Genomic DNA, 71,577 nt, shown 5'->3' with positions numbered 1-71,577 from the left:
CAATTTGTATTTATCACATATATATTTTAAATTAAATTTAACAATTTTTATATAAATTATCACCAATTAAAAATAATGATGTGTAACAATATAATTTTTTTTTTCATAAACACAAAATATAATTCATATGTGCAAAACTATTTATTTATATAAATTTAAAAAATATAATTTATATTAAAACATACGGTATTCCTTTATATGTAAAATTATAATAAGTTATATTTATATGTAATAAACCACCCACTTTTATAATTTTTAAAATTAACCACTAATAAAATATCAAAATGATCACTTAAACTTTTAATAATTAAAAAAGATCACAGTAAGGACCAAAAAAAGTAATTTGGGATAAAAATAAAGAATTTTTTTTACAAGGACAAAAGGTCAAATTTTGCTATATTTGTTGGGATTAAAAACATATTTAAATCTAAATTTTAATTATAATATGTACAATACATGTTAAATCAAAAGATAATTTTATTTTACAATGAAAAAAGACAAAGAAAGATAAAGTAATCCTATGAGAGAATTTCAAAGATTTGCAATGTTTCTCTTCTTCAAAATACCTATATAAAAATGTTTGAAGATTCAAAATGAACAAGGAGAGATGGAACACATATAGATACTCATTGAAAATTCATTATGTAAAAAAACTTTGTACTTGATTGTTGCTGTATTACATCTTGTGAGTAAGATTATAAAACAACTATAATTTTATCTTATAATTTAAAGTTTTAAGAGACTTTTCTATAAAAAAATACTTAATTATTGAAGCTTGAAGAGTATTGTTCAAAGATAATAGTGACCTTGAGCACGGTCAAGGTGGACAATCGTCCAAGGTCTCATTTTTAGCTAGAGGGGCACCAATTTTTTTTTTTTTTTTTTATATATATAATTTATATTAGTATAAATTTTGATTTGTGATTGAAAAGGTTTCGCACATATATATTTCTAGAATCAGTGTCTGTTTAGTAAAAACACGTGGATTTTTACTCTGCTAGGAGAGGCGAGGAGAAATTAAAAACAAAAATTGAGAAATAATTTGATAGGAAATATGTAAAAAAAAAAAAAGAATGAAATTTATAATTAATTTATAAAGTAAAATTAGAAGAAAAATATATAAAAAAAGATTGTATTTTAAAATTATATTTTATATAGTTAAATTTTTATGTAAAAATAAATAATATATATAATTACCATCTTATTTTTCATTCTTTATTTTTGTTTATTTTTACGTATATAAATATAATGTATTATCGATTCTATCATATTTTAATATAGTTATTTTTATGTAAACTTTTATTTTTTAAAATTTTTTTAATAAATAATCTGTTCTCACCTGAGGTGGTTTAGTGCCAACCTTCCTTTGTGAGATTGTCAAGTCTCCTCTGCTTGGTGGATTGATGGTTCTAATGGGGGAATACCTGCAAGAGAGATTCTGATGCCTAAGTTAGTCCTTAACAATGTAGATATCTCTTATATATATATATATATATATATATATATATATATATATATATATATATATATATATATATATATATATATATATATATATAATGCATGTATCTTGGTAATCTTAGGGTCATCATTATCTATCGATTTCACGATAATTGCGATCTGGTGTCAAGATCATAACCTATCTTTCTAGCGGTGGCTGATGGATGATGTGACTTTTATAAGCCAATATGACATTCTGATGTCTTTGTCTCTTGATCGAGCTTGTTTACTTGGTTGTTCTTGGACAAGCTCACTAACTCGACCAGGCTACTAGGTCAGGTTGGTAAAAAAACTATATATTTTCTACCTTTTATAATGTGTTTATCTACTTAATTAGTCTTTGAATTAAATAATAAAATATTTTAAATTTATTTCTCAAGAATCACTACTAGAAAAGTGTCATTTTCTTACAAAAAAATATTCACAGATTTTTTTTTTTGCAAATTTTCTTGCAATAATAATTTTTCAATTTTTTTTTGTAAATTTATTTGTGAAAAATAATTTATAAAAATTTCTTACAAATTTTTTTATGAAATATAATCCACAATTTTTTTTTTGCAAATTTTGCTACAATTTTAATGATCATAGACATTTTTTTCATGGTAAAAATTTGTAAAAAATGTTGTAAGAATTTTATCTTGTTTCTTGCAAATTTTCTTGTAAAAATAAATTCGCAAGTAATGTTTACTAAATAGTAGAAAAATTTTGCAGGTAACTTTTCTTGCAGATTTTTCTGCCAATTTTATTCGCATGAAAAATAAAATATATATATATATATATATATAAATTTATAACTTTAAGAATTAAAAGATTTACCTCAAGTCTCACATCGATTAAAAATAAAATAATTAAAGAGTATATAAGTTGAGGCATTACTCACCTTACAAGTTGATTTTGTATGATTGAGTGTTAGACCTATAATTTACTTGTTTCAAATGAGTTCATTGTAAGTATTTGAAAGTTGAACAATTATTAATAGAAATTGTACAAAAAGTACCTCTAAATAATTTCTTTGATTTTTTTTTTGCAAAAAAATCACAGGAAATTTCACGGGAAACTTTCCTGCGAATTTTTTTCGCAGGAAAATTTCTTGTGAATTTTAAAATTCGCAGAAACATATTATCCACGAAGATATTACATGAAAATAAAATTTTGCAGAAAAATTTGTAGGAGGAAGGTTTGCTACAAATTTTTATAATAGTGAATATATTAAGAGAAATTCACAAGAAAAATCGCATGTAATAAAAGAAATTCTAGTAGTAAATGTATTAATCATGACTTTGTTTATAATTTTAGAAGAAAAATATTTATAAAAAAAAACTGATTTAATTCTTAAAATTAATTTGATTTTAAATCAATTCTAAACTTATTTATAAAAATGGTTTAATTCTGAATGAATTTATTAATATAGCTCAAATAATTCATTAATTAATTTAGTCGGATAAAATAGGACGATTAGTGTCGGTGTGATTTTTTTGAAAACGGAAACATACCAACTTCGGTGACAGTTTAGATGATGCATGTGGATGTGGTGGCTGATAAGATGAAATGTATAACACATCCATTATTCATTGGCATGTGGACTGTAAAATCTAATGCGGCTATGCCGATGTGGTCCATGTGGACAACATTGTGGCCCCACAAAAATTTTACTTTGTCAATTCATTCATTCCTATCCTCATATTCCTTCCATGTGAACTAAGTACTGTACAACAAAATGTGTCTTAATTCTTCCAAATTTGAGGCTCCGCAACCACTTGGGGAGACAAGCGTTAAATAAATATCAGGAAGCACTTATCGATGATTGACGATCAAATCAAACTTTACAAGTGAATTTAATATCACGTCTAATAAAAAAACTTAAAAGTTTATGACTTGTTTTTTTTTTATTATTATGTTAGAATTCGAAATCACATTTGTATATTAACAAAAAAAAAATTCTCAAGTCTGAGTTTTCTCAAATATCATTGTTGCTAATAAGCATTTTAAAGATTTATCAAAAATACTTTTTGACATAAAAGATTATCATATCAAATCATCGATTATAATAATACTTGATATTTGACGCAAGAGGTCATTATGTTAAACCTGTTAACTATTATATCACTTGATATGGAAATATAAGAAGGTAAAACATCATAAACAAGCTCATATAATCTTAAAAATATTAAATTTATGAGTCTTCTTTATTTATATATTGATTTTCATACTTATTTTTATTTATTGTAAGACTTTATTCACATTTACACACCAAATTATGTGAACCAAGAATAACACCTCATTAGACAAGAAATGGAACGGGTCGATACATATAAATGATTTTTAAGATTTTTTATAAAATATTTTTATGTCAAAATTATGTAATATAAAATTTTAATAAATTTATATATAAGAATTTATAAGACTCGAAAGGAGTTTATAAGATTTCAAAGAATAATATAGATTTTTAAAAAATATATAAATTAAGAAAAAAAAATTTAAAAAAAAATTTTAAAAAAATTTTAAAAAAAAAATAAAATTAATATAATTTTTAATAAGTAATTAATTTTAATTTCATATCTTTTTAAATAATATTTTTTATTTATAATCCTCTATATGTTAAAAAATATTCTTCAAAAAAAAGTTAATATTATTTCATTCATATTATTGATAATATTTAATATTTTAAAATATTAATAAACTATACATTAATATTGTTGGATTAAAAAAGTAGAAAAAAGAAGAAGAATAAATAAATAAAAGAGATGAAAAAATTGAGAGAAGAGAGAGGAAGAGAGAAGAAAAGATGAGACAAAGAAAAAGAAGAGAGACAGATAAAATAGAAGAGGAAGAGAAATAAGTAACGTCATGCAAAACTTAAATTTTTTTTGTCAAAATGTTAGATAAATAAATTATATATAAATTTAAATAAAAGTTTCACAAAATTTATAATTTAAAATAATTTATTAAAATTTTTATATATTTTTAATACCGACAGATTTTTAAAAAAAATCTTAATTAAATATCATATATTTTAACGTATTCCTTAAAAAGTTTTTATTATATTAAAACGTTAAAGTATTTATATATGAGTATTAAAAATAATTCTCAGTACTACCACAAACTAAATTTCTGACTCACCCTATCATACTCAACTTTGTCAATCACAAATCTGGTTTTTGACAAAAGGTACGTATATGGGAAGTGGGAACAGTAGCCATAAGAAAAAATGATAGTCCAAAAGGTGTTCCAAAATTCATTTTGAATGATTAAAATATTAATTTAAATTATAAAAAATTAAATCAGATAATTATTTTACAATAAATTTTTTAAAAAATATTAATATTTTTGGAAGATGATTTGGAGACGTTTTGGAGAATGTATCGTTACTACAATCATAAAGGATAGGTATAAGAATATACATGTACGAAACCTTTTGAATCACAAATTTTGTTAAGCTACATAGTACATATATTGTAAGTGGGACTAATACTATTGTCACGATGTTGCTAAGCTACATAGTACTAGCAATAACATATATTACATGTGAGACTAATATTATTGTCACGATTTTGTTAAGCTACATAGTACTCACATTGCAAGTGAGACTAATAATATTGTTACAATTTTGTTAAGCTATATAGTACTTGTAATAACATACATTGCAAGTGAGACAAATACTATTGTCACCCTTTTATTAAGCTACGTACATAGTACATATATTGCAAGTGGGACTTGTACTGGCCAGCCGAGTTGTCGACTTGTCCCTCACCAATCTGCTGACTCGGTCAAAGGTTTACCAGCCTAACCAAGCAGTAAACTCATTATTGCCGAGCTCTTCAGCTCGGTCATGACACATGGCATCATGATAGGCAAGTATACGCGAAAGGTCACTGTTTCCTGACGAGCTCGGTCTTAACTCCTTGACCTACGGTCTTCGGAGCTCGGGGGGCTAGTGTACTATCCGTACTGCGAAGCCGAACTCCCAGCTCGGTATCACAGCGCAAGACGACTTCGGACACGCGCTATGTGACGTCAGCTCGTCATCCAAATATGTCATAACTGATCTCGGGCCCAAGGCCCAGTAAAACCCTAATTCATACTAAGGTACGTGCATTATTTATACGAGACTAATATTCTCACAAACACTAACTTTAGCATCGGAGTCTCTTTTGCAGGTACCACCCCCATCTTGGAGCATCAAGCGTACCAGCGAAGGAGGCTCACCAATCTTACTCGGAAGATCATCTCTATAGCAGATTTCCGGTAAGAACAGGACTAATACTATTGTCACGATCTTGCTAAGCTACATAGTACTTGTAATAACATACATTGCAACTGAGACTAATACTATTATCACGATTTTATTAAGCTACATAATACATATATTGCAAATGAGGCTGTCACGATTTTGTTAAGTTACATAGTACATACATTGCAAGTGAGACTAATAATATTGTCACGGCTAATTCTTGCGTGGGAATGTCCCACAAGTCTCCCAATGTGGGAGAGATATTTGAAGTTATGACCATTTTAAATTAAAAAGAAATAAAAATATTAAAAGTAAAATTTTTTAAAAATTATTTATTGAAATAAATAATTTGTACCAACTTGATATCAGATTAAAGAAAACATTTTTTATATTTGAATAGAAAATGTTCAAGAAAGAGACGTTTATTATTCAAATTTTGTTGAATAGAAAACATTTAGGGGTAAGTGTTTTTAGTTCAACCTATTCATGATGGGACCTGAAAAAAAATGTTTATCTTCTCGACATTTTCTGTTAAAATATTTTATGTTCAGAAAATGCCACCTTCCAAAAATGTTTTCTTTAATTTGGTGTTATATTGGCACAAACTATTTATTTCGATAAATAGTTTTTTAAAATTTTTATTTTTGATATTTTTAATTTCTTTTAATTTAGAATGGCCAAAAAGGCTAAGATATTTTAACACTTAGATAAAAGCATTTTATAATGAGAAGATTGGAATAAACTCTTTTGAGATTTTTTTAAAATGATACACACTTTTTCTTTCGTTTTTAAATAAATATTAGTCTTATTTATTTATTTAAGTCGTATATATAACTCCTTATATAAAATAACACTATTTATGTACTATTAAGATAAAAGAAAATTATTAATACAAGTATTAACAAGTGAATAAGACTTGATCATTTACTTAATTTTAACTCTTAAATTATATCCGAAATATTATGTGTGTTTTAATTTTAAAAAAAATATACTAATTTCAAAGAATAATTTTAAATTAAAAACTAAGAAATTATTATTTTCAAAATTGAAGAATAATGAAAATTTTCATAAAGAAAATAAAATATTGTACATAATTCAGAAACAAAATATAGATTTATATATGATTGACAGAATAAGAATTAATTTTTATTTTTTTCTCTTTCTTTCACTTTAATGAATGAGGTCATATTAATGATGAGGAATGATTTTTAAAAATTAGAGAAGAGATTTGCATCATTTAAACATACTTTAAGAGGAGGCTAGTGTTATTTCACTTTTATAATTAATAGTTTTGATTTGTTGTTATTAAAAATATATATATTCAATGTATTTATTTTCTTTACACTGCTTGGTAGGGTGAATTTAGAAAGCATTTTCATGGAAGAGAATAAATTAGAAGGTATATTAAAAAAAAACACTTGTGCTTGAGAGAGGAGATTAATGGGTGTTGAATGGAGAAGATAGTGAGTTTTATGGGTTAAAAATGTACCCTTTAAGATGAAGGGGTTGTTGTAGAATTGAACAGAAAAGACAAAAATGACATATGTTTATTTTTTTATTATATAAGCTTATGTGATTGAAGAAACAAAACTTCATCCCATGTGTAATGCATTATGTATGAAAATTACTATATTGAAATGTGATAAAATTAGTAATGCATTATGTTCATATACATAGAAATAGATGTGAATAAATAGAGAATGATAAAATAATAATTATATATATTATTTATACATACATACAAATTTAACTACATAAAATATCAATTTTCCTTTATTTTTCATCTAATTCTACTTTACCAATCAATTATAAATTTCACCCTATTTTTTTTAATGTATTTTCTATCAAATCAATTGTAACACTATATGTTTATATGTTTTATTTAATTATGTGAATTATATGATTAATTGTTGTTTTCTTGTTAGGATGTTATTTTAAAGCTTTAGGAGTGCAGGGGCCAGACAATTAAGTTGTCTTTGAGGTGATTGAGTTAGATTATATTTAAGTTTGTTCAGCTTAAAGAAAGGTATATAAAATTTTTCTTAAGACGTGAATCTCATAAGATCATGTTTTAAGAAAAATTATAGAGAAGATAGAGAGAAGATCTTTAGAGCCAGAGAAACTTTCTTCTTCTTTTTATTCTTTCTTCCTTATATCTTACCAGAGTTGATTGAGTGGGAGATTTAGGATTTCATAGTTGAGGATCTCGAGTCGAAACCAAGCAGAGTTTGCTTCTTGCTTCCCTATCTCTTCTCTATTAGAGCTTCTAGAGGTAAGAGAAGCTTGTGGTTGACAATTATTGTTTTGAAATTATTGTTCTGCCTTTGTAATTTCTTCATTATGGCTGCTTTGATTGAATTAAGATGAGTTAATGGATTGTAAATGAATTTTTGGTTTCTTGGTGGTATGGAAAAGAACTCGGTAATTCTTGAATTATGAAGGTTGGATGCTGTATGTCATGCTGGAAATGAGCGGTATTGATTGTGTATATGTGAAAAATATGATTGCATGTGGGTCATTTACTGGGTTTTAGGTGGACTGAGCCAAAATGAGATTCTACGAATTGTGACGTTGAGCCCTAAGATGAATTGTGTCAAGAATGATCATGCTTATCTACGAATTTCTTCTGTAAATAATGTTGATTTTTCTTGTAGTGTCTAGGGGAGTTTGTGAAACCTCCCATAAAAGTAAAACTATTCAATAAGTGTGGACAAGAAACATAGAAGCCTAAAATTCAAATATTTTCAATTGTTTTATAACTTCCAAAAAAATTCAGAGAGCATAAGTATAGTTCTTCTACCTCCAAAAGAAAAGTGAGTGAGATGATAAGAAAATATTAGATTATATATTCCTTAATCCTTCATTAGGGGTCATTTACAGAGCTTCATGTGAGAAAAGTCATCTCTTTCTACATTAGTGTGCACCATGTATTTTTGAGAAATACATGATGTGGGGCATTAATAAGTATTTAAAAGAGAAGTACATTTTTTTGGGATATGGGATTACAAACCTTTTGTTCATATCTATCAAACCATTACTCTATATTATACCTTTTATTCAAATTTGACGTAAGGAAGTCTTTTGACTTGTGCAACCCTCCTTTGATGGATGCCAAAAAGGGGAGAGAATAGAAAGTTATAATAAATGAACAAATGTCTTCTATGACAAGTGTGATGTTATCTCTCATAGAGTGTGCATATTCTATGACAAGTACGACTTTTACTTGTCATAGAATGTGAATATAGAATGTGGTTGGCAATGTATCAAATAATCCTCAACATGTTGTACCCCATATTATGATGGACATTAACCATCCAATATAGGAAATGAACTTTATATGTGTATATTGACCCATCATTAAATATGCAGACAATATTCTATGTCGTCGGGATCTATATCATGTCCCAAACTGACATAGAATGACCAAAATACTGGTCATAGAATGTCCCATTTGCACTAGTGATTGTCCAATAATAACACAATTCTTAATTTTTACAATTGTCTCATTATTTTGAAATACAACAATTTGGGTCGGAATTGAAATGTAGTTAAATTCAAACAATTGTTGGCTGCATCACAACATCCTTCTTTAACTCCAAAATCAGTAACTACAATGTATTAACAATATCAAGCAAGACACAATCAATGGGATTAAATTGACAGATAAAGAGCAAACAGAATCAGCTATTATTAAGGAAACAGATTGCTACAAATCAAAAACAAATCAGCCACTATTCAGGAAATCTGGTGCAGCAAATCAATTATAATTTGGATTGTTTTATTTCAAATAATGGAGCATCATTTGCTACCTTATTTAGAAATCAGCCTTTATCACTATTTGTAATATATTTATCCTTTCACCCTCTGCTTTATGCAGTGTTCACGTTTTTGTTTTACAAAGATTAAATTCACCTTCCAATTTTCTTCTTGGTATCAAGAGCCTTTGTGAACACCATGACATCCTTATCTCTCAATGTTGGTAATTTCATTACCCTCAAACTCACACCAGCAAACTACCCATTGTGGCGTGAACAAGCTTTAGCACTTGCAGAAAGTCAAGATCTGGTGGGACATCTCACAAATGAAGATCCTGCCCCTACTCAATACACCACTCCAGATTCCAATAACACTACAAACTCAGAAATATTTACCCCAAAATTAACTAACGAATTTGTCACCTGGCGCAAGGCATATCGTCTTCTCCGAGGATGGATAATCAGAACACTTTCTGAAGAAGCTCTTGGCCTCGTTATTGACCTAGAACATCCCATGCAGTTTGGGATGCACTTAAGGATGCATACGCGGAAGATTCTCAACAACGTGAATTCACGCTCCATCAACAAATTACATATCTCCGCAAAGAGGATGATCGCACTGTTGGAGAACACATTCGCATCTTTAAAGGCCTATGTGATAACTTAGTAGCTATTCCTATCCCAGATAAGGAAAAATTTTTCTACCTCCTCACTAGCCTTGGTCCTGACTATGAAACATTCACAACAACAATGCTAAAGCCTCTTAGGCCATCTTACTCTGAACTAATCTCGCAACTCCAGAGCCTTGATCAGCGACGTAGTTGGTTCTCTAGCCACACCAATATGAAAAACTCACTTACTCCTCACATGGCTTTCTATGGCCAACACCAACAAAGATCTCACCAGTCTTCCTCACAAAATCGTGGGATTTCTCAATCTTTCACATCAATCGGGCGAGGATTTCATGCCCAAACACCAAGTAATCAAACTCGAACTCACTCTATCGTGACCACTCAGCAGACACGTCCCCCGCCACCGGGAGCACGTCGTATGACATCTACAGAACGCGAGCTATATCGAAATGAGAAGTGTCAGTATTGTGGCAAGATGGGTCATATAGAAAAAATATGTTGGTGGGTGCCTAAGAAACCAACTCAATCTGATGATATACCACAAGCTCTAGCTGCACTCACCCTAGATAACACAATAGCTAAAACAAAATGGACCTCTGACATTGGAGCCTCCAATCATATGATAGGTAAACCGAGTATGCTTAATAACATTAAAAAATATTCAGGTACAGATTCTGTCCTTATTGGTGATGGTTCTTCTCTACCAATTCTTGGTACTGGAGACTCATTCATCAAGCAAAGGAATGTTTCTCTACCCCTTCATGATGTCTTACTAGTTCCTTCCTTAACAAAGAATCTACTTTCTATAAGTCAATTAACTAAGCAATTTCCTGTTAATAGTGAATTTTCTAATGTTGATTTTTGTGTTAAGGAACGAGAAACAGGGAAACCAATGATCACAGGGAGGCGCAAGGGTGATCTATATGTACTTTCTCCCTCACCTGAATTGCATTACTCTCATCGTTTCAAATCTGGATCAGCAGACACTTGGCATCAACGCCTAGGACATCCTCAAACTATAGCTCTACAATTGCTAAAGAATAAAGGGTTAATTGATGTAGTAGGTATGACCATGTTGTTTCATAGTGGTGCTCCTTTGTTTCTATGGGTTGAAGCTTTTACTACAGTTTTCCACTTGATTAATAGGCTTCCATCATCTTCCCTTAATTTTGAAACTCCATATTTTGCTTTGCATGGAACACCCCCTGACTACACTTCACTTCAAGTGTTTGGGTCTAAATGTTTCCCTTACACCTGGGACACACGACGCCACAAATTTGATCCAAAAACTACTCTTTGTGTCTTTGTTGGATACAGTGATAAATATAAAGGATATAAGTGTTTTCACCCTCCTAGTAAGAAATTTTTCATCTCTCGACATGTTGTTTTTGATGAGTTAATATTTCCATATAAGAAGCCTACTAGCCAAAATAATGCTCCACCTACTACAAAACATGTCATTAGTATTTTTGACTCTTGGTTACCTCACACTAACTCTGACTCTTGTGCAGATTTGTCAGCCCCTCCGTCTACTTCACCATGCTTAAGTCCGCTACCCACAACCTTGATACGCTCTTCTACTGCACACCTTCCCGTTGCAGCTTCTCTCCCTTCTATCAATCCACTACCATCCTCTCTGGATCAACTTGGCATCACACATGAGTCAATCACTCAACCGGAACAAACCCCACATCCTGAAGTTGAGCACTATGAGTACTCCACAATCTGAACATGTGCTTGAATTTAGGTCTCCCACCTCACCTTCTTCACATGAGCCCGTCTCATCAACACAAACCCAACAACCACAAGATCTACCTTTGCATCCGATGGTTACTCGTTCACAACGCGGAATAGTAAAGCCTAATCCAAAATATGCATTACTTTCTACCTGCTCTGAGGACATCCCACGCAACCCGCACAACATTCGTTCAGCGCTATCCCATCCTGGGTGGAAGGCTGCCATGGGTGAAGAACTTGAGGCTTTACACAAAAATCAAACTTGGCAACTTGTTCCTCGAACTTCTAATATGCATGTCATTGGCTCTAAATGGGTTTTTAAATCCAAACTCAAACCAGATGGATCTCTAGATCGCCTCAAAGCTCGAGTTGTTGCAAAAGGATACCACCAAGTTGATGGAGTGGATTATATTGAAACCTTTTCTCCAGTAATTAAGCTAGGAACCATCCGATTAATCATCACTGTCGCTCTTGTTCAGAAATGGCATATTCATCAACTTGACGTCAAAAATGCCTTTTTACATGGTGTTCTCTCTGAAAATATATACATGGAACAACCTCCTAGAATGGCTGATCCTAACTCCCCAATCCATGTATGCAAGCTCCAAAAGGCTCTTTATGGCCTCAAACAAGCACCTCGGGCCTGGTTTGATCGCTTTAGTTCATTTCTTCTTAAATATGGTTTTTTTTTGTAGCATGGCTGACCCTTCCTTATTTATTTCTCACACTAATTCTGGATCTATTATTCTTCTTCTCTATGTTGATGACATACTTCTCACAGGATCCTCCACCACCCTCGTTTCTAACTTTATTAATCTCTTGCAATCTGAATTTGCCATGAAGGACTTGGGGCCTCTTCACCACTTCCTAGGAATTGAGATACTTCCAACAGATGATGGCCTTCATCTATCTCAATCACATTATGCTTTAACTATCCTTGACCGAGCTAACATGGTTGATTGTAAACCGATGAGCACACCTCTTGAATCCAAGACCAAGTTCACATCAAATCACACTTTGCTTGAGGATCCAAGTCACTTCCGTGGGCTTGTTGGAGCTTTACAATACCTCACTTTTACCCGTCCTGACCTTTCATACAATGTTAACTATGTGTCTCAATTTATGCATGCTCCAACTACTATGCATTTCAAAATGGTTCGGCGTATCTTGCGATATGTCAAAGGCACTATTAATGTAGGTTTACATTTTACTTCTAACACGACACTTGATCTTTTTGCCTTTTCAGATGCAGATTGGGCAGGTTGTCCTACCACTCGACGTTCTACCACTAGTGGAAAATCAGCATATTAAGTCACCCCTTTTACGTCGGAAATACGAAAATCTGACGTAAAAAAAATACGGTGGCATTTTTGTAATTTTTGCGAACTTTTTTACGTCAGACCTGGTAGGGTCTGACGTAAAAAGTCAAATCTACGTCAGAGGTACGTTGTGTCTGACGTAGATTTGACATTTTACGTCGGACCCTACCAGGTCCGACATAAAAAAGGACGCAAATTTGAATAAGAGAGCGCGAGGCACACCGCGCGCATTCACTCTTCATCACTTTTCGTTTTTTTCTCTGTAAACTCTCTCCCTCTCCTTTGTTACTAAATCGTTTTTTTTGTCTTTTGCAGAGGGATGAACTCTTTGTTACTCATTCGCACATTGTTGTTGCTCCTCAGGTATGAATCAAGGTTTCGTTAGCACTTTTCTATTTCGCATTTCTACTCTGGCTATCTGTTTTATTCGATTTTTTGGTTGTTTTATTTGTATAGGTAGTGGACGTTTTCTTTTGGGTAGTTCTACGAAGCAGAATGGTTTGTTCTGCAAGCAGAATGGCCTGTTCTGCATGCAGAACGACCGGTTCTCTAAGTAGAACGGGTCGTTCTGCTTGCATTCTTATGTTTTTTTTTGTTTTTTTTTACTATTTTTACGTCGGATTTCGTAATGTCCGACGTAAATTTACGTCGGTTTTGCAGGTCCGACGTAAAATTTACGTCTCCTGCTTTTACGTCGGTATGTTTTCTGACGTAAAAAGCTCAAAATACCCGACATAGTATACCTCTTTTGTCCTAGTGTACCACTGGCTATTGTACTTTTCTTGGAGGCAACCTCATATCGTGGTGCGCAAAGAAACAACCCACCGTCTCTCGCTCTAGCACCGAAGCTGAATATAGGGCTATGGCTAATACTGCAGCTGAACTCACATGGCTGACATTCCTTTTGAAAGACCTCCGCATCCCGCTTACTTATCCTCCCACTCTTTATTGTGACAATATTAGTGCTCTTCATCTCACCATCAATCCTGTCTTTCATGCCCGAAGCAAACATATTGAACTAGACTATCATTTTGTTCGTGAACGAGTTGCTCTTAATCTTCTTATCACTCGCCACGTCCCCACCAATCATCAAGTTGTAGATCTCTTTACTAAACCTATGTCAAAGGCTACACTTATGCATTTTTGTCCCAAACTCTGCCTTCAACCTCGGCCTCGTTTGCGGGAGGGTATTAATAATATCAAGTAAGACACAATCAATGGGATTAAATTGACAGATAAAGAGCAAACAGAATCAGCTATTATTAAGGAAATAGATTACTACAAATCAAAAACAAATCAACCACTATTCAGGAAATCTGGTGCAGCAAATCAATTATAATTTGGATTGTTTTATTTCAAATAATGGAGCATCATTTGCTACCTTATTTAGAAATCAGCCTTTATCACTATTTGTAATATATTTATCCTCCGACCCTCTGCTTTATGCAGTGTTCACGTTTCTGTTTTACAAAGATTAAATTCACCTTCCAATTTTCTTCTCAATGTGGTTGTGAGATTTCATACTTTTAGCCAAGCATATTTTATGAATTAGTTAGGTTGGTATATTTGATGACAAAGAGGGAGACACTTTGGGTTCAGAATTCAGATCCTCAAAGACAAGTACCATGGAAAAGGCATCACATATATATTTGTTTAGATATAAGTTTATGAGAGTTTTTGAAATTTTTTATTAAATAAAGAACTTTTTTGGGTAGACTTTTCAGCAATACTTCTTATTTGTATCCATAAAGGATTTTATTCTAATCCTGCATTTCACATTCGGCATAGGGCAGCAAGTGAAATAATTTCATGTTATTCATGAATAGAAAAGTATGAATGAACACTAGACCAACTTAGAATGAAATCTACAGTTAATGGCAGAATTCTGGACGACTTAATAACAATTCAAATTGGTTGGGAGCTTAGATATGAGAAAACTAAAGACAAATAGAATGAAATTTTAATTATATTTTCTTTTACTGTGTTTGGATATAATACTTTAAATAGGAAATGTATTTTAAGAAAGGATTTCAATTTTTTTTGTGATAAAATTATCCATTTGGATATATTATTTGAAGGGATTTAAATTTTTAGAAATTCATGCGATAATTTTAATTAATTATAGAAACAGGAGGATTTCAATCCCATCTAAAACATAAGAATTTTGAAATTCCTCCCGTCTTCACTCATTGTCACTCGTTGGCTCGCTCCCTGCTCTAGTTGTTGGCGCCCTCTCTCATTCGAGCTCTCTCTCTCTCTCTCTCACGATCTCCCTCATTTGAGTTCTCTCTCTCACTTGACTTCTCTCGTCACATTTCGCATGCTGGATTCTTGGTTTGTTTCTCTATAATTTGTCTATGCATTTCTTGTAATTTCTGATGTCTTCCATATCTAGAGTTTTTTTTGTGTTTTATTTTTAATTTATCTCTTATTTGTCTCTATGTTTCTTCTCATCTACGATGTATTCTCTAATCGAGGAAACTTTTGGGTTTTTTTTACATATTTGGTAATTTGATTTCCATTTTTATGGATTCTCTATCTTTACAACTTTAAATAGTTGTACTAAAGTGGTATTTAATTTATTGTTTTGGATATTTGTGCGTCGTGAAAGTGGTTGTGATTTATGCAAGATGATTTATTGTACTCTGTATTTCTTGCATTGTAGTTACCTAACTAGCTTATTTGGTTTGGGTATAAATATGTGTTTGCATTGTAGCAATTTTGATTTTCAGAATTCTGATTGCAATTATATAATATATGGTTTTAGTTATTAAGATATCTAATGCATGATAGGAAGTTCTATGATGAATTATGGTTATGATTAAAGTCAAATCATAGAAACTTGTCTTTGTTGAGTGAAACATTATTCCAACATCAAATTTAAGGTTAATATCGTAACCAAAAACTTGATGACGGATAGTTCTCTTTCGGTGTTGCGCTATGATTTGGACATATTCATTATAATAGGTAAAAGTTTCTGACATGTGATTCTAAGGATGTAATTGTGCATGCAGAACAGAAATGGTTTAGGGTTTAGGGACTATACATTAATGGTTGTACAAATTATATATTAATTGGTTCATGGTGTTGATAGTTATTGCTTGTTATAGACACGTACATATTATATATATATGATTTTTCTTTTTGCAGATTTATCAGATTTCACAATGATGAAAATGGAGAGAAACAATTATATCAGAATTGAAATTTGGTATTATAAACTAGGACAGTGAAATAGTTATGTCTAAGAATACTACAGGGGTTTTGGTTTTGCAAGGAGAGGTGTAATTAACATTAGTCACCCAAAATCTTCCTTGCTTTTCCAACCATAATTTAAATATCACTACACCAAAATTAATTTTTTATGCCAATTAACTTATTATTTAGTTGTCATATAAATAGTCATTATTTTTTTTACCAGCATTTAAATAAAGGCTAGTGTATCCAGTATCACTAATACTATTACCGGCATTTATATAAAATACCTGTAAAGATCTACTAAATTGTCAGAAAAACTTATTTTTTTTAGTGACAATTCTAGTAGCCATTTTAAAGGCTATTAAAAGTTATTTTTTTTTCAATTGTCTCCTTTACTCTAAATAATTTATTCCTATAATTTTCTTTTCTAAACTCATAACTTATATACTTTTTTTTATCTCTACTCGATGTGGGATTTGTAAGATGAGGATTGTCTTTTATTTATATATTTTTTAATTTATTTTTTTAATTGTCTTATCTCTTAATAAGAAATGTGAGATTTATAAGGTGAAAGTTGTTCTCTAATTGTTTTATAACACTATTGAATTTGGTAATAATAGGTGATTTGATACTAATTTAGAATAGTGAATTAGGAGTCAACCCTATAAAATGAACGTGTAAGGTGATAGTTATTACTCACTTATATATTATTTAATTATTTTATCTCTAATCGTTGTGGGACTTAAGTTTTTTTTAATAAATAATTGTCGCTAATAGTAAACTTTAGTATAATATAAATATATTTTTAGTGACTATTATATATTAGCCATTAATATTTTTATATATGGCGGCAATTAAATTATTATCATTAAATAATTGTCATTAGTAACAAATTTTGTTGTAGTGCATGTTTATTATTTTGTAATTAGTGTTCAAATTGAATAAGGAGCGTGTCAATTGTGTGTTATATCTTTGGAGTGACCAAGATTAATTATTGAAAGATAAGAGGTGAAAGTTTTAATTTAGGTAATATTAAATGTTTTAAAAACATTGAGGAAGTTTTGGTTAAATGATTTTTTAGGTGAATGACTAAAGATGCGGGTGGAACTATTTAATTAAAACCTAGCATCCATGCTGGAACCCATTCCACCTTTTTTATTATCTTATAAAAATGCTATTAGAACCATTTGGATTGTTTCCTCGTATATTATCCAATGTTAATTCCCATTCATGTTTTTTTTTTTCTTTTCATATGTGTTGATATCAGCCTCCTTACTTTCAAAGCTACTATCAGCTTGTTGATTTCCAATTTTTTTTTTGTGGTGATAGTTTATATTATGCGTCTTTCTTGCTGTTATTTCATGGTATATTGGAGCAATAATTATGTTGTGTTCCGTAGTAAACTATAAAAGAGAAATTGGGATATATTGCTTGTATTATTGTATAGTTGCTATGTTGTAGATTATATGAAGAGTTATAGAACTTGAGAAAAGAATTGTAAAAAGAAAAAAGAGAGACAGAGAGATCAAAGGAAAATTCAATTTCATTAAAATTAAGGTTTCTCGAATGCCTGAAAATACCTTTTGCCAATGAGATAAAAAAAAATCAATTTCTATCTATAGTGCACTCTATGATCTATTCATGCATAGTATCATCAGTATATATAGCAAAATTAAGGTTCTAAGTAAAGAAAAAAATTGTAAAATGTAAAAAGTTAAGGTAAGTTTGTCAATAAGTAGAAATTTGGATACCTTGAATTAGCTTTGATTTTAGTTCCTCTTTATGTATGTGATACTTTGAAATTCAATGAAGAATATGTCATAAAATACTCTTACAAATGTTGATATTTAAAATCTTTATTTTATCTTGTAAAAGCTTCAACATTAATATTAAGAGTTATTGTAGTAAATATCAAGAGGTTTACTCATATTTGTAAAATTTAGTTAGCAATAATGTTAAAATTATTTTTCATGTTCAATAAAAAAATTGACTTTTTTTAATTTAAGTAATATAAGTTATAAATGAATTTTTATTTATTTTAAATAAAATATTTTATAAATAAAAGAAATTAAAATGTTTTATTCAAATATAAAGTTTTAAACATTAATTAAAATAGAAAATTTAAGAAATGAAGAAATCTAATTACCTTATCTAAACATAAAATTTTGAAAATTAAAATTGTTAATTTCATTACCCAAACACAATAATTTAAAAATAAAAGAAAAACAATTAAAATTCTTATAATTTACAATTCTCTGGAATAATCTTCTATCCAAGCACATTATAGAAATATAAAAACGATAAGTATATGTAGATACCTTAATATCACAAACACTATTGATGCTTATCATTTCATTTTATCTTTTCTTTCTATCCTAGTATATTATCTATCATACATCCATTCTCTCTTTCCCTAATCACCCATTAATTCTCCCTAGTCTCATACACAATACTCCTTTCATTAAAATAAGCAGGTTTATGCATGCTAATTTACCCGAGAAAACAAAAAGAACGAAAGAAGAAAAACCAAGCCAATATTATTCCAACAGCCCCCAAACATCATAAACTGGACAAAAACTTTCGGGTTCATGTCACAAAAGGCGCGAGAAATTCGGCTGAGATGTAGGAAATTTCGTAGAGTTCTTTCCAGGAATATGCACCAATAGGATCTGTGTTTTTCTTCACAAAATCAGCAAAGTCATCAATAACCAAATTCCCATTACTGGCCGGTGCAGGCTCCGTTATTGTGCAGAAAAAATCGCTCAGTGATGGAGAAGTAGCTTGAGAACTGTTTTGGAAAGGGCTTGTAGAAACTTCCACGGAGTCCTTCTCTTGAATATTGGATTCAACTAGGGAGTGTTGTTGCTTTGACGGGGAAGATTCAGCTTTTTCGTTTGTTGCTGAATAGTGTTGAAAGCGCTTCTTAAGATGAGCGTGCCAGTGGTTTTTTATCTCGTTGTCTGATCTTCCAGGTAAGTGAGAGGCAATCATAGACCACCTTCAAGTGAAGCCAATTGCACTAAATTAACTTTGGTTTATATACACGTGTTGTATATTGTTAATTATATGTGTTCATCACTAGAAAGAAATTATAAATACTTATATATAGGAGAATACCAGTTAAAAATTCTGTTTGGACAAATAAGAAAAATAAGAAAATATGTTGACTGTGATGAATTATAGAAATTTCTCCATGCAAAAGCTAATTTCACCTGAAGAAACAATGCCGATTATATATTCTGGTTGAGCGTTAATTAAGTTCTCACAATTCAGGGTGTGTCATACCTATTGCCAAACCTTGCGTGCAGTTTGATAATCGTCTCTTCTTCTTCATCAGTGTAGTTCCCCCTTTTGATGCCTGGCCTTAAATAATTCATCCACCTCAATCTACAACTCTTTCCACACCTTGCAAGACCTGAAAACATATTGCACAATTATATTGGTTCTATACGGATTCAAGCAGGAGAATTTGAAAGTAATTTCCTCTTTTGATGTTTGACCTTGAATTGATCATTATGAATAAGACATATAACATAAACTGGCGATCGTATTGGAGATTCTGGAGAGTAGATCTGTGTTCTTAAACTCCCTCCCAGTTTATTAATTGGCTGTTTTTGTAGTTGCCTTATGTTAAAACACCGTAATTAAAAACTAAACGAGGTTCAAGACGTTGATATTTAAGTGACCATATATCACATTTTTCATAAAAAATAAATAGGCGAAACTATATTAAAATTTATGTATATAAAAAAAAAATACACACAAAATTTACACATGATGTGATCATGTAAAACTTATAACATAAAAGGATTCATTCCTGAATTGACACTACCAAAAATTTATGGTTGCTAATTGACACAAATAATTATCACACACATACTCTATATCCTAAATTCAAAATCTTAAACATGTGTACATGGTACACATACCTGCAAGCTTGGGCAGTTGGCGCCAATTCTCGTGGCCATGTTCGTTAACATAGGCAATCAACTTCATGTCTTCTTCTGGTGTCCATGTTCCTTTTCTCAGTCCACTTTTGTCACAGTTAGGGGTTCTCATCTTTCTCAACCTAACAAACTCTCTCACACTATATATATAACACTGTTAAGGTGTTGCAGTTGATTGTGCGTACGTGTGTGTGAGAGAGAAGAGAGTTTGGTAAAAGATACAAAGCCGCCAGACAGTTTCCCTATATATAAACAGATGAATGCGAACGAGGAATAATAGAAAGTAACAAACCTATGATTGTTTTGGTGCCAATAAATTAAGTACACTGGATAGGGAAAGAGGCATTAAACAATTGCAAAATAGTAGCCCTACTTTTGTCTTCCAATGGGAATACTTGAAGCTGTCTTCCTAGGTTGTATTTTCGTTTACCCAACTACTCTGTTGAATTCGTTCTTAATTAGATGATTCTCTCAACGAAATCGCGTACCCTATTCAACTACGAACTTTGCATAGATCGTACTTTCTTCTTATAATAGTAATAATAAATAATATATATAAAAAAAAAGAGTAATGAATTACATTACGTGTATCTACTCGTTTCTGAATTTTTTGATGATTTTATTAAGACCTAGTATGTGTCGGCGGTGAGCACCATGCATGAGTGGAAACAATTGAAAAGGTGGACTAGAAAGAAGAGGGAAGACTCAAACACCGTGTTATCCATTAACTAAGAATAATGAAATTACGGGAAAAAAATCTCTATTATTAAAATAAAATTTTTGTTTATTAGATATAAAATAAAAAATAAAACTGAGACTTATTGACACACATAATTATCAAAGTGATATGAGCTGATTCAATAATTAAATTTGTGAATTGATTATTCTATAAAATGTTATTAAAGTGATAAATTTAAAAAAGAAAAAAAAAACTTTCCTGGAATAATTTGAGGTTCCCTGTTAGTTTATAGTCTTAGTCTTCTTGAAAATTGAAGTCTACTTATTTTATAAGCTCTGACTTTTCAAGGTGTGAAAAACATGCTCGCTTGTGGAACAAAAGTCTTTCCCTTTCACTCCTCAACCTAAATCAGACCACGGTGAGCATATAAGAAAATTATATGATATAAGAATACTGCACTGACCAAATCAAATCGCCCATTCTAACCCGGATCAAGAGGGTTTAATACTTGGATGTGTACGCTTAAACTTGGTTTTGGTTTGTAGTTATTATCTTTTCTTTTTTCCTTTTCTGTGACAAAATGGCTGTTTTTCTCTTTTGCTTTCTTAAGTATCTACTTATCATCTGTGTTAGAAGAAAATTCTCGATTCTCAAATAACTTTTTAAAGATCTTATTTGAATAAATTTCTTTATAAATATTTATAAAAGAAAAAAAATAGTAAAATGAATTAAATTTTTTTCATAAACTAAATAATCCAATATGCATTTTAGTTTGTGAAGAAGTTAAAGAGACGAGTTTTATAAAAGTTAAATGTGTAAGTTGATTTTATGTAATGGAAAAATCTCAAATCAATTTTTTTTTTCTTTTGCAAGTGCCTTTGAGAAAAAAGTTTATTCAAAATAAGACTAAACACATTTAGAGAATTTTAAAATAAGAAAATAAGAATTAAAAAAATAATGCTATTAATTTTCCTAATTAATATAATTATATGTAGATAGCTCTCAAATACAATGACAGAAAGTATAAGTGGAAGAGACTAATTTCCTATGACACGGCAAACTCTGTATCTACTTACCAACATTGCTAGAAAAATTTATATCAACATAAAAAATTATAAGCTGTTTTGTAAAGTTTCAGCTATGTTAAATGGAAAAGTTTTGAATTGCGATTTACCAAATTTTACACGGTGCAATCCGCTTAAACATTTCTTTCCAAATTAAAGTTAAGTGACCTGCACAATAATATGACTGAACGAGTTTTTATCAATCCTATACAAGGATTAATAGGTGATAAGTGCTATGATTTCATTAAGTTTATGACCTAGTTTGAAACACTTATATCAATTTTTCTTGTTTTAGACTTTGTTTTTAACTCAAAACATATCTAAATTGTTAGGTGATCATATTTTATTTTTGAATCATGTTTTTAGATAACTTACAAGTATTTAGTTGTTGTTTTGTAGTTTAGGAGAAAGCTAGGAAAGAAGGAAGGAAGTTAAGCACAAAGTGGTGAATTTGAAGTTGAAGGAATTTGTGGTTAAGTCCCCAGGCTAAGCCCCAGATCCAGGCTTAGCCTCAACTTGGCAAAGAGTCCCTGGAACAAAAATTCAATCCTCACGCTGAGCGTGGAACTGAGGCTGAGTGTGGGAGTCCCAGAACTTCATTTCACTCCAGACCTATCCCCAAGCTTAGCGTGGCTCTTACGCTTAGCGTGGATTGTGCTGACATGTCATTATTCATATAAGACAAAAGCTTTTATGACCAAAAAGTAGAATTTTCGAGGAGAGAAGTAAGGAGGATCATTCTTGGAGTTTGTGTGGCGGCTAGAGAGCTCTGGAACCTTCAAGATCAAGCTTCTTCCTTTCTTCATCATTTGTAGAGTTCTATATGTCTATGTGTAGCTAAACTCACCCTTGTTGGGGTTTGATGTAACTAAACTCATTCTCATGTGTAAACTCTAAACTATAAATCTAAGTTGTTATTCAGTTTTATTGCTCTTTTTCTGTGCATAATGCTTGTTATGGCTTGATCACCCTTAACTTGAACTTAAGGTTTTTAAGAGATTGAGAAATGATTTTAAACCTTTGACTTGAAATAGAGCAGCTAATGGTGCTTATTGCTAGAGATAGAGTAAATGTCATTGGTCTTTCTTAAGCTCTTGTTTTTAAAGCTGGTTTCTTGGTTAAACTATGCAAGAGATTAATAGTTTAAGTTAGCAACTTAAATGCCAACTTGTAAGAGATTAAGGTTGGTTACTTTTGAGAGTGATTGATAAATTCTGAATAATAACTATTGTGAACTTAGTGATAAGCATGAGAGGAAGGTTTAGTGAAGTCAAACCCCAACAATTTATAAATATTGCATTAGAATCAAGTTTTGCACTCTAAGTGTTTACCAAAATACCAAAAAGAATTGTTATTGCTTGTTTACATTATTTACTGCAGCAAATCAAACTCTTATTGCTTTTCGGTAGCTTAGTTAGTATAACAAGTGAAATTGTAAAGTGGTGCGCAAGTCCCTTGGGAGACGATACTCATACTTTCATTGAACTACTTATACGATTTGGTACACTTGCCAAAGGAGATAACAATAGGTCTCACATGCATGCCAGAAATTAGTCAATCTCCTTGGCTTCCAAGTCTTTTTAGAAATGGACCACCTGAATTCGGATACAAAATATTTATAAATATTTACCAGTAGGAGAAAATATTGCAACCACGGAATGGCTTCAATCTTGACTGAAAAATTAACTATTTTACAAAATATCATAACATAAAATTTTAATATATACAACTATTTCATAAAATTAACTTATAAAAAATGAGTGATTGAATCATAACAAAAAAATAATAGAATGGCAAAGTGTAAAGTAGTAAAATTTAATTTAGAGTATCTAAATTATTATTCGAATCTGTGAATAATTTTATGTGTGAACTTGCATGCCACTAGCTCAACACCTACATGTTAAGCAATAGGGTTTGGGCCTCCTAGTAGCTACTATCAACTACAACTTTTTGAATGAGTCTGCAACTAGGCAGCATTGAATCCTAGTTATTAATGACTCTCTTGAAGCATGGATGAGTGAATATATATACAAGTTATCATAACTATGCATAATATTAATGAATAGTGAGTAAAAAATGGGAGAGGATTGTGTAGTCATATAGATATAGATGGTTAGCTAGGGTTTGTTTGACAGACCATTTCTATGGATTTGATATCTTTTTCCTCCCCTATATATATACATGTTTATCCTTCGGCTTATCTATTATACATAATAAATCGAAAAGTTAAATTATGTTATGACATCATTTACCGGCCGATATCTTCAGTTGCTAAACTTAGAAGATTAGTGGTAAACTTTTAGAAACCGTAAAGCTAAATAGTCATCTTAGCGACTACGTTTAGTTCAGTAGCTGAGCAAAACTGATCAAATCGGTCACAAGCAGAAATAAGTCCTAATATATGCGTTGTTGGTGGCATTGATTTATGGAATTAAACATGGCAATTGAGAGTTCCGTAACCAAATTCATCTCTAAGTTATAAATTATTTACTAAAAGAATGTTTACAAAAGGTGGATAAGTCCCTAAATTGGTTGAAACCTAGAAACCGACTATATTATATCACGAAATTGATCACTAAATTAATGATTTCCAAAAAAAAATATATAATTTTACCTTTAAAGTCGTATCTTAATCTCTAAAATACTTTTATTCATTTAATTTTTTAAGATATGCATTTAAAACAAATGATAGGAATATATCAAACATAATAAATAATTTAATGAATACATTCATTTATAACAAAATGGTATGTTCAGTTTGATATGTAGATGTTCATAAGACTTTATCTAATGTTGATTTTATGTATTCTCAAGCAATCGTCTTATACATTAGTTTTTCTATACTTTACAAAAACAATTATGTTTATTATTAGGAGTTATAATTTGTCCTTTGATCTAACAAGGTCAATTTAGTACCTAATTATTATCTTTTCAATACTTATATTCCTTATTTATTAGAGTTTTATTTAATAAAGTTGTGAATGTAATTCTTTTCCAAGAGCTAAAGTTTTATTATACTTAATTTTTGTATTCTTATTATTTAAATTAAAATATTTTGGAGTAGAAAAGAATTACATTTAGTGATATAAAGCATGTTGGTCCACTCGACCAATGTATTATGTCTTTAATATGTTTTTTAGTTGTATTTTGTAAAAATGTTGACTAAATTGAAATTTTTTGTTTGTTTACTGTGTCAAGATCTTAATTGCTTCATTATAATTTATTGAGATTAGCAATTTTAATAATTTGTGCACTATGAATAAGAGACAACTTTGGCGAGTCTAAAACTAATGATCAAGAACAACAATCTCCCTTGCATCTTTTCCTTATAACCTCTCTAGTGAGCTTATTTCAAGAACATGTGTTTTGATGGATGAATTCTTTGGTTTGACATGCTAGAGTTGCTTATTTCTTATCTTGGTTGGGAAGTATGTGAAATTGTTCCTCATACTTTTGCTCTCATTTTTTGAGAACTATGATGTGGAGTGTCCTTTAAACTTGGTGTGATGTGGCCGTTGTGTTGCCTTGCTTGTTTTGTTGTTATTTTACTATTATTGTTAATAGATTAAGGACGTAATGGATAGTAAAGACGAATGTGTGAGAGCTAATACTCCCCAGGCTATGACATAGGCTATGGGAATCAGAATCCGAGAACTGGTGTTGAGAAATTGGAAGAAGAATTGAGGTTCCTCATTTTGGCGCTACAATTGTGAAAGTTATAGGGAGAACTATACATATTGTGAAATCCTTTGACATAGACAACAGGGTGAGGATTGTCGATCATGCAAATATGGGCCCAACGCAAAAGAAAAGACTTCATGGAGAAGAATCTATTGCTAGTTCTACAGCTAGTGATGGAGGTGAGAGAACCATTTTCTCTATAGCATGAAGGTGTAAGAAGTGTGGTTGCACATTGGACATAATGTAAAGGTTTATCCTAACAAATAGGTAACTTATTTCAACTGCCAAGGGAAGGACATATTACCAAATTGCCCTAACACCATGGGAGAGTTTAGCAGGAGAAGGAAATGTGGTAGATTAAAGACTAAACGAAGAATCTTCGCTTTTGAGTGGTGTTGAAGCCTCAAAGTCCAATGGTTTAATCTAAAATACTTTTATCACATATGAAACTCGATAGGTTGTATTACTTGATTTTAATGCGACCCATTTGTTCACAATCCCTTATGAGTGAAAAGAAAACCTTAATTGCACATTTTGAAATACAAGTGTTACAAGATTCATAATATTTGTGAAATGATATATATATTTATATATTGAGGAGTAAGTCACTCATTTCAAGAGTATGTTATATTTAAATTAATAGATAATTATAAAAATTTAAATCTATATAATAAAAAATTATATAATTTTTAAATTTTTTGTAAACTTAATATTTATATATTAAAAAATTTTAATTTAATGATTAGATCATTAAAATTTGATATAAAATATAAATTATTGAATAAAGTAAATCTATCCAGACATACAATTAAAGCAAGAAAATCTTTATTTATATATATATATATATATATATACTCAGTATAAAACAATGTTTAAGGCGCCTTTGGTTACTTCTTTTTATATGTACAAAATTCATAAAGTTTCCACGCTTCTAAATGAGTCAAAGTTATACTTTTCTAAATGAATTTTAATAAAAAAAATTAGAAGTATGTAGTCTCTCAATAAATATCATACATAAGTGGTCCTCTAATAATCTTTTTAATTAAAGCCGATGAAAACACTAGCTAGAAACGGTAAACATAAAACTACATATATTTTTTTCTTGTTCTATAAAGGTTTAAGTTTTTTTTCTCACGAATGAGTATATATAAAAATAAAAGTATTTTCATTTACAATTCTATGAGTATATGATAATTGTCAAAGATGTATTTATATTTTATTTAATATAAACAATTATTGATATATAATATGTTTTTAAATCTTTTTTTTTTCATAAAAAATTTAGTCAAAAGATAATTTTAGCTTTAGTTTAATTTTGTAAATATTATGTATTTTTATTCAATAAGAAATATTATTTAGTTAATTATTTTTTTCATGATTTTAATGCTTGTTTTAGTTTAATCATCAATGCATGATTTATTATAATTAATTGAGGTTACCCTTTTAAAACTACAATTTGAATAAAATATTGATGACATTTATTATCAAGCAATTAAGATAAATCTTATCAATTAACTTTTAATCCTTAATATAGGATTATTTAATAAAAATTGTCAAAGAATTGAGATTTTTCTTAAATAACTTAAAATTTCTCACATAAAAATTTAAGATTTAAATACATGTGTCGGTTGCTGGATGAATTATTTAATTACAAATTGAATGAAAAATTTATAAAAATTTACATAAATAAAAAGTTAGTGAATCAATCTCCAACTACTTTTATTATATATTAATTTCATTTAAATTATTGTTTTCTTTAAATTTCTACAATTAAATAGTTTTGTTTTACTTTATTTAATTTAATCACTTTTAATTTACCTATTTAATATCCTAATTAAATTAAATAATTATAAACATATGTCTTTGTGGACGGATAACTTAGATGTTTGTCCTTTTTACTATTACGTTAATATATATATTTGTCAAACACATATCAATATATATAAAAATAATAATAATATTTTCAATTACAAGTCTATACTTAAGTTACAGGAGGAATTTTGATCTCTAATTAAAAAATATAAATACCAAAACACTTTTATTACCTACTTTTATTCATAAAACAACATTTAAACTTTGTAGTCCCGTATTTGAATTTGCAAGGTACGCAACTTGGCCAATCAAATATTATTATATCTATTGGGCACCAAGATATCCGTGATTTGTGAATCAAGGTATCAACGGATTTAATGGTCTTCTCTCTCTTTTTTGCCTTTGTTTTTTTCTTCTATGCACTCTTCCAAGTTCCAAAGTAGTCTAATTTAATTGGTCTGATCTCCACGGATTTCTAACATGAAGGTCGTTGTGATAGTGATAAGAGGCTTCATAAGAGAATAACAATTGTAGCATAGTAACCGTATAGCAGAAGAAGCTTCTTTACCAGTTTCCGCAAAGGAAAAAACAAAAAAAGGTCTCGTGCGTGGCATGGGCCACTTGCATTCTTTCAAAACATGCATTAGTTTTTACGACTTAGAATGATATTTATAATTAATTTCTTTTGAAAGTTCAAATTGTTCGACGTGTGTCATGACATCACTAGTTAAAATTTAAAATACGTTTTCAGTCTTAGGTTTTCCATTCCATTTAGATACGCACAAACGACAGCCCACAAACTTGGAAGTTGGAATATGTTCATGCACAGTAGACACACGTTCTTGAATTTCTGACAAAAAATAAACTCTCGAATCTTAAGTGACAAAAATTAACTACATTGACCAACACAAGGACAAACTCATACGCGGTGGATGCTTCTATTAATTTGTTAATCATACGTTGGTGTGGAATGCTTAGTTTTATTTAATTTATTTAAAATAACATTTCAACTACTTGGAATTATACTTGGCTACATTTATTTCAAAAAAAAAAGTAAAAAAATAATAATTTTTATTTGAATAATATATTAACTGAAATCAATTTTAGGTATACAATTATTTAAAATATAATATTAATATTAGATTTTATATTTATTTCATTATTCTTTAAGTGTATTTGAAAAAATAATATAGATTTTTAATTTATTTTAGAAATATGCGTATTGTAATATTATATGAATGAATTGTTCGTAGAAAAATAAACTTAATTAAAATACATTAAATACGACATTGGTACAAGGATTATTTTTACTTTCTTAGGAATGTGAAGTTGGAAAAACTAGTTTCTTGTGTTTGGTTTACTAATTAAAAATAATATTTCTAGGAACCATTATTTTTTGGGGGAATAGTTTTTTAATTTTTACCTATGTTTCTCATGAAATTGTTTCTATGAAGGGGGTCACTACAAGAAAATTGTCATATAGTGACACACCTTATAGTGACATTATATATGTCACTAAAAATTATTTTTACCCACATAATAACTACAATATTTGTTAGCATGTTATTAAAAAGTGTGAGTATAGCATATAGTGACACACAAAATATGTTATTAAATCTCATTCAAAATCAACACTAAAATTGTGTGTAACTATATGTCAAATAGACATATACCTACATATATTGTACCTATAGTAACACTTTTTGTATGTCACTATGTGTAACATTTCTTGTATGATTTTCAAGTTAAATAAAAAAATTTATTTTAATAAAATGTCATGTTATTTTTATTTTTGTATTTAGTGTGGTAAAAAAAATTGATTCCCAAGTAACATTTATAATCATTCTTAGAAATATTTATACCCAACTAAACATATTTTAATCATTCATAAGAATCATAATTCTCAAGATGTATGATTCTCAAGAATCATGATTTTTTGGTATGAAAAAAATTTCCATGTCCTAAACACTTCTTAATATGAAAAAATTATATTATAGTACTCTTTAATTTATAAAGTTTATTATATGTTTAAAAAATTATTGACTTGGTGTCAAAAAAAATATTTATTAACTTAGTTAAAAAATTTAAAATTCAAATGTATATAGGGTAACTTTTAAAGTTAGTAGTGTAAAAAAAAAAAATATTAACAATACATCATCAAAATTGAGCTTTGTAAAATTGTTTTAAAATGTCAATCTTTTTTCTTTGGATAGCATAATGTCATCCAAAATCAAACATGTCATTCTTATTCCTTTTGATTGTTTGTTGGCATGAACTACGTTTACTTTCGATGGGAGGTAATTAAAGTAGAACCGTGAGATTGTTATGAACAATAAAGGCTTATATATATATATATACATATATATATATATATATATATATTTATTTATTTATTTATATATATAATATTAATATATTTTTAATATGTCAAATTTAGAATATATTTTTTTAGTCTCTCAAATTTAAAAATATTTGTTTAGTTTCTATAATTTTAAAAGAAATGCATATATATTTTAGTTTTTTGGAAACCACTAATGACATTACAAAGTCGATTAAGTCAATTGTGCAACTATGTTTCTATCGAGAAAAAAAAATTAATGTACGTGACTGGTCAAAGAATATATGATTCTCCTAGCTACAAGCATCAAATTTATTTTTTTATTTTCTTTTGCTTTTGTGTTTTTTTAAAACAATTAATTATGTAATTACTTTATACGCTTAGATCTTTATGCACTTTCTAGTTACTGGGTCTCACTAATTGTGCCTACCAATTAATGGGAGAATTTGAAGGGCTTTGATGACGTGTTTATTAGTTGGACTATGCTTGATATCCAGCAGTCAACGAAGGTCATCTATATGTCTTATGAAGCTCACAACGAAGAGAAACATTTCCATAACATCTCAAACTTTTCAAGCTTAATCAAATTAGGCTCATCTACTTAAGAGGGTGGTGTGACAAGTTGGGCATGTAAAGGGAATTCCTTGCTCATGATGTCACATTATTGCTAATGTGTTTGTCTTTGAGGAATGTGATCAAAGAGTTATTCAATGTCCCAATCACGTTTTGAGCAATGCCAATACAAGAGTGTCTACATGTGTAGATGGTCTAGGAGAGTGCATTGATGGATATATTTCTTGGTTACATCACATTTCTCATCCATACATAAGGCTTGCTTGATAGGAAGATCACATCATATTTCTCATCCATACATCAAGCCTCAAGCCTCCATGATAGGAAGATCACTTGAGAGTATTTGTGTAGCTATCTGAGTGGTCAAATAAAGTGAAGTTTAAAAAATTTCTTAATTGTTTGGTAATATTTGAATCTTAATTCGTCATGTTGTGAATGACTAACTTCTTTTTGTTAGATTTAATTCTCGTTGAAGTATCTAATATTTATTTTATGTCAATATGCTAATTCATTTATTTTTTTTTCTCTATTATTTTTGTCTCGCATTTTATTTATTAATTAAGTTATTAAATTATTAGTTATTTAAAATAAATTTCAAAAAATACCAAAATTAACTAAAATAAATACATGAATATGAATATAAAATAGTTTCTATAGTGTACACTAGATTTTGTACCTAAAAAACTATTTTTTTTTGTCAAATATAGTTTTTTATTTTAAATACAAAAAAAGGAAGAAAAAAAAATGAGACAATACAAAGTTAAAAAAGGGGAGGCGCGAATAGCAGGTCTAATGATATATACACCTCCTTTTTTTGTTAAGTACACCTCCTTTATTTTTATTTTTTTTAATTTTAAAATATTAATAATTTTTTATTTTTAAAAATTTTAATTTTATATCTCTAACATTCAATTTACAATTTTTTTTATTTTTTATTTTCACACACCTCCTTCATTCTCTTTTTTCGATTTTCACATGTACCATCTTGTCTTTCTCTAATTCCTCACATATTTCAGTGGTAGTTTTAATTCTCTCAAATTTTATATATTACTCTCATATTTTCTCACCTCTTTCACTTTTCACATTATAGGTACGTGTAGTTTTCTCGACAGTTTCTATCAAACTAAACACACATTTTTTTTCCAACACTTCCTTTCCTTTCACCTCTCCAAAAACCTTAACATTAAGTTTAATGTTATGAAAAAGACAATTTTTACTATTCTAGAGTACTATACAGATAGTGGAATCAGTGAGAAAATTGAAAGAGGAAGGGAAAAAATAATATAAAACAAAAATTAAAATTACCTATCAAAATAGGTGGGGTGAAGAAAAATTAAGAGAGTACGTATGAAAATAAGCCCAACCCACGTCATTTCCAATGTTTTGTGAGGCCGCAATATGCCATAGCCCATAGGTCATGTTTTTTATGTATGATTCTTGGGCCTTAATTCAGGGAAATGATTTAGCTAATTATTTGAGTGTAATTTAAAAATAATGAAACAAAAAAAATTAACAATCGTGTAATGAACGGTTTATTTTTGTACGTTGAGTAATTTGATATTTAATTAATTTTAATATTAAAAATTAACGATAATATTATATATAAAATATAATAATATTAAAATTTTGAAGTATCCTAAACGAACCCCTTTTTTTTTTTTTTTAGCTACGCTCGAAATGCGATCTGAAATTGGATTTTTTTTTTATCAATAAGTATGGTTTGGCAAATTTTGGGCTAGAATGTATTTTCATAGTGGCCCAGTTAACAATAGCACAACGTGGCTTTGTTATGCTATCACAAAAATTAGCATGGCATTTCAAATACATAGAACAATCTTTTAGTTATTCACGTTATTAGTATCAAATAATATATCAACTTTGTTAGTGATTGATTTCCATAAAAAAAATTGACTGGTTATTTTAGTGAAATTTTTCATCTCAATTATATATTTTAAAATTTTTCACATACAATACTCGAATTTAAAAACCTTATTTAAAAGAATTGACATCAATACCATTTAGAATAATTTGGTAAATACATATCAAAATACGATTAAATGATCAAGCACGTAGTTTTGAATAACAATTATAGCTTAATGAGTCACCAAATTTGGTTTAATAGTTCTATTCAGCCATTTTGAATAGTATAAACGAATATTTAAATGATGATGATATAGTCATATAGACGCTAACACTACTACTACTTTAAAAAGTGAATTAACAGTGAAAATATAACTTATTGGGCGGTCTAGCCTTTGTTTGAAATAGAATTTGCCTTATATATTTATAAAATCAATTGAGCTTGAAGAATATAGTATTTGAACCAACAAAATAACCTTATATAAGTACTAAGATCGAGTTCCATTTAAACTAAATGCTTTTCTATTTGAGAAATGAAAATTATAAATATAAATTATAGAATTATTTATAAATTGTCTAGATTATATAAATTAGTTGGTGGTCACATGACCACTTAAAAAAAACATACATTTTTTTAATCTTGATCATCGGGCTATATTTATAATAATATTTATCATCAATGTATATATATATATATATATATATATATATATATATATATATAATTATTAATTATTTAGCAGGTTACCTAACCATTTAAAAGAAGTATTCAATTAATTATTTATTCAACTATCTAGCTCATAGTAAATAATACAAAGCATTTTCTAGAAGTCCCCACAAAAAAAGTTCCTTTGTTATATATAAATTTATAGTCCCCCACTTTCAATATACATACTTTGGTCTCATTATTCAATATTTACTATGCATGGGGCATGGCAGATCATAGTGCTAGCAAATTCAAGCAGTACTATTTTTTTTTCCCTTTCAAATATAAGAATGATTATAAAAATAAGCAATTTAGATCGAATTTAAGTCTTTATATTTTTATTACATTTAATTTCTTTCACTTTAATCACTATACTAATTTTCTATTAAATTTTTTTTTAATTCTTATAATTTTATTTATTTTATCTTTTAGTCTATATAGTTTAAAATGTATTTTTTTAGTTCTTATACTTATTTTTAAAATTATTTTAAATTTTTATAATTTAAGTTTTTTTTGTCCACAATACGTGTAGTATTTTAATTTATTAGCCTTGCATTATTATTTTTTTAGGTTGCTCTTTGGTATTGATGTAACAGAAGTATTAATTCAATTTTTTTTGTTTAATGTCGGATTTATTTAGTGAATTTCCTCTAAATTAGTTAACATTTCGTATTTTTTTTGTAGTTTTACACATGTGACACTCGTTGTTGAGACACATTTTTTATCCTCAAAAAATTAAATATTTCTACTATGTCAACACCAAACATACAACATTATAAAAAGAAAATTAACTACAAAAACTAAAAAATTAGAAAACCATAAATATAGAAAGTAAAAAAGATTCATCTTAAATTATACATAAGAACTAAAATTGAAAAAAATAAGTATAAAAACTTTAAAAAAAAAAGTCTATTTTAAACTATAGAAATTTAAAATAAAATAAGTAAAACTATAAGAATTTTAAAAAGTATTTGAACCAAAGTTAATTAAATTAACATAATAAAATAAAATTATGAACATGTTAGCTTCCTTTAGAAAAATTATATCGACATGTCTTAATATTTTCCGAGATTAGATATAATGTCCTTTTTTTTTTTCTATCTCTACACTTTCTCATAATTATTTTAAAAGAAATTACACTAACACTCCTTAAATATTATACTAACTCCTTTTAATTAACTGTGTGAAAAATATTAGTAAAGAACGTTATTACTGAAAATGCAATGTCACCAAACTTCAGAAAGTGCGTATTAGTACTATAATTTACTTTTCTTTTAATTAAAAATTACTTCCACTAAAGCTAATGATAAATAAAGTGCATCATACGGGCAATTGATCTCCTGTAAGTAAGCATATATTTTACTCGTTAAACATGTGCTAGAAAAATTAACTTCGATCTTAAGAACGAAGGAGGAAAGTTTAAAGAACAAAAACACCCTAGTATGAAAAATATCAGTGTCGAATATTTTAAGAAATCATTCCAAAAGACAAAAGTACTCTCTCTCTCGGACGTACGTGGTTTTTTTTGAGATAAAATATGATAGACCAATATGGCTCATGAATCATGTGGGGGAAACAAACAAGAAAGAGCTAAGGAAAAAACGAGTAAAGGAATACAGGAAACTTTACTTTGTGCTTTCTTCGTCAAAGCTTAATACAATGTTTCTTGTATGCCATTCAAAATGGGAAGGGAACAAAATTTTCGACATCTATATTCGACATATTCAGTCGAGTAATATTATTCAAACTATTTTAGACTCAAGTAATATGCCCACAATTGTTTTGAATTTATCTTATATGCATCACAAAAGAGACCCTAGAAATGCAATATCAAGAATATTAAGAACTTTTCGAGTTGTATGGCACTGAGTGCGAAGGAATGAATATTAATATGATTGGGTTGGAAGCGACTAAAATGAGTATAATTTGAAACTTCTTCTAGAAATATTCTTTTAAATCAGGTATAAACTATAGGTTAGTCTTAATTTTGTTGGTAAAAGTAGAGAAACACAAGTGTCATATTCACAGTCTTCAACTCTTCATCTTGTTTTCTTTTTTCAATCATCTTTCTAGTTACTATTTAGTATTTATAAAACCTGTGCGTAATATTTCTATACGTGCACAATAAAGTTGGCGCGTGATTTTGATTTGAATCTTTCTTTATTCCGTTGCCTTTACTTCAAAGTTCAAAGCACAGCGTTTTAAATTAATTTTGCAATTAAAACATTATTGTCAATTGCAACATAAACTTGGATTTAATTAAGAGCCATCAATTAATTTATCTGTTCATGAATTAGGTACGCGTGGATAGAAATGACTCACTATTAGTGTATCAAAATTAATTACACGGTCTGTCGAGATACAATTTTTGTTTATGTGCATGAAAAAAAAATATTATGAAGGAAAAAAATTACTTTTAAATTTTTATAGAGAAATGTGGAGAATCTGTTTTTTAACATATTTTTTCAGCAAATTTTACACTTAAATTTATTAAAAATCAAGAAACTGTAGATCTTACTTTTACATTTAATGAGTATTGCTCAGAATGTTATAATTCTTAATAAATTTTGATCAACAATATGAGTGTTAGAACAAATAATAATAATAATAATATTATTATTATTATTATTATTATTATTATCTTTTAATATTTTGAATAAAAAAAAATAGTCTCTACAGAAAATATTATTGGTGTGTTTTGAAAACATTAGGCTCGAGTAGAAAATAGCATGTTGTGATGGGAAAAGTTCAACAAAATAACAACTTTGAAAAAGAACAATTATGCAATAGAAATTAAATCTCTCTACTTGTAAGAATATGCAATGACCACCAACAAAATAGAACAAAAAGGATAATTCAAACATACAAGAGATACAAATATTTTTAATGTAATTTTTTTTTAATGTAATGGTAAAAATCACGAGTTATCTAGACCAAAGAAAAATTTTACTATGGTCAAGAAAGGGTACAACAAAATCTCTAAAGAATGCACCAAATAATGCTTACAATTAATCAAAGTAAAGCCAAATACAATTGCTTATTAAAATTGATAAATAAGAAGATGAAAAATCTCAAAATAAAGTAGTTTTTGCGAGACTCTTTTTTTTCACTTCAGACTTTTTTTCGACAATCCAACTGTTAATGTTAAATCCACGTTGTATAAATTTATTATCCAAAAATCAGTCTAATCCAACGATGAATGAATTTTCAGTTGTAATTCAACAAACGTTATAAGTGGATATGCAACTTATAATTTTCTCTTTTCTTTTCTCTTTGTATTTTGTTGTTATTTTCTCTCAAATTAAGTCACTCTCTCAACCCTAATTTGACCCCTCTCCCTTAATTAATAGACTTAATAATATCCAAACAATAAACTTTTACTTAATCTAATGGATTATATAAAATATGTTGGAAGATTCATTAACGGGTTCAATGACCAACCCAGGCCGAAAAATCTTGTTTCTTTTCAGTTAAATAGTATTTTTTTTTAAAAAAAATCTAAAGTTAATTTATTTAACATAAAAAAATATTATGCAAAGAAAGACTTAATATATTATATTCAAACAATAAACTCCACTTTAGTAAAATTATTGGGTACCGGTCGATAAAGTGACTAAGAATTGTCCATAACTATTAGAATTAGAATAATGTACATGAAGGAATAAATTCTAATTATAGTATAAGTTATACTACCACCGAGAAAAGAAAAACTCCAAATTAGTAATTAAATAACACCATGGTGTTCTTTAAAATCACATGGAAATCAACAGAGAAGTTATTAAAAAATTTGATAAAACATTAACTTTGTTATCTATCATGATCTAGATCCGAATCCAAATTATACCATCTTAAATCGGGAAAAATCCTTGGTACCTTAAAATTATTACACGACCCTCGGTTCGGACGGCACAGCAACAGTTCATATATTCTCAACGCTGCGTGACTCACCATCCATAAATTAAAGACTCTCCTTTTCTGTCTCCTTTACTCTATTGCAACATTAATTAATATCAATAAATTGATTAAAGACCCCATCACTCTTTAACAAGTGCCTCTTCCTTTTTCTCCCCCACTTTCTACCCTTTCACTAAAACAAAATAATAATGACAAACCCATGTCCATGTCCATGTCCATGTCCATGACCATGCCAACGTTATATATATAATGCCTACTAGCCACTTCTTTATCTAGCTATAGAACCAACCAACCAACCAAACACTCAAAATTAAAAACCCTTGTGATCTTCCCTTGCTAGCTTTCATCCATCATGAGGAGCTTTTCAAAGAACAAGTTCCTCCTGTGTTTTCGCCCTATCGATGCCATGCTAGAGTCCGAAGTTGCATCTCATCGTTCCTCCACTTGTCGTTTCTCACGCACCCCCACTTCGGATAAGCACCAAGCCATGAAGAATTCAGAAACCAAATCTCTATATTTTCACCATGCTTCACCAAAACGAACCATTTCTCGGGTGGTTAAAGCTCTCTTCTTCGAAACCTTATTGGTTAGTCTCTTATGTTCACTTGCATAGTTGCATGCATTAAGTAGAAAGTTCCTTGTACTTGTTTAACTTCTATGCTAAAAAAATATACAACGTTAATGATTTCATTTTTTTTTTATACATTTTACATGAAACAAGTTTCATTTTATTAACTGAAGTGTCATTTTTTATTGGGTTGCAGAATAGAAGAGGTCACCATAAAAACCGTTATATCCATGATTGTTTTGGATACAAACGAAAGTATTTGACTTATGCCGAAACCAAAGCCCTTGAATCTTCTTCACCTTGTTCGAGCTCACACGCATCATCACAATCAAAGAACGTGTCAGATTACAAGTGGATGAGCAAAGAGAAAAAGAGAGAGGGTGGTGTTGGAGGCTCACTAGAGAAGCAACAAAAGAAGTTAGAGTGGTATGGAATCTACTTGGTTCTCATGAGCTTAGTGTTCACGGTGCTTTGGGGGAAGCTTTTTGCTATTATTTTGACCTCAATGTGGCTCTTCTTTTCCTCGGTGTGGGACTCAAGTTCTCGCGGCCAAAAGAGGATGATGCATTTGCATAGGCTGAGACAAAGCGTACAAGGCAGAGATAGGGGTCATTATGTGAAGCATGCTCGAGGGGAAGTAGTAACTACCATAATGGGGCATTAATTTTTGACGTGAGAATTATCTTTTCGTGCTTGGTGCTTCTTCTATTCTCTGGTACAAGGCATTGTTGAGTGCAATGGACAGTGACACGAGTCTTCTTGCAGTTGTGAACAGAAGAAACAGTTCAACATTTATTTCCCTTTGCTTTGCTTTTGTTTGCATTTCTGACATGACATTACATATCTAACAAATGGAAGGTAGGAAATGTAGTTAATGAAATTCTTCAGGAGGAAGAGGTTGATTGTTGAATGTTGAATGTTGATTGGAAGTTTAATTTGTCACAGAATTGTAGTTGCAAATAATAGCATTGTATTTTGTACTTATTAATGATTTGTATATTAAGATATCTTCGACAATTAAAATGTGGTTTTCTTTATTGAATATGTACTTACAATGCAGGAAATAATGGAGATTAAAAATCCAAGTATGAATTCTTTGCAGTCACTATAACCGTTAAAAATAATTATTAGATATTTCTTTATTCAATCTTGACTGCAAAAGTCCTGCAGTTAATTTTCATCTACAGTCATAAAAGAGACTGCTTTGGGGTACCCATACACGTGTGAGCAATTGGATTCGTACATAAGAAATAATTGGTTTTTCAGTCTGTCATCCTCGATATATGCCACAAGTTGTTTGAAAACTTTAGGAATAGTTTGCTGTAATAAAATGTCTTTTGTTTTTACTTTTAATTATAAAAACATTATTTTATTTTGACTTAATTGGTTTCTCTTTAAAAAAAAAATTTGACGGTGCATATAAAAATTATTTAACATTAAAAATAATATATACATGTCATTATTTGATTTTAAAACTTTATGATAACAAGGATGTAATAAAAATTATAATCTATGTTTTGTTCTATAATTTTTTTTTGTTTCATTAATTAATTATTACTTAATCTCTTCAAAATCAATTACTACTTAATGATTTATTTTTATAATTTTTTACCCATTTTATTTCTTTACTATTCATCACGCGAATTTTTTTTTTGTTTATATTTCACATCGAATGGTTGGTTTTCTCTGCGTATGGATGTTAATTTGTGCAAACTTCATGATTTTCTTATAAAATCAATTCTTTTTCTCAAAATAAAATCTATTAAGTTAACTATTCTTTTTCTTATCCTCCTTACTGACAAAATATCTTTTTAAAAAAATTGTGTTTGATACTTCTATATTCAATTATTAAACTAAAATACTTAAATATATTAAATTTGTTTTTAGAGATAAAATCACTACCTGAGATATACTAAAAATAAAGTATATTATAATAAGTTAAAAAAATGAATTAAAATATGAAAAAATATCGCATTTTTATAATTTTTCTTTGTTCGTCCAAAATACTCAAGCCGCCCCTTCACTTATGCCTTGCACATGAAGAGATGTTGAGATAAAGTTGGCTTTCTTTGCAATCATAGAACATGTTTCTTCCTTGGACTTGGACTTCAAATAATACATAAATGTCAAACTCCCAGCGTGTGGTTTCAGCGGTAGGAGTTGATCCACACTTAAGCAAAGTCAGGAGTTTGAATCTTGTCTTGTGTATACAACCCGAGACAAGGTTAGGTTGGTAGGGGAAAATAAGCCAACTAATTAAAAAAAAAATTGATGTTTCCCACACGTGCACCTAAAAATATATATTACCAAAAGATATATATATATATATATATATATATATATATATAATAAAGGGGAAATAAAATATCAGATAATAATTTTATAATAAATAATTAAAAATGATATTGGTTTACCTTTATAATGTGCTGTGAATTGATTTAAATATGGGGTTTCGTGTTTTAGGATCCAATAACTTATCCAAATCAATCTAAACTTGTCTTTTAATCGGTGCTCATATGCACTGTATGTACTTGCTAGCACAAGTAGTCATTTGGGCTAAGAGGGAATCATTTCAGCTTCAGCCTTTGTATTCATTCCATCAGGACCAGCTATTACAACTTCTACCTTTGTGCTCTGGGACAAACATTTTAATTCATTCAAGTCTTATTCACTGCCAAAACTGAATCAACCCTTATTAAGATTGGTCCCTTTCTACTTTAGGTGTCCACCGATATGGTGGGAAAAAATATTAGTAATACAATATACATTCTTTGTAACACATGCTATTAGATGAATTTGGTCTAGTACAAACTTAATCTAATGGAAAGTAATTAAAAAATGAAACTTAAAGTAGGGGTTAGGCAACCTTACTAACATTCGTGACTTTAGATTGATTGACAAGGTTTCGTGCCTTAAAGTATTGTCTAAAACCTATGTTGGAGGCATCCATATGAGTGGTTTTGGTAAAACAGAAGTTCTTTGTTGGGCTAAGGAAGAAAAATGGGAAAGCGAAATGAAAGTGGCTTGCAATGGCAATCACTGGAGCTTGTAACTCATGGAAAAGGAGAGAAAGAAAGGCAAAAGCAGATAAAGCATGCTTTATAGTTTATACAAATCCATATAATAATAATAATAAGATGGATAGAAAAATCTGGTCCTGGTACAGTGGTACTAGTGGAGTACGCTTTCCCTTTTGCAAAACCACTTCATGACGCGTGTCTGTGGTACCTCCAACACGTTTACTTGCCCCAATCACAGTGTTTCAAACGATTTGACATTGCAGAGAAATCTCACTTGATGGAAAAATTCACATTCAGTTCTATAAAATTGAAAGGGTTGGCTATTTCCCCCACAAAGTGTGGCATGTTAATTATATTGTATGTTATTAAACATATTAATTAACATGTTTAGATTTGATTCTCTGCGTGTGTATATTAAGATAAGTAAAATTTATTTTAGTATCCTCTAATTATAAGAGTGCAAAAATCACTATCATCACTCTAATGGTGAAAAGTTTGAGTAATTTGCACAAAGCTTTATATCCAAATTCTGTTATCAATATTATAACACTTTTTTTTTGTTCTATCTGTCACATTAGTTATCTTATGAGATGCTACTTTTTCCATCTCTATTGTTGATTTTTTGTATAAAGAAACAATTTTTCATAAGACAAAAACACTTCCATTGTTAGAGGGAAATAGGAATATTGAGCATGCATATTCAATATTTAATTTGTTCGAGGAAAGAATTTGAAAATATATGATTGGTAGAGGAGAGATACCAGAATCCTAAGTAACCGGCCGCTCATGTTTAACAGAGTACCAATTTTATTAAAATGTAAACAAAAAGTAACATAATAAGACATTGTTTTCATGCCTTTCTTTTATCATATGCTTTTGGAAAGTCTCAATAATTTTTTAGGAAAACTAGCTTTTAATAAGCTTGAATAAAGAAGAGGACATTTGTCCAGTTTTACAAGTCTAAAGCGTTTTGCACAATCATTTGGAGGATTTTTTGTCTGTTAAACGCAAAAATTGATTTGAGAATATCCTTACTGTTAAAAAAAATCTACAACTATTATACTATACTACAAAAAGTTGTTCACTGCATCGATCAAATTGATAAATATTGGAGACAAATTGTAAGCAATGTATAGCAGCTCCAACCTTCCACTCTTATCATAGGAAGTTCATCGACATTGAATGACTCTTTTTAACTCTCTTTTTAATATTAGCTTTACTATCAACTGAAATTTGTTAGAAAACACAAATTTTATAAATCTCCCATCTTATTTAATAAATCTTTTTCTTCATCTAAGGATTTATCAAAATGTATGATTTTCAATTAAAAATAAAAAAATTATAAATAAGAAAGCATTAAAGAGAGTGACACTATACACCAAAATGCATGAAAAGAAGATTATGTTGGGAGAAACAAAACCTACGATCTCTGTATATCAAAAGGATCTAATTTCTAACAATAGGTCGAGATACCATCTGGTGCAAACCAAAAATAAAGTTAGCACAATTTTTTTTTATATTATTTTTTTTGAGAGATTTTTTTATTTTATTTTATATTATAGACACATCAAATAGGGATTCACTCGGTAGCAGGTCAGGCCCAAAAAGCTAAGGAATAAGGCTACTGTTTTCACTAAGGAAGAGGCCCAGGAGGATCATTTTGGAGCATGTGATATATACATCCCCTATCCTTCTAATTCAATTCTCATTTTAAGTTTTATTTTTAAAATTATTTTTCATTCACCCCTTCTTCTTTAACAATCAACATAGTCACACCTTATGTTTATATCTTTTAAATTTTATTTTTCACTTTTTACTCTATCATTCTTTAAAGTTTAAATCCTAATTTTTCACTCAATCTCTATTGTTCTCCACATTCAATACAAGGTAAAAATTATTGTGTTAAATTACATTTTACATCTATAAATATTTCTTAAAACTTATTTAATATTACTTATGCACAATAAAAATAAATAATAAATTTAATTTTTTATGTAACATTAACATTATGTGTATTTGTTATAATAATTCTAAAAAGTTCTTTCTAAAATAGTAATTTTAGTATTTCAGAAAGTATTTTTCAAAATTATGTACAAACACACCTCCGGAAAACACGTTTCGGAATAGAAAAATTTTTGTTTCAAACAATATTTTCCAAAATTTATTGTTGCCATTTCTCAAACATATACATGAATGTGCTCATATATTATTTTTTAAAACACTATATTTTTCTTTTGGATACTGTTATTATATTTTTAATCATTTTTATTGATTTTGTAACTTTATTTTTATTTGTATGTGCACATGAAACCTATGTTAGGAAAATGTTTGAGGTGAAGAATATATCAACTAGTGAAACAACAAATAAGACTATTGATTGTAGTGATGCATTTAACACTAAAAAGGTAATTGAACAATCAATTAATTTTGTTAAGTTATCAATATGCAATAATAAAAGTTATATTTTTATTTATATATTTAGGTTTTTCAATCTCGAGATGCTATGTTGAATTGGACACGAAATGTTGCAAAAAAAAATGGGTTTGTCTTGGTTATTTTTAGGTTAGATACAAATATAGGACATGATAAAAGGAAGACATTTGTAATTTTGAGTTGTGAAAGAAGTGGAAAATATAGAAGATCAAACAATGATGCATTATCTAATAGGGTGACTAGTACCAAAAAATGTGAGTGTCCTTTCAAACTAAAGGAACAACTTCAAAAAAGGTTGGAGGATGCACTCCTAAGGTAATGTGTGGTTATCACAATCATATGATTTAGTAGAAACATTAGCAGGTCATTCATATGTTGGTCGATTGAGTGCTGAAGAAAAGTCTTTAGTTGGTGAAATGACAAAGAACATGGTAAAGCCAAGAAACATACTACTTACGTTGAAAGATAGTAATGTGCATAATGTCAATATTATTAGGCACATTTACAATTATCGACAAGCTTATCGATCCTCTCTAGAAGGTCCTAGGATAAAAATGCAACATCTATTAAAATTATTAGAACGTGATAAATATGTGTATTGGTATAGAAAGGTGGACAATTTTGATGTAATGCAAGATATATTTTGGTCACATCCAGACTCCGCTAAACTTCTTGGTACTTTTCACACTATTTTGCTCATAGATAGTACTTATAAAACTAACAAATATGGGTTACCATTAATTGAGATTGTTGGTGTCACTTCAATAGAGTTGACATTCTTTGTGGCATTTGCTTATTTGATGTATGAGCGAGTTGACAACTTCACTTGGGCACTACAAAAGTTAAAAGGATTGATTACCAATGATAATGACATACCTCAAGTGATTGTAACAGATAGAGACCTTGGTATAACGAAGGCACAACAAGTGATATTTCCTAGCTCTACTAATTTGTTATGTCATTTTCATATCAACAAGAATGTGAAGGCTAAATGCAAGATGGTAGTTTATCGAAGGAGAAATGGGACTTAGTAAAGGATGCATGGGATAATGTTATGAATTCTTCTAGTGAGGTTCAATATATGCAATTGATGTTGTGTATTTTACTCGTATTTTAGCACTTTAATTCACAAGAATTCATAGCATAATCATGCATATCTTTCATGTTTTTAATAAATTTTTATATCATTTTCCTATTTTATGCTTTTCTTGGTATGTGTTGTGTTTTCTCTGAGCAGGATCAAGATTTAAGAATTAAAGAGGAAATGCTGAGCTACAGGGAAAATCACGGCCGTGATTCTAAATCACGCCCGTGATTCACCAAGGAAAATCACGGCCGTGATTCTAAATCACGCCCGTGATTCACCAGAGAAAATCACGGCCATGACTCCCAATCACACCCGTGAACGCCACTGACCCTTCATAGATGTGCTCCAGAGAATCACGGTCGTGATTCTCAGTCACGCCCGTGATTCACTTCGCGTCCCAGCTTTTTAAGTTTTATGTTTTATTTTTATTTTTGTAATTTTTATCTTGGTAGTTTTACCTTTTTACCCTTTTAGGTTATAAATTAGATGAGGTTAGCCTAGAACAGCACTTTTGGGTTCGTGAGACAGTTTTCTAGTTTTTGACACTTGGAGAAGGTTGGGCGCCTATGCCATCGACTCTAAGGTTTACTTTTCTTTTATTCTTTTCTTCTTGGAGAACTACTATGAACTCCTGTGAGTAGTTTCCCTTTTTCTGGGATCAGGGCTTAGCCTCTGAGAACCTCTTTATTAATGCATTATTCAGTTTCTTAATTTTATTCCAATTCTTGATCTGTTCTTTTATATTTTATATATGAACTTTAATATTATTGTTTTCATAATAACATTAATTAAGGATGAACTGAGAGGAGAACTTGATTATAATTATGATAAACAATTAATCTTAATTTTCATAATCATAGATAATTAGGGATGAACTGAGAGGAGAACCTAATTATCGGAACCTAAAGGAATAGACTTGAGTGTTAAATCACGAGAGTAGATTTAAGCTTTCGAGGAGCAATAGATTAACAAAGATCTTAACGGGTTTAATTGAACGTAATTACCACGAGAGTAGGGATTAATTTTAATTAAACACGTCCTCGTAGCCTGAGAAGGTGCAAGGATTAAATTAGGTTAAGACTACCTTCAAGATGGAATAGAATTAATTAATGAAAATAATAATTCAATAATGTTGGAACTCTTTGTGCGAACCCTAGATTCCCGGAAATCTCCTTATCTTATCTTAAAGTTTTATCTTATTCATTAATTGCATTACTATCTCTTTTACCATGAAATCTGATCTTATCATATCAAAACAGAAATTCCATCTGTTTTAAAATTCAAATTAAAATACTAGTAATTCTAGGTCAAACACGTAGTCCCTGTGATTCGATATTTATTACTTGACGACAACCGTACACTTGCGGTTTTTAACACATCAAGTTCTTGGCGCCGTTGCCGGGGACTACGTCTCTTGATTTAAATTACAATTATTTTAATTCGAATTTAATAAAATAAAAAAAAAAATTAAATAAATAAATAATTTTTTTTTTTAGTATTTACTTCTCCAATTCAGATTTCACGGGCCACTTTCTTCTTTTTTTTTGCAGTGCTTTAGGGTTAATGCAAAAGAGATCTCTACGTCTTGGGAAACCAACACCACTTGATCCTGAGATTGAAAGAACTCTCCTGAGAAGGAAAAGAAACCTTGCTAGAGAATTTGACATGGCTGCACAACGAGATAATTTACCGCTTCGGGATTACTCTGCACCCATAGCTCGTGGGATACCTGGAGGGGAGATGCAAACTGGAGCTACTGTACCAGCTTCTCTGGTGAATATGCTCAAACAGAACACCTTTGGAGGACTACCATCAGAAGATCCTAATGACCACTTAGAGGGGTTCTTGGAAATCTGTGAGACCCAGCAATTTGATGATGAAGTTTCTGATGGAATGCGACTCCGCTTATTCTCACTCACCTTGAGAGATAAGGCAAAGGTGTGGCTAAGAACAGTGCCTAGAGAAAAGATAGCAACTTGGGAATTATGTGAAAGAGCTTTTCTAGAGAAATTCTTTCCTCCTTCTAAAACTAAAGAATTGAGGAAGAAAATCACTAATTTCCAACAAGGCACTGGAGAGACTATTTATGAAGCATGGGAGCGGTTCAAGGGATATCTTCAAGCATGCCCACAACATGGCTTCAACCGTTGGCTTACCATCCAATTTTTCTTTGAAGGATTGGACCAACAAAGCACCATGATATTAGACTCAGCAGCTGGAGGATCTTTCATGGGGAAACCTATTAATGACTGCATGATTATTTTGGAAAATGTAGCCTCAAATCACAGCCAATACAGTGAAAGAGAAGTCACAGCAAGGAAAGGAACTCCGGGGCGATATGAAGTGAACAATATTGAGTTACTCTTAGCAAAATTTGATACTCTTAATCAAAGGTTAGACAAGATGGAAAAAGCTAAGGTTAATTCAGTGGCTACAAATCAAGTATGTGACCTTTGTAGGGAACAAGGGCACACTGCAGTAGATTGTACCTCAATTTTTACTGGAGAAGAAGAAGATACTACTGAACAAGTGGCAGCTTCTCATAATTTCTATGACACTCCTCGAAGAGAGAAGAGTAATCCATATTCCAACACATACAACCCTGGTTGGAAGAATCATCCTAACTTTTCTTGGAAGAATAACCCAGTTCAAGGAAGTAGCAGTCAGCAACCTAATTTCCGTCCGCCCAATCACTTCATTAATGGGCAAGGAAATCCAGTACAGACACCCTCAATTCAACAAAGTGTTTCAAGATTAGAAAGCCTTATGGAGAATTTTGTCACTAATCAAAAACAGACCAATGATTCAATGGCAAATTCTATTCAAAACCTTGCTGTCAAGGTTGAGAATATTACTCTCCACAACAAGATGCTGGAAAATCAAATTGCACAGTTGATGCCTAGTTCAAGCAATTCTCCAGGTAAGTTCCCAGGTAAAACAGTTGCAAACCCAGCTGAAAATGTTAATGCTGTGACTTTAAGGAGTGGGAAGAAATTAGACGGACCTGTGTCTAATCAAAATGATAATATTGAGATTGATGAAGACGCTTCTCCTATGGTTGAAAAACCTGAAAAAGAAAAATTAGAAAAAGAAAAAGTATCTTCATCAAAGCCTCAAACTGTTTATCACCCTCCAATTCCTTTTCCTCAAAGGTTAGCAAGGACTAAACTTGATAGACAATTTGAAAAAATTTTAAATATGATCAAACAAGTGTATGTAAACATCCCATTTGTAGAAGCTCTACAACAGATGCCTACATATGCTAAATTTCTTAAGGATCTTTTAGCTAACCGAAGGAAATTGGATGATAGAGAGACTGTTACATTGATCCATCATAATTTGCCCAAAAAACTTAAGGATCCTGGTAGTTTCTCTATACCTTGTCTCATTGGAAATCTAAGGTTTGAAAAAGCCTTATGTGACCTTGGGGCAAGTATCAATTTAATGCCTTTATCAATTTGCAAGAAATTAGATATGGGAGAATTAAAGCCTACAGCAATGTCAATCCAGTTAGCAGATAGATCTATAAAATATCCCATAGGAATTTTAGAAGATGTTCCAGTTAAGATAGGTAAATTTTTAATTCCGGGAGATTTTGTTGTTTTAGAAATGGAAGAGGACAAACAAATACCAATCATACTAGGTAGACCATTTTTGGCTACAGCAGGCGTAATAGTAGATGTCAAACATGGAAAATTGTCCTTATCCATTAATGATGAAACAATGGAATTTAATATTGCTAAATCTGTTAGACAACCTTCTCTTGAAAATATTTGCTGCAGGGTTGATATATTGCCTAAAGACATGGAGGAAGAAGTCATGAGATCTATTTTGAGGGATCCCTTGGAGAATTTTCTAGTTGGAGGAAAGCACATAGATCTTGAGGGGATTCAACCTAATTATGCTTGCTTGATCGATTCAAGTCCCCCGTGTAAAGAAAAAGATCCTCTAGTAGAAAGTCTTCTTGAGTCTTCAACAGATTGGCAAGAAGAAAACTCTCCAAAGTTAGAACTTAAACCACTTCCTTCATCTTTAAGGTATGAGTTTTTGGGGGCTAATTCCACTTATCCAGTCATAGTAAATTCAGCTTTAAATGAAAAAGAAACTGAAAAACTTCTCAATGAGTTGAGAAAATTTAGAAAAGTTATTGGATATACTATGGCTGATATAAAGGGAATTAGTTCTTCATTTTGTATGCATCGCATCTTCTTGGAGGAAGGATCCAAACCTTCTGTTGAAGCTCAAAGAAGACTAAATCCCAAGATGAAAGAAGAGGTAAAGAAAGAAATTTTGAAATTATTGGATGCTAAGGTAATTTATGCTATATCTGATAGTCCTTAGGTAAGTCCAGTTCATGTGGTTCCTAAGAAAGGTGGGATGACAGTAGTTAAAAATGATAATAATGAATTAATTCCCACAAGAACTGTGACTGGGTGGCGTATGTGTGTTGATTATAGAAAATTAAATAATGCCACTAGAAAGGATCACTTTCCCTTACCTTTTATTGATCAAATGCTTGAAAGGTTAGCAATGCATTCATACTTTTGTTATTTGGACGGATACTCCGGTTTTCATCAAATCCCTATTCATCCATTAGACCAAGAGAAAACTACTTTTACATGTCCCTATGGTACTTTTGCTTATAGGAGAATGCCTTTTGGCCTATGTAATGCACCTGCTACCTTTCAAAGATGTATGACTGCAATCTTTAGTGATTTATTAGAAAAAGAGATGGAAGTTTTCATGGATGACTTTTCAGTTTATGGTATTTCCTTTGATGACTGTCTATTAAATCTAACTAAAGTATTGCAGCGTTGCTCTGAAGTGAATTTAGTCTTAAATTGGGAAAAATGTCATTTTATGGTACAAGAAGGAATTGTCTTAGGACACCTAATATCTGGGAGAGGAATTGAGGTAGATAGAGCAAAAATAGAAGTAATTGATAAATTGCCTCTTCCAATTGATGTTAAAGGTGTTAGAAGTTTCTTAGGGCATGCCAGTTTCTACCGAAGGTTTATTAAAGATTTTTCAAAAATCTCTAAACCATTATCTAATCTACTTGTGAAAGAGGTACCTTTTAACTTTGATGTTTCTTGTAAGAATGCATTCTACAGGTTGAAAGAAGCTCTCACTACAGCTCCTATTCTGCAAACTCCTGACTGGAGCCTTCCTTTTGAAATCATGTGTGATGCAAGTGACTATGCTATAGGAGCTGTATTGGGACAAAGAAAGGACAAGAAGGTTCATGCTATACACTATGCCAGCAAGACTCTTGATGAAGCCCAAGCCAATTATGCAACAACAGAAAAAGAATTGTTAGCAGTCGTCTATGCTTTTGAAAAGTTCAGATCTTATCTTGTGGGGTCTAAGGTTATTGTTTACACAGATCACTCTGCCCTAAAGTATCTTTTTAATAAAAAGGATGCTAAACCTAGGCTCCTCAGATGGATTCTCCTTTTACAAGAATTTGATTTAGAGATTGTGGACAGAAAGGGAGTAGAAAATGTAGTAGCTGATCATCTCTCTCGACTTCCACAAGACCAAGCAACAAAGGAGGAACTCCCTATTAATGACAGCTTCCCAGACGAACAGCTGTTAGCAGTTGTTGTGAAAAACAGTCCCTGGTATGCAGATTATGCGAATTACTTAGCATGTGGAGTCCTTCCTGAAGACTTTAATTATCAACAAAAGAAGAAATTCTTTAGTGACCTTAACAGCTTTATTTGGGATGAACCTTACCTATATAAGAGGTGTAGAGATGGTATCTATAGAAGGTGTATCTCAGAAGAAACAACTCCTCACATCATTCACTCATGTCATTCTTCCGCATATGGAGGGCATGCTAGTACGTCAAAAACTGCAGCTAAAATTCTACAATCTGGTTTTTACTGGCCAAACTTATTTAAGGATACTTGGAAGATGGTAAATTCTTGTGACCAATGCCAAAGATCAGGGAATATATCCAGGAAACATGAAATGCCATTAAATGGGATTTTAGAAGTAGAAATTTTTGATGTATGGGGAGTAGATTACATGGGACCATTCCCAAGTTCTCAAGGTTACAAGTTCATATTAGTTGCAGTTGATTATGTGTCCAAGTGGGTAGAAGCGATTCCCGCTCAAACGAGTGATTCAAATACTGTCATTAAACTCTTCAAAAGAATTATATTTCCAAGATTTGGGGTCCCAAGAGCTGTGATCAGTGATGGAGGCTCACATTTTATTGAAAGAAAGTTTGAATCTCTCTTAAAAAAGTATGGAGTCACTCACAAGGTTGGTACACCTTATCACCCTCAAACAAGTGGACAGGTAGAAATATCCAACAGAGAAATCAAAAAGATTCTTGAGAAGACTGTATCTACAACAAGAAAGGACTGGTCTTTAAGATTAGATGAAGCTCTTTGGGCCTACAGGACTGCTTACAAAACACCTATTGGCATGTCTCCATTTAGGCTGATTTATGGCAAATCTTGCCATCTTCCTGTAGAGCTAGAACACAAGGCTTTGTGGGCAATAAAATACTTCAACTATGACCTAAAGGAAGCTGGAGAAAAAAGGAAATTGGAACTCAATGAGCTTGATGAAATCAGATTAGACTCATATGAAAATGCTAAGATTTACAAAGAAAGAACAAAGAGGTGGCATGACAAGCATATACATAGAAGAGAATTCAAGCAAGGGGACTCGGTGCTATTATTTAATTCCAGACTCAGATTGTTTCCTGGAAAATTGAAGTCAAGATGGTCAGGGCCTTTTACAGTTCAAAAAGTATATCCCTATGGAGCTGTAGAAATCAGAAACGATAAAGGCGACATATTCAAGGTCAATGCACAGAGATTGAAGTTATATTTCCATGGGGAACACTTAGAAAAATTATACTCTATGGTTCTTCAGGAACCTACTCAAGCATCATAGAAAAAAAAATAAAATAAAATAAAATAAAATAAAATAAAAAAAAGAAAGAAGAAGAAAGAAGAAAAATATTTCAGAGTTTCAGAGAGAATCACGACCGTGATTCTAAATCACGGGTGTGATCTTCTCTGGAAAATTTTTGGAAAAATTTTTTGGTAAAACCCCAGAGAGAATCACGACCGTGATTTTAAATCACGGGTGTGATCTTCTCTGGAAAATTTTTGGAAAAATTTTTGGGAAAACCCAGAGAGAATCACGACCGTGATTCTAAATCACGGGCGTGATCTTCTCTGGAAAATTTTTGGAAAAATTTTTGGGAAAACCCAGAGAGAATCACGACCGTGATTCTAAATCACGGGCGTGATCTTCTCTGGAAAATTTTTGGAAAACCCCAGAAAGAATCACGACCGTGATTCTAAATCACGGGCGTGATCTTCTCTGGAAAATTTTTGGAAAACCCCAGAGAGAATCACGGCCGTGATTATAAATCACGGGCGTGATCTCCTGCAGATACAGCCCGTGATTTTTAAAAATCCCCTTTCCCTTATTTATTCTCCCCCCTCCTTTTACATTCTCACTTCTCTCAAACCTACGACCCATTCTCTCTTTTCTTCTCTCCCAAACCCTAGCTTCTCACTTCTTCTTCCTCTTCTTCCCTCTTCCTCCCACATTCACTCCTTCCGTTCATCCATGGCTCCCAAGCGCACCCGTACCGTTGGTTCGTCCTCCACCGCTTCCGATACCCACAGTTACGAGGAAGAAGCAAGTGAAATTCCGCAACTTCCTCCGAGGTTCTATCGGAACGATGAACAGCGTGAGCGGAACGAGGTATTACGCTTCCGCACTATCCATCCTACCAGGTATCTCGACTTCCCATTTATTCGTAAGTTGGGTTTACGTGCTGATATCAATTTCATGTTAACTAACATTGGGTGGACAACCTTTGCTACCATGCATAATGATGTTGTTTATCCTCGACTAGTTCTTGAGTTCTTGAGCTCTCTCCACACGGAAATATTATCTGGGCCAAATTGTTCTGAAGGTTTGATTTCTTTCCGTATGTTTAACCAAGAACACGAATTAACCCTAGCTCAGTTCAATAATATTTTTGGATTTCCCACTGGAGGGAGCACGAGAACCCCAAGTTCTTTCAACCCTGGTTCTTTTTGGTACAGTTTGACAGGTACAAGTAATTGGGTCGCTGGAAAATGTAATTCCTCTGCTTTCCGCCATCCCGCCATCCGTATTATGCACCGCTTTATTGCCTCTACTGTTTTGGCCCGAGGTGATTCTGAAGGAAAGGTTCGTTTGAGCGACCTTTTACTTTTATGGGCTATGATGGAAAACAGAGAGGAGCCTATTGATTCTGGCAGTCATTTGGCACGACAGTTCCAGAGTATTTCCAATACCAGCCACGGTGCGATTGTGAATGGCGGCCTCATTACCACTATAGCCAAACACCTTGGCTATCACGCTTGGCTGGACCAGTTAGAACCACTCCCTGGAAGCCGTACTATTAATTTTGCTACCTGCTCTTCTATGAACTGCATTGCGAAAGATGAAGATGATAAATACTACTTTGTAGTAACCCAGTCGGGAGTGCACCACCAGTTACCAAATCCAACATACACCGTGAAGAACCGGGCTACCTGGCAGTTTCCACTGGAGCCATTAGAGGACCGACCTCCAGCAGCTGAGGAAGCGGCTCCTGCAGAGGAGGAAGCAGCTCCTGAACAACCCCCTCTACATCCTGGACCTGAGGTGGACAATGCTGCTATCCTAGCAGCTATCCAATCAATGGATAACCGGCTGCAACAAATGGATGAACGCCAGCAGCATTATAATTACATGGTTGATCAAATGTATAAATGGCACATTCAACGGTATCCAGATGATTTTCCACCACAGTGAGATCTTTCTTATTCCTTATTTTACTCTGATGCTTAGGGACAAGCATTCCTTTCTGTTGTGGGTTGGTTGCATATTCATGCATTTTATAATTTTGTCAAAATAATCTATCATGCATTCATTAGCTCTTTGCTTCGGGACAAGCAAATCTTTAAGTTTGGGGTTAGGAGGATGTACACATTTCATTCATTCATGCAAAAAAAAAAAAATATCATGCATATATACATATTCAGTTAATCCCAACTTGAATTTGTGTTTGAAAAGTAAATATTTTTAACGAAATTGTTCGTCTTTGAAAACACTGAATGTGATGAATTGAATCTTGAAGTCTCAGAACAAAAGGTTGAAAAATTAGCTGGTTTTGTGGCTAGCACTTGGCTCTTAGTATTAAGGCTTGAAATGATCGAGAATTATAAAAATAGTCTCTTGAAGATAAATTCTTTTTAATTCGTGCTTAAAAGCTTTTGGGGGGTAAATAAAAAAAAATATAAAAAAAAAAAATATATATATATATATATATATATATATATATATATCACCTAGCACCCCTTTGAGGTCATAGGTTAGAGGGAGAATATTCTTAACCTTAGAAAACTAAGGGAACTAATTAGCTACTGGGGAATTGTTTAGTAAAATAGCTAACCCCCTTTGAGGCTACATGTTCTTGAAATTATCATCCTCTCTACACTGATTGGCTACTGGGGAAATGTTTTAGGTGAGACAAAAACAAAAATAAAAATATTACCCCCATTTGTGTCACAAGCATCGAAAAATTATTTCTGTTAAATTATCTTCATTTGACTAATGAGCTTTACAAGATTTGACATCATGAAACCCTTAGAAACTAAGAGTTGGTGCTAGTAATGAAAGATTAAGATTCTAATTGGACCTTGTGAGACTAAGAGTGAAGATTTTAAATGCTCAGTTAATTCTTGATGAATTTTTTTTTTTTTTTTTTTTCAAAGTGCTAATTATTGTTTGAGGACAAACAAAAGTTCAAGTTTGGGGTTATTTGATGTTGTGTATTTTACTCGTATTTTAGCACTTTAATTCACAAGAATTCATAGTATAATCATGCATATCTTTCATGTTTTTAATAAATTTTTATATCATTTTCCTATTTTATGCTTTTCTTGGTATGTGTTGTGTTTTCTCTTAGCAGGATCAAGATTTAAGAATTAAAGAGGAAATGCTGAGCTACAGGGAAAATCACGGCCGTGATTCTAAATCACGCCCGTGATTCACCAAGGAAAATCACGGCCGTGATTCTAAATCACGCCCGTGATTCACCAGAGAAAATCACGGCCGTGACTCCCAATCACACCCGTGAACGCCACTGACCCTTCATAGATGTGCTCCAGAGAATCACGGTCGTGATTCTCAGTCACGCCCGTGATTCACTTCGCGTCCCAGCTTTTTAAGTTTTATGTTTTATTTTTATTTTTGTAATTTTTATCTTGGTAGTTTTACCTTTTTACCCTTTTAGGTTATAAATTAGATGAGGTTAGCCTAGAACAGCACTTTTGGGTTCGTGAGACAGTTTTCTAGTTTTTGACACTTGGAGAAGGTTGGGCGCCTGTGCCATCGACTCTAAGGTTTACTTTTCTTTTATTCTTTTCTTCTTGGAGAACTACTATGAACTCCTGTGAGTAGTTTCCCTTTTTCTGGGATCAGGGCTTAGCCTCTGAGAACCTCTTTATTAATGCATTATTCAGTTTCTTAATTTTATTCCAATTCTTGATCTGTTCTTTTATATTTTATATATGAACTTTAATATTATTGTTTTCATAATAACATTAATTAAGGATGAACTGAGAGGAGAACTTGATTATAATTATGATAAACAATTAATCTTAATTTTCATAATCATAGATAATTAGGGATGAACTGAGAGGAGAACCTAATTATCGGAACCTAAAGGAATAGACTTGAGTGTTAAATCACGAGAGTAGATTTAAGCTTTCGAGGAGCAATAGATTAACAAAGATCTTAACGGGTTTAATTGAACGTAATTACCACGAGAGTAGGGATTAATTTTAATTAAACACGTCCTCGTAGCCTGAGAAGGTGCAAGGATTAAATTAGGTTAAGACTACCTTCAAGATGGAATAGAATTAATTAATGAAAATAATAATTCAATAATGTTGGAACTCTTTGTGCGAACCCTAGATTCCCGGAAATCTCCTTATCTTATCTTAAAGTTTTATCTTATTCATTAATTGCATTACTATCTCTTTTACCATGAAATCTGATCTTATCATATCAAAACAGAAATTCCATCTGTTTTAAAATTCAAATTAAAATACTAGTAATTCTAGGTCAAACACGTAGTCCCTGTGATTCGATATTTATTACTTGACGACAACCGTACACTTGCGGTTTTTCATACATCAGCAATGTTTGACATTATTTGAGGTTTGTTCAAATTTTCCTATTTTCAATGATTATGTGAGAGATTCATGATTGATTCCGCACAAGGAAAAAAATTTTATTGCATGGACAAATAAAGTGATGCATTTGGGTAACACAACAACCAATAGGTAAACTTAAATTTATGTTTATATAATTTATCCTAAAAATATATTATAATTATTAGTATGATAATTAATAATTTAAATAAAATTATTATTATGCTCATAATTTTTTGTTGTTGTTGTTGTTACTATTATTTTTATAAATATTACTATATTTAAATAATTTATCATGAAAATATATTATAATTATTATGCTAATTATTTTTTATTATTATAGTAATTATGTCAATAATATTATGTTAACTATTATTATTATTATTATTATTATTATCATGTTAATTATTTATATAATAATAATTATTATAATTATTATCTTAATTATTATGTGTTACTTAACAGGGTTGAGGCTGCACATTGGAGGTTGAAGAGGTTTCTTCAAGATAGCAAGGGGGATATGTGTAATTGTTGGGATGCTATGAATAACATTATTACATTGCAACACATAAAGATTAAGGCATCATTTGAAAAAAGTATAAATGTAGTGGAACATAGAAACAATAATTCATTTTACATTAAGTTGCGTGGATTTGTATCAAGGAATGCATTAAGTCATATAGCTTACCAATATGATTGGGTTAAAATCATTGGTATTGATAGTTCTATGTGTGGTTGCACAATTCAAACTACCCATATGGTTTATCTTGTGCATGTGAGTTCGTTAGATACAGTATGATGTGTCAGCCAATTTCCTTACATACAATTCATATTCATTGGAGGAGGTTAAATTTTGGAGGCCAAGGGAAAAACCATCAAGGCTACGAGTTATCATTGCAACCTTATATAGATGCTTTGCTAAAGCGATTTATGGAACTTGATAATGTTGGAAAAGTAACTATACTTGAAAATTTGCATGAACTAGCATTTCTTGATACAACTTCATTGTGTCCACCTCTTGAAAAGGTAAAAGCAAAGGGTGCACCAAAGGGTTAAGGGTCAAAGAGAGATAGATCAACTAAGCGTGATCCTTCTTATTGGGAGCATGTTGATGCTCTACTTTCTGTACATGATAGCACATCAACTCACCTTTCATCTTATAAATCAACCCATGATTCTAAATGTATGAATGTTCTAAAATTTATGAACTATTTTTCGATTGAGTTTCATCCATTTATTGAAGACATTATTGATGTGAAAGCTGATGGAAATTGTGATTATTGTGCAATTGCAACGCAACTTGGCATGGATGAGGAATGTATTGAGACAATCTTTGTATGTTGACACACATGCATCTGTCGATAAGTGGATGACCTTACCAAATATGGGCTATGTAATTGCCTCAAGACATAAAAGTGGTCTTCGTCTCTTTATCCTTAAAACAAAGTATGACATTCTTTCCTCTTAGAGGATGTCCTCCATTATCTAAGTCAAGCCATCAACTTATTACTATTGGATTTGTAAGTAATTGTCACTTTGTGTAGGTATGGTATAATGCATATTACTTTAAATCAAATCTTTAATTTAATTATAAGTTATTGACTTGTTTAATTTAAATTAATTTACAGGTTGTTTTGAAGGCCGAGTCTGCATTACCTTCCATTGCTTTGCAATGGTCAAAATATTGCAAAGTTGAATCTCGTTTTTGGCAAACTTCGTATGTTAGTTGTATGCATCAGTTTAGATCTATTTTATTAAAATATTTTAGGAAAAAAATATTTAGCCTCCCTAAACTTTACTTCTTTTACAAATAAACGCTACAAACTTTAAGATTATTTCAACTGATCCTTAAATTTTGTTATATTAGCAATTAGGCACAATAAAATTTAATTTTATTATAATTTATCCTTAAACTTTACCATTTTTACAAATAAACACCTTGATTTTGATTTTATTTTAATTAACTCTTAATTTTTTAAGTCTCTTATATTACATTGGAATTAAATTACTAAAATAGAAGGAAAAAAATAATGAATGATTAATATTTAAAATAAATAATTTAACTCTAAATTGATAATAAAAAAATATGCTTATAAAAATAATAAATTATCAAATATCAATATCAATTAAAATAAAATTAAAGTTGAGAGTGTTTATCTATAAAAAAGAGATAAAGATTAAAAATTAATTGAAACAAAATTAAAGATTCATATAATAGTTATTTACAAATCAGATAAAGTTTAATGATTGATCAAAATAAAATGAAAGTTTATGGTATTTATTTATAAAAATTGTAAAACTTAAAATGGTTATTTAGCAAAATTAAATATTAGTGTAAATATTATAGTTCTCTCAGTTTCAGAAATCTCTATAATGTAATATCTAGTAAGAATGCATAAATAAGAATTTATAAAACTTGCGCTTAGTCCAATCTAAGTATATTGTTACTCTTTAAAATTTAATGCATATTGTGCATTTCAACAAAAATATCGTTTGGCACATATCTCATCTTTGACGAGTTTCCTCTTATGAAAATTTCTCCACCGACTTCACTAGAGATTGCATCATATCCCATCTTTGGCACATATTAGAACTTGACCTCAATAGTTGTCAGAAGGACTCCAAGTGTTTCCATCATACAAAACACATTGCTTATTATAATAATGAAACACCCATAAGAACTTTTAGTGAGACCTATGAAATGATGATAATTTAAATAGACATAATTAAATGACATGCACACCCACACAAATAAGTGGATTAATTGGTTAAAAATAAGATTAACATGTGAGCACTACTATACAAATATGCATTAAAGTTAAATCAATGAATGTCAAAATCATGCTACAACAAATTCTTTTTACTATAATAAAAAAATTAGCAAATTTTTCTAAAGCTTGAAAAAATATAAAATGAAACAAGTGAGAAAAATGATTACCATACCATTATGTCAATAGACGTGCAATGTGTAAATAATCATATTTGACAGTATAAAATGCCCATCTTGCAAATTACAGTAGAAAATGCCCATCTTGCAAATTACAGTAGAAAATGTCCATCTTGCAAATTAAACAGTAATTTTATCGAAGACTCGGGTTTGCACTTATTAGGATATAAAATTCTACATCTATTTTCAAATTCCTTAATTTTATCAAACACAAATCATTCCCACGGTTCTACCTAATCGTAAATGGAATGATAATTATCAATACTACTAATTCAGTCTATTGCAGCCAATAGATATCTTAACATTTTAACAAATGTATTCAGGTAAAAATAAATATATATATATATATATATATGTGTGTGTGTGTGTGTGTGTGTGTGTGTGTGTTTAATTTCCATGTATTTGTATTTGTATATTGAGAGAAACTTGTAATCAACTGAAATTCATTGAATTCTAAAGGCACTTTAGCTTGTTATGATCAAATTTGAACTGCTGGGCTATCTTAAGATGCTTCTTACTTGTTCATGAGAGAGATCAAATCCTATTCAAAGATAACTACCGTGGAAAGCAAACTTATAAACCTCAAAGAATCCTCTTTGAATCTCCAGCTTAAGAGTTAGTAAGATGTTACATATGCAATGTCACATGAAAAAATTATTGTTCCATTTAACTACAACTTAAGATGTATTCTTTTGAAGTTCTAATAAACTAATGGTTAATAGAGATCCAACTATTTTATGGGTTGATACTGTAACATTTAGAGTTTGACTTCAAACCTTTATAGGTGTAAAGAGTTTATATGTTGATCCAATTGAATTGGCCGGTTAACGAGAATCCTCTAAGCTTCTTCACTATCAGCATCTTCATCCTTTTTGTCTTTCGAGCTCTTAAGCAACAACTATTTCATGCCTTTCTCAAGTGCACTGTTATCTGTTAGTATGAGCATAAAGTGCGTCATTTTCTATTTACTATGTTCAAGTTTAATAAAATGAACAAACTCTTAACTAACCTAACTTGACATATAGATAACCCATACAATTATGACATAATGTAAGGATAATGTGCCCCAACATTTTTTCTATCAATTTTCAAGGGACAGATAGACATACTCTCGGACTTAGAAAAAACTCACTTAATGTCAGAAGTGTTACCTATGTTTCTCCATAATTTCAAATATTACATTTTAGCAGTAGATTTACCAATTAACTAGATATAGCTTTCCAGATAGATTTAGATATTGTTGCCTTGGTCACTACAATAAATGTTACATATAGTGACATACAAAAAGTGTTACTATAAGTATAATATATGTATGTATATATCTATTTGGCATATAGCTACACATAATTTTAGTATTGATTTTGAATGAGATTTAACAACATATTTTGTATGTCACTATAATTTATACCCACACTTTTTAACAATATACCAACATATATTATATTTATTGTGTAAGTAAAATTAGTTTTTAATGACACATATTGTGTCACTATAGGATGTGTGTCACTATATGGCAATTTCCTTGTAGTGGCTCCTTTTTCAAAACTTTTTGGCTAATTTTCTTGCATCCTTATTTGACCTACACAATAATTATCGTTTTGTAGTGTTTTGAAAGTCCACAAAATACTGAACAAGGTATCATCACAAGTAGGAGTGCAATTGAACAAATAAACTTTCCAAAGCTCTTAAGCCACTAAAGGCTATATACTGACAAAAAGCATGCTTGTTAAAGTATGAAATAGAAAATAAATCAGATTTGAAACCAAAACTCTGTCTAAATAACTCATTATATGCATCATCAATCTCCATTTCATTTGATGAGGAAGAATATGATATTTTGTTGTTTTATATTTATTTTGACAATGGTCAAATGTAGACGATGGACCATTTTTATTAATGGATATATTAAAAATACTAAATGCTATAATTTCAAAGGGAAAAAATCCTATGAATGTCATAAATTTAGGAATCAACAATGAAATTAGAGGACTAATGCAGATAAACAATCTTACAAGGACACAACGAAAAAAATAGATATCATTAGCAAAAGGATGATGTAGTAGTAATTCAGTACTATAATTGAGACGACTGTCAGTATTATTCCATATATCTCAAGGGTATTTGTAAACACTACATAATTCTATTCTAGGAAATGACAATTAATACATTGATTTTAATCACTTAATTCTAACTAAATTAGGAAACAAAATATTTACGGTATGTGCACATCAACTTTCCACCTCAAGTTGGTGAATAGATATCACACAACTAGGAAAATACTAAATATACTGGATAATTTGGGACATCATGAGTCATTATATCAATTAGCTGATTGGCACTTTTTAATGTGTGGAACCTTTATCCTACTAGCCTCCAGGTTGTAATGTATACCACAATTAAGAGAGGAAAATCGATATGTAGAAAGGCATAGTATTACTCAAATAGTATTCATGTTGGTCACAAGAGCTAAATTCATAAACGAGTATTACTTAAAGGTCTCTTGATATTCAGGCTAAAGCAGAAGCATAAATGTAATGCAACAATACCATGCTTTAAAGAATGAACTTTTTAAGTGGAAAACTAGTTAAATTTTACAACACTTAACAATAAGTTCTCATCAGGGTTCCAAATAGCAACCATGTTATTCCTTTAATTGATTCATCTCCAATTAAGATGCAGAAAGAGGAGCTAACAAAAATGTTAATTATAGTAACTACTAAACAAGCAATTAATTTGTCAATGAGCCATTCTTCTATTAATATATCACTAATATGGTTTGTTTCTTTGTTGGCATTAGCTAAACTAGATATCTCAAAAAGAAAAAAGTATTTTACAATAAAAGACCAAAATATGTTAACAAAAAGAAAAGAGACTAAGAGATACCAAAACAAACTATCACCACTATATGATAAATTGAACACTTTCTCTCCTTTTGGTGTGTGAATTTCTCCCCACTCCCAATGCGCGCTATGATCAATGTATGTCTAGTTATATTTCAAATTTCAGTGCCTTCTGTTGTCAGTCTTCTATAATATCATTTGTAGAATATCATAAATCTTCCTACAACTATTGCACGTCTCCTACAAATAACAATAAAGTTATAATTATCTAATGCATTTTGTAACTTAAATATACAAAATTATTTAATATGAATGACACAATCTTACTCCCACAAGACAAAGATCACTAATACATGGGTGATAAGATATCTTGGCAGGTTGCATTCAAGACACCTTAGAAGTCTCTCTGTTTTGTGGTGGAATGATCAATGGGTGCGAAATTCGAGAGAACCATTGCATGTATCCATCTCCATAGTTTGCTGAATGCTTTAACTGATGACCTTTAGCGGCAGCATCCACTACATAATTTGCATAGTGCAACCATCTTTCATCAATCTCCTCAGGAGAAATCATCACACTAATAACCTCTTGAGGCGATCTTAGGATGTGTTGAACATGTCCATATTAATGTAATACCCGCTCAAGCAAGTGTGCTTGCCTGCAAGTACTCCATCGAAGTCACCCCGAATATAGTGTTATATCTTCAAATGACTAATAATCTCTATGTTGACTATAAGGCATCCAACAAACTTCATCCACAATGATTGCATCTAGTTCCCTTCTAAAAGGAAGCACATGACCTATACTCTTGCTATGCGACCAACGACTAGCACGAGAATTTTGCTCAACATATTCCATGGACAACTAACGGGAACCAATTCGAGGAAAGTGCTCAAATATCCATGCATGTATCAAAATTAATGTCCCAAATTAGATTAAATAAAGTCCAAAGCAATACAAAATTTTTATGTTAAGCATAAAATAGTATGAAAAGTTTCACCTGTAAAAGAGTCATGTAGCCATCTATCTACTTAGTGTTATGGACACAAGCATCACTCAAGTGCTCATACAAGAATGTCAAGGTAGTTGCACCCCATGCATAATCACAGCAAGCTGAGAGGTCATGAAACAGGTCCAAGAATGCTACATCCACATATGTTGCACTCTTGTTAGCAAAAATCATGCAACCAACCAAGAATAAAAGAAAAGCCCTTCTAGCAAATTCCCAACACTTCCCTTGGCAACTCACATCATAAAAATCTCTCAACCAACTCATGCGAACATGAGCACCTCTCGTAGCCCTTATCTCGAGAATTTCGTCCTTGCGTGAGACTCTTAACAAATCCTTTAAGTATACACATGCAATGTCATGGTCCATGACTGGTTGATTGAAAAACGCACCTCTAATTAGTAGGTGCAATAAGCATGACACATCATCAAGAGTGATGGTTATCTCTCCTATTAGCAAGTGGAATGAGCTTGTCTCTGGTTGCCACTACTCAAAAAATGCAAACACAAGACTGTTATCCACCATTTGGTAGTTGCAAAGTAGAATTGATGCCAAGCCAGACTTATCTACCATTTTTTTGTATTTGGTGGTGCTTGATGACAAAACTTTTTACTTTTCTTCCATGATTGAAAATCTTAATCTCACCATAATCCTAATGTTTTATGATCTTGTCATTATAAAATTTTATTAAACATTAAATTTAAAAAAATAATCCAATAATATTAATTACCTCGTCACTCTATAAGCAGGTTGCAACACAATCTGGAAAATTCCTAAGGACCGACAAGTCCTCAAGGCCTCCTAGAAAGGACCTCGCTACCTGAGGATTCACAATACTATCTATCATGACCTCTTGAAGCTCCTCGTGACCAGCAACTATAGGTACTTAAGCATTAACATGTTGCCTATCTTTTGTTATTCATTGTCGCTTTCGTGCAAGACTACCACCTCTTGTTTGTACCATAACTTCACATAACAATAGATGAACAATCAATTTCAAAACATAAAGATAATTGATCGATCAATTTCAAACAGCTCAAACTCTAACAAGAATCCTAGCAAGAAATGTAGAGATGAAAGAGTGCGGGTGACAAAACAAAGAAAGAATGAGTTAAAGGCGAGAATAAGTCAGAAACAGCAAGAACAAATGAATGTAGTAGAAGGAAGAGCATGTGAGAAGAATTACTTGGAAGAAAAGTGTGTGTGGCTCAACTCCTTCCCCTTTGACACTAAACCCGCTTACGGCTTATAATGAAACTTAAAAAGAAACAAGATAACGCAAAAATCGAAAAGGATGGAAAGAAAGGTAGGGAGGTGCATGAAGAGAGAAGAAAGGGGTGTATAAAAAAAAATAAGGAAAAATAGAGGTAAAAATTTAAAAATTAAAAACAAAAACATATTAAGAGTAAGTCAGGAATTTAATATTTTTAAAAAAGAAAGAGAGTGTATGTATTAAAAATGAAGGTGTATATATCACCAGCCTCATTTGGTGCCCTTATAGCTAGAATGACTTTGTCCATTAAGTCTATTAATTAAGTCATGAATTGAATTTGTAATTTCTGTTTCTTGTTTCAATTTCCTTTTCATTATTTAAGGGTTAGCTGTTACAACACCATCACTCGGTAGCAGGTCAGGCCCAAAAAGCTAAGGAATAAGGCTACTGTTTTCACTAAGGAAGAGACCCAAGAGGATCATTTGGTGGCCTTATAGATAGAATGACTTTGTCCATTAAGTTTATTAATTAAGTCATGAATTGAATTTGTAATTTCTGTTTCTTGTTTTAATTTCCTTTTCATTATTTAAGGGTGAGCTGTCACGACACCATCATTCTGTGTTTACTTTGTTTTGTTGTATCATGTGAGGCTGTTATTTGTTATGTTACAGTATGCATAGTTGGTTGGTTATATATGGTATTCGAAGACATGAATGAAATACGAAGAAATTAGTCAGAATTCTGATCTCTCCGATCCCTCAATTTTTGGAGGTTCTTCCTTGCCTTTAATCTAGAGAACATTTTCCCCTTTTCTTTCCAATTCGCACCTCCATCATATATTAATAAATAGTCATGTGGCGATATGTCGATACGATGAATTGTTATAGAAATTTGTCAGAAAAATTTACACTCACACTACATATAAATCTAAATTGGGTAAACTAGGTCAATATACCGTTGGCACATCATTAATTGCAATACTAAATAATTAATAAATATAACAACAAACTAACGATTAGAAACATTTAGTAATTTATTACTTAGTGCACCTAACTTAGATGCACTGCATTTGTTTTTGCTACAATTTTCCTTTCTCTGATCCCCCAAACCCCTCACTGGCTCATACGAATACAGGAATAAAAGATATATCAGAATCATATGACATTATTTTGGCTGAATATACAAGCATCTTAGCAGGAGTACCACAACATTAGAATTAAATGCCTCAAAATCAAAGTATGGCACCACTTATTGTGTCTTGAGAGAGTGAGAGAAGCCACTAAACATGCCCTCTCAATTATATCTTGAGGACTAGTTGCTATTGGATGAGATGTTGCTTTTGGCTTGAGAGGAGGCAGTTGAGACATTACTCTTCACCTGTGAACTCTGGGTGGAGCTGGAGTCAGTGAAGAAAACTATGTTCTCCTCATTATCAACAATGGCTTGGAGGGCCCTTGGAATTGGAGGCAAAGACACATCCAAGAACCCTTCAAGTATTTGAACCACCTGACCCATGGAGGGCCTGTGAGCTTCATCATCTTGGACACACCATGAAGCAACTTTTATGACTCTGGTGACCTCTTCAATATCAGCTTTACCCGCCAACCTAGGGTCCAACAAATTAAGCACATTCCCTCCTTGGTGCACCATGTTTGCAGCAAAGGTAGGGAAAAACCTCACTTGGCCATCTTCTGACGCCTCAAAGTTCCTCCTACCTGACACAAACTCAAAAAGCATCATTCCATAGCTGTAGGTATCAGCTTTGGCAGTGATAGCCACACCTGAAATCCACTCAGGAGCAAGATAACCTCTTGTCCCTCTAAAGGTAGTGAGCACCCTGCTGAAGTCTCTTCCAACCAGCTTTGCAAGACCAAAGTCTGCCACCTTTGGAACAAAATCAGCATCTAGGAGAATGTTCTCTGGCTTCACATCACAGTGTATGATGCAGTCTCTACACTTCTCATGGAGATAAGTCAACCCCCTTGCTGTTCCAAGAGCAATTTGGTACCTCACTTTCCAATCCAAAAGCTTATCTTCATGAAACAGTTTGGAGTCCAAGGAACCATTAGGCATGTAATCATAAACCAACAATTTCTTAGTACCTTCAGAACAGAACCCTCTAAGCCTTACAAGGTTGACATGTTGGACTGTCCCAATTGTACTCACTTCTGTCCTGAACTGTTTCTCACCTTGGCTAATGCTCTCAAGCTTCTTAACTGCTACGACACTTGAATCAGGCAATGCTCCTTTGAAGACAGAACCAAAGCCCCCTCCTCCAAGTTTCTCTGAGAAATTCTTTGTGGCGTTTTGCAAATCCCTGTAGCTAAAAGCCACCAACGAGCCCTCCACCGACGTTCCTGCCCCAACATGCCTCTTTCTGCGCCTCAGCATCACAAACACAAAAACTAGGACAAGTATCACTATGCCACCAACTGCACCAGCAACAACACCAATGACTGTCCCCTTATTGCTCTTTGCATCATGAAACTCAGATGCTGCAAGCTTGAGAAACATAGTCTGTCCACTGCTATCATCTTGAGAAAGCTGTTGCACATTCAAGAGCTCACCATTCCAAATTGAACATCCACCATTGGTAGTAAAAGCATATGCAGTACATGAACAGTTACTCAAACATGCTGCTTCACATTCCCCATCACTCCCAACTCCTATGGATTGTGAATGATTAGGCAACTTCATGTTGAGAATTGGTAGGAACCTGTCCTTATCCTTGTTAGATGAATTGGGTGTCTCGCATTGGAACTTGGTCTTTCTCTCACACCCTCCTGAGTAATCCGAAACACTCCAATCAGGTTGTGACTTAGGCTCATAACCATTCAAACAACTACAATACGGCATGGCGTTCTCAGTGCAGCTACCAAATCCACCACAAAAGGCATAAACCTCACACTGTTGTCTAGGCTGTGACCAGAACAAATTCCACTGCTGAGCATTCTCCAGCCACGAAAGTTGCTTGATCTGCCCCGAGACATCCATCACAAAACGAGATATAATAGAGGAGTTATACACCGAATAGGTGAAGTAACTCTCGTTCTCATTGCTCTCAAAGGTGAAATTGTAGATGTAGTTCAACCTCATTTCAGGAACCAAGCTGAAGATGTGTCCATTCCAAGGACCACTAGTCCAATACTGTTCAGACTTATTCCAAAGAATGAGATATGCATTGGTTTCTTTAGGGTCTAGTTCAAGAGAGAACAAACCCGTTGCAGGATCATCCTTGTTCTTCCATGAAGTGAGATACTGAGGCTTCTTTGTTTTGTGGTCCAATCTTATCTTTCCACCAGGAAGCCATGTATCTGCAGGGTGATCAAAACTCTGCCACATAGCATCAGATTCTGATGCATTAGGCCTATTGCTTAACACAAGATTCCCAGAATCTAGAAGCACAGCCACCACAGAACCTGAGCTAGGAGAAGACAAATTGGTTGACCAAACTATATTTTGGGACTGGTCTAGGAGCACTAAATTACCATCCAAAATTGTAAACTTGGCAGAATTCTTATCAGAAACGGGGTTGTCTCTATTTGCAACCCAAACATAAGTCCTTACAGATATCTTTTTGTACCACATGCCTATGTAGTATTTAGAGTTGTTACCTGTGTTGAAGAAACCCAATTCGAAGTGGCCACCGCTGGAGACAAGGGTTTGGTCCCCGGAGAGAGATTGGTTTGCTGAGATGGTGGTGAAAGCAGCTAGGGAGGTGTGGAAAGTGAAGCATGTGATGAGGAGAAAGAGGCACAACTGTGGTTCGTAACCCATGATGTTTGGTTTGGTTGGTTCCTGAGTGCAAGTTACAGAGAAGCTATTAGATGGATATTTGTGCTTGTTGGGGAGGGAGGAACGGGTCAAAGGAATGACTTGGTCGTGTCTGAAATCTGAAGGAACAAGTTAATACCCTCTATTTTGTTTTCTTCTCATCAAAGTCAACAAATACTTCTGGAACTCACTGTTGTTCCAATTGCAACCTTTTAGCTTCAAAATATCATAGCTATACCACATGTTGCGCAGTAAATTTTGTATCACAATGGGAATCCTTTGGAGCTTCCTCTTCGCCGCCATTATTAACAGAACAACTGTCATGCATACATTAGCTACTATCTAATGTTGAGTAATAATATAACTTATGTGGTTTATAGTCAAAATATAAACAAAACTTCATATTATTATAAAAGATAAAGTCTCTATTGCTATGATATATTTTTAGAAATACTTGTGAATAAATATATAAAAATAGATCCGAGACCTAGAGTCTAATAAAGCATTAAAATTTGCTTTAGAATTTTGATGCATTAGGTTACTCATTATCGTATTGTTATAAACCACTCACAAATATTTGATTTTGTATAGATTAATTACACTCTAAATAAATCGTCACTTTGAAAGTCCTAATTTTTTTCTCAATTTTTTGTTAATACGTTTCTGTCTAGGGTTTGTTATATAGAAAATAGATTTGACCGCAATGTGCACGCGTGATTACTTTTCTTATTAGTATATGAATTCCATGATTTTTCGACAACAAAGACGCGACTGAGTTTGGCAAATGACGAGTATGAGTGATATATTCCATTTGTTAAAACTTAAAAATGAGAAAGAATGTGCCATGCCAACAATAGTTGAATAAGAAACTAGGTCATTTGCCATAGAGGGGCTTTTTGGTCATTTACTGAAGGTGCAACAAATACAGCCAGAGGCAATTCGTTGAAAAGTCAAATTATGTTTTTTATTATTATTATTATTCATTCATTTATTGATTTGATTTGTGTGCGTTAGCATTATCCCACTTCATATCATGATCAATAATTATACAACTTTTTTTCAAGTCTTCCTTCCAGTTCCAGCCAAATGCTTATATTTTGGTTTTGTTTTTTGTCCTGGTTTCTAAGTTGTCATGTTGGACTTTTCTTACAAGGGAATGGTTTCTATAATTCTATGCCATGCCAATCAAGAGTAATCACACATCAACACTCAAATACTTCAAATATATATAATAGTGCTATTTTACATTCTTTTATGTCTCTTTCCTTTTATCATACTATTTCTAATCTTAATTATAAGTAATAAATTAATTTTTTTAATTATAAATAATAATTATTAATTTTTTAAAATCATTTAAAATTAAATTTATTTTATATTGTTTATAAAGAATAGTATTATAGTATATTTATTACTTTTTTTTATATATATACTTTTAACGTGTATATCAATATATTAGGTGTGCTCAAGAGGTAATATATCTTCAACATTTTCACACCTTTTTTAATGTTTTTTTACCTTAATTATTCTTTTAAATTTTCTTTTCTTTCTCGTCAAATTTTGTTTATCTCCTTTTTATTTTTAACTCTATTATTCCATAAGACTATACATTTCAAATGGACGTCAAAGTTTTTTGTTTTTTTCTCTGACATAGGAATTGAATGATTCTTCTTTCATGTTTGGATTTCGGCCTGGCCCTGTTCATTTTCTTTCTTTCTTTCTAGGTCCATGCATTTTCAATTTCAAAGTCATCAAAAAGAAGATGGATGCTATTCTCTCATACCACTGTTATGGTCCATTGAATTGACAATTAATGGTTGAGGTTTTCCCTTTCTTAGAAGAACGACCCAACAGAAATATATGATATTCATAAACACCGGAAAACATTGTTTGCTTCGTCAAAAGAAAAACATTGAATGCACAATGATTAATGATAAAGGTTTTGATTCCTAATCAAAATCACCATAAAATGGCTTTTTCCATAGTTTTCTCCAGATATATAAGAAGATATCATTAATTTCAAAAGTGATGATTAGTACTATTATCTAATACTATATCAGTTCTGATGAAAAAAATTAAAAATAAATATCATAATAAATTTGTGATTTATTATGTACAAACATTTAATATTGACTATTAATTTAGCAGTATCAATTGATCAAATTTGATTTGGCATATGGATGTATATGAAATAAATGCATATATAAAAGATGAAGCACAATAATAATTATGTGTGCAGTGATAGTTTTATTTTCCCCTTTGAGGTTGCTTGTCATTAACTCCTTCTTCTTCTCTAAGTTGGTTTGTTTGGGGGTTTAGTGAAGAAAAAAGGTGAATTGTGTTGTAGGATTCTAGGGTATTATTAATTGTGTTTGCAGTGCAGACTTTATATTTGACAATTATTTGTCATACTGCTTATAAATGTATCTTGGTATAGTAGTTGATTTTGTGAGCAGTATCATGTGCAGGGAGTGCTAAGATTATATACCAGCCAAATGGTTGCAGCTGGCTCCTAGTCTTCAAGTTAAATATTCTTTTAACTATGTGGTATATGTGCATTATTGGTCTAATGTGCCTAATATACTTCTTATGTGTACTTGTGGTGATTTGTCTTGTTAAAATTTCCATGTGGATACGAAAGAGAACAAGTCACGGGAAATGAAATTCAATGAAAGGTGCTAAAACTTGGCCCAGGGTTTAGCACCTTATTTAGGTTGCACTCTTGTATTTTAGCTTGTAATTCTTGCATGTTTAAAATAGGAAAGGCAACCACAGCACGAAATAATCAATTAGGACATAATTATTTTAGTTTAATTATTAACCTCAAATTTGAATTTATGTTAAATATTTGAACAAAAAAATTGTTATTTATATTAATTTTATTTGACTAAAGTAACATTACTTCTTTTTCTTTTATTGAGTCATAAGTTTTAGACACTAATATCACTTATAACATAATGACTATCATTAGTTTGACAAGTTTTTGCATATGACAGGAATCGAATACGGGTTTTTTATTACATAAATTGTTCTCACAATATGTAAATGTAAAATATCTGACCATTATGTAACATTACTTTTAATAAAAAATATTTGTATTCTAGACACACAAAATAAACTATTTTGTGAAATAAAAAAAATATACATTTCGAAGGCTTAGACTAAGTTTAAATCTTATTGATTCCAATAATTACTGATAATATTGTATAAGTTTTATTCATTTAAAGTAAGAAATATATATTATTTGTAGATAAAAAATTATAATATATATAATTTAAATAGACCAATAATTATATAAAGTATAGTATTATGAAAAATAACAATATATTATAATATCATAATATAGTAATAATATTATTAATTTTAATTTGTTACTTAATATAGTGATAAATAAACATGAAACTTTTGTTTTCATTTATAATCATATTATCACTTTCTTGTTTTATATACTTATCAAAGAAATATATATGTTGATTCTTTGTCTTATAGTCTTAAAAGTGTTATCTTTTATCTACTATTTCATTCATAAAAAAAATAAAAAATAAAAACATGTTGAGTCAGTGATAATGAATTATTATTAGAATTAAGGGTTTAAATCACTTTTTTACATTTTGAGAAGTACTTATTAAATAAATGGTCACTTTAATCCTTCAAAGTTATGTCATATTAACCTTATAGCTAAAGAAAAATACCAAATACGTAGTATGTTTCAAAAAAATATATATAACAATTACATTAATTAGAAACTAAACAAAACATATAATTAAAGTACGCAGAAAAAAATGTAACTAACTATATATATACACTAAAATTATAGTAAATAATAAATTTAAGAAATTATTTAACATTTTAAAAACTTACTTGTAATTTTCTTAATTTAAAAAATTATAACCTTAATTTTAAGAATTTCATCAGTTCCAAAAATCAAAATAATTACTTGCTCATTACTTATTTAATTTTATGTTAACAAATCAATTCATTATGTCACAACACTACAACAAAATTTATTTTTACCAACAATTATTTAACGGCAATAAATTAATTGCTTTTATTTTATTATTTAATATAAGTATTAGTGACTAATATATAATGGTCATTAAAAATGTATTTATATCACACCAAAATTTACTATTAGCGACAATTGTTTATTAAGAAAAATTTTAGTCCCACATCGACTAGAAATAAGATAATTAAAGAGTATATAAATGAATAATAACTCTCACCTTACAAGTTTGTTATGTATGGTTGAGTTAGACCTATAACTTACTATTCTAACTTGATATGAGATTACTCAATAGTTCTTAAATTTAAGGGGACCGACTATTGAAAAGATAATTAAATATATATATATATATATATATATATATATATATATATATATATATATATATATATATATATATATATATATATAAGTAGAAGATAAAAGAATATATAAGTAGAAGACAACTCTCATCTTACAAGTCCCACATCGACTAGATAGTAAAAAATATCACAAAAAGTTATACAATTTT

General features: G+C 30.9%; 3 protein-coding genes and 1 non-coding gene across 4 annotated transcripts; 1 reads left to right on the top strand and 3 right to left on the bottom strand.

Moving 5' to 3' along the window:
- Positions 1-18,889: 18,889 nt before the first annotated feature.
- LOC109812757 (transcription factor MYB15) lies at positions 18,890-20,822 on the bottom strand. Its single transcript, XM_020376798.3, has 3 exons — positions 20,302-20,822; positions 19,658-19,787; positions 18,890-19,370 (listed from the first exon to the last, which is right to left on the bottom strand). The coding sequence occupies exons 1-3, from the start codon at positions 20,429-20,431 to the stop codon at positions 18,959-18,961; spliced, it is 672 nt and encodes a 223-aa protein (XP_020232387.1). The 5' UTR covers positions 20,432-20,822; the 3' UTR covers positions 18,890-18,958.
- Positions 20,823-37,101: 16,279 nt separating this feature from the next.
- On the top strand, positions 37,102-38,552 carry LOC109812779 (uncharacterized). Its single transcript, XM_020376828.3, has 2 exons — positions 37,102-37,533; positions 37,712-38,552. The coding sequence occupies exons 1-2, from the start codon at positions 37,300-37,302 to the stop codon at positions 38,177-38,179; spliced, it is 702 nt and encodes a 233-aa protein (XP_020232417.1). The 5' UTR covers positions 37,102-37,299; the 3' UTR covers positions 38,180-38,552.
- Positions 38,553-46,089: 7,537 nt separating this feature from the next.
- On the bottom strand, positions 46,090-46,196 carry LOC145950975 (small nucleolar RNA R71). The gene has a single exon (XR_014428801.1). It is a non-coding gene; the product is annotated as a small nucleolar RNA R71 (small nucleolar RNA).
- An 18,105-nt stretch (positions 46,197-64,301) lies between these two features.
- On the bottom strand, positions 64,302-67,253 carry LOC109812764 (G-type lectin S-receptor-like serine/threonine-protein kinase At2g19130). Its single transcript, XM_020376806.3, has one exon. It carries the CDS (start codon positions 67,067-67,069, stop codon positions 64,604-64,606), a length of 2,466 nt encoding a protein of 821 aa, XP_020232395.1. The 5' UTR covers positions 67,070-67,253; the 3' UTR covers positions 64,302-64,603.
- Between the last annotated feature and the right edge of the window lie 4,324 nt (positions 67,254-71,577).

Source organism: Cajanus cajan, chromosome 8 (assembly GCF_000230855.2).
Source record: "Cajanus cajan strain Asha chromosome 8, NIPB_CcT2T_4, whole genome shotgun sequence".
Lineage (NCBI taxonomy): Eukaryota > Viridiplantae > Streptophyta > Magnoliopsida > Fabales > Fabaceae > Cajanus > Cajanus cajan.
The sequence above is the reverse complement of the archived record's forward strand: the minus strand, read 5'-3'. Positions and strand labels throughout refer to the sequence as shown.

Coding starts and splice junctions, on each gene's coding strand:
- LOC109812764 (XM_020376806.3), bottom strand. CDS start 67,069: ATGGGTTACGAACCACAGTTGTGCCTCTTTCTCCTCATCACATGCTTC.
- LOC109812757 (XM_020376798.3), bottom strand. CDS start 20,431: ATGAGAACCCCTAACTGTGACAAAAGTGGACTGAGAAAAGGAACATGG. Junction 19,788..20,301: donor CCAACTGCCCAAGCTTGCAG/GTATGTGTACCA, acceptor ATATGTTTTCAG/GTCTTGCAAGGTGTGGAAAG. Junction 19,371..19,657: donor CACGCAAGGTTTGGCAATAG/GTATGACACACC, acceptor CTTCACTTGAAG/GTGGTCTATGATTGCCTCTC.
- LOC109812779 (XM_020376828.3), top strand. CDS start 37,300: ATGAGGAGCTTTTCAAAGAACAAGTTCCTCCTGTGTTTTCGCCCTATC. Junction 37,534..37,711: donor TCTTCTTCGAAACCTTATTG/GTTAGTCTCTTA, acceptor ATTGGGTTGCAG/AATAGAAGAGGTCACCATAA.